Raw genomic sequence first — 72,089 nt, 5'->3', positions numbered from 1 at the left:
TTGCCCAGCTGAGATAAGGAGCCCAGGTCACTAAAGGAGCCCATGGTGGTAAAGCTGGTACACAGCCAAGCCAAGACTTCTAGGCCAGGGGTCAGGAATGGTGATATATGAGATTGAGCACTGGAGACATAGCTCAGGCAGAGACTGGGGTGGAAGCCTGAGCTTCAGTGTAGATCAGGAGGGAAGGGGAGACCTGCAGAGACTTCTCATGGCCAGACCCCTAGGATGAAGAAATCCACCCAGGGTCCTGACACAGATATGCTCACCCTTCAAAGTTGTGGACAGGTGTTTGCAGTCCTAAACCCTGGAGAGTACTCTCAGTACTATAAATCATTCTGGTATTAATGTTCCTCAGAGACAGGAATCACTATCAACAACTTCAATGTTCATTGCTGCTGCTCAGGCAGCAGAACTTCATCTAACCTTAACTCCAGTCAGGTGGGGGGAAATGCATCCATTAAAAATTATCTTAATGACATAGTTGGAATAAATGTATAAATGTAAACACCATAGCACTCAAGTAGAGTTGAAAACACCCCAGGGGACAAGTATATTCTTCCGTACAAGTGAGACAAAAATTGGATACTTCAGAAATGGTGAGAATGTTCTTGAGAGTACAATCCTTTTTGCAGTGTCACACGACTATGATGGACTTTTATCAAACCACTATGGTGATAAAAGCCCAGAATTGAGAAAATCAAATGGAAAAACTAAAAGTGGGAGGAGGGTGTTAGTAGAATCTAATGTGTAATGTACCATGTATTGCTTTTTAATAAGGTTCTATATGTGGCCACAGTAAAGAAATATGACAAGATTCCTCTGCTTATATTTTACATTTTAGCTGGTGGTCTTATTCATTCATGCATTGTTTTTCTGAATAAAAGCACTGGGGGTGGACAAGAAGAGGTGGGAAAAGCAAAGAGAAAAAAAGCAGAGACCATGCTGGAAAAAGAAAAACCCCTCTGAGTATTCATCCTTTATATAGCGCATTCTGCATTTCATTCCATGTGTGAAAACAAAATGCAATTCTCCTGTTCTCCAAAGTACCGGTGGACCAAATGGGTTTTATTCCTTTAAATATAATGGAGTAGGATCATTCAGGGTTTGGAGGTTTTTTTCTATTACACTGAATGTTCCACTTTGCTTGTACCCCGATTAATTTGCGCCTCTATTTAGTCATAGAAAATTTGTCCATTCAGATTTGTTATTTTATAAATCTTTGACCCTTGATTTGTTTTGATACATGTAGAGGGATATGGTTTAGCAGCTAGAGAAGGTTTTAGCTTAATTAGCAGCTGTATAAAAAGTTTTGAACTTTCCTAGCACTAGAAGCTAAGAAAGCAACTCTTGGACCACTGCCTCCTGGTTTGTCCCACCAACCAGAGTGCAACACGTGCAGCAGGATGCATTTCACCAGTTAGCTGAGCAGAAAGGGATAAGCTCCAATCTAAGAGGAAATCATCATGCTGGGAATGACTTTTATGATCTTAAGGATAGTAGATGAGAAAATTTGCATGTATTATTTCTGCAGTTAGGGCCTGCAGCTTTGATCAGACACAGAGAATGGGCCCCAAAAGAAATTTTGCACTTTCACATGTTTCTCTGAGTGAATTGTCTGCTGCCATGTTAGGCTTTTTCTGGATAGCTTCTTGCAAACATTTGAGTGATGGAACTTTATTGGTATGTATATTCAAAGGAGGCAATTTAGGAATTACTTCAACATGACTAAAAGGAAAATCTCCTTATGAAATTCTAGAGATGGTTGCACGTTCATTATTTTAATAAGCAGAGGTGGTACCATGTGGCTTGTCTGAACAAATTAACCTAAAAATTTGTAATTTTTTCCATTTATATTTGCTGGTCTGCTAAAGGATAATGTCTCTTCCTGTGAGGATTGTCAAATTAGTACTGTTTAGACACTGAATATCAAACCTTGGCAAAGGACTTTGTGTGGACTGAGAGAGAGAAACTTTTGGAAATAAAGGCCACAACACAACAGGTTGTTAGACTTTCTAAAGGACAGATATTTTGAAGAACATTTTAAATTACCATAAAAACTAAACTGGGGGTTTTTTTCCCCTATTTGCTTCATATTTGTTTATTTATTTATCTATTAATCAGTATGAAGTTTTAAAGAAAGGACATAGAAGAATAGAGTGGTCTGTAATACCACCTATAGATAAAACCACAGAACAGCCCTCTTGCTGCTCTGTGACCCTGCTTCAGCCCAGACTATTGTCCAGAATGTGAAATGCCATGTCACATGCATGAGATCACTTGTGGCACAGAGCATCCAGCTTCAGCAGGGGTTTTTTGTTGGTTTTTTTTTGGGTTTTTTGTTTGTTTTTTTTTTTTCATGTACCCTTTTTATAATTATTGTTTTTCGTTTGGGTATAACATTGCACATGTAAGATACTTCATCACTCACAAACAGCCAGAAGTTACTATTAAAAGGTCCAAGTATACATTATTTATGATTTGATCTAAGGGTGAGTGAAATATAAATTTTAAAGAAACTTAGAGAAGATTCCCTCTCTCCCTAAAAGCTGTTTGCACAAATACCTATTTCTCCTCCATTTTTTCTGGAGGTCACCTGTAGCTCACCATTTGAAGATATGAAATAAGTGCAGCTCTTTTAGAAGGAAGAAATAAAATCAGATTTTTTTTTTTTTTTTTGGTTCCAGGGACAAGTGTCCTCAATTAACACTGACAGCTATTTAATTTCATTTAAAGTAGGTTGGTTTAAAATATGATTCTTATCTCGCCACTGCAGGATGGACTGAGTCTCTCTTTTAGAGCCACCCAGCAGTGGGGATTAAGGGAACTCGGTTACATTTCTTTCTACAGAAACCTGAGCTCCATTAGCAAAATATAGATTTAAGTAGATATGGACCCAGCATCTGGCCCCTTAGAAATAAGATAAAACTGTGAGGAGGAAATTAGAGAAGATCCAAAGCCCATTTAAATAAATAGGGAGGCTCCATAACCTTCAGCAGATTTTGGATCCCACTCACAGAAAAGAGAGGTACTTGTTTACCATAAAGAAAGAAATCATTATCAGGTCATTAAGGCCTTGATTTTGTTTAACTCTAAAATCTATTTCTTTCTCTAACAGTAACTGGGTCTCTGAAAATGGGCAGCAAACTATTCCATGGTGGAGAGGAGTATATATTGTCCCTTACTAAGAGGGCTGTTCCTAATCTTCTAACATATTGATCTCACCTCAAATACAGCTCAAATTGTAATTAGGTGATGTGCTGGTTTATGTGCTGGTCTAGAGTTGGTAGAGTAACAAAATCAACTACTGTAATGTTTTGAAAATGTCTTTTCGTAGTAACAGATACTGATGTGCAGTGCTTTGGTCAGTTTGGTTTTTGGGTTTCTTATTTCTCCTTCAGGTTTTCTCCTGTCAAAAATCACTGATCCTATTGGTAGACACTTTTTGTTAAAAAAAAAAAAAAAAAAAAAATCCTTGACAAAGCATAGGGAGGCAAGAATGAGAAATACCTCTCTTACCCAGCCCTTCAAAAAGAATTTACTGAATTTCCTGAAGTGAGAAGAACTGATGCTGAACTCATTGCTAAGAAGGTGTAATGTATCATATTGTGTTATATAAGCTCATTGTTTAAGGTGATTACAAAATAGCTTCTTATCTCTGGGATTGTTTAAGTCCTGAAACACAAGGCTTGAGGGCACAGCTACTAAATTAATAATTGCAGGGCCATGGTCAGCCAGAAGAAATACCAAGGTCCCAGGACAGCTGTCACATGTGATGGCTTCACAACAGTGACCTAAGACACCAGGAAAGATGTGAGGAGCTCAGTCTCCATTTCTACCAAGATGTAGGGATTACTGGTAAGGGTTCCAGCAGACAAAATTATTGCCACTACTGGTCTTAATCCAGATCACAGCTTGTTATTTGAGTAGTCCAGTCCTAGGTGTCAGTGAGGCTGTTTTCTCTGTCACCAATGAAGATACAGAAGAGTTGCAGTACTGCTCTAGATAAGTGAACATGGTGAAGTTCTGTGTCAGCACTCACAAATAGCATCTACATGGCACTTAAAATCAGTACCTGGCATCCTTCTACTAGGTGTGGTGCTACAACACCTGCATACAAAGACATGCTTCCCTGCATAGGAGAGCATATCTGGGGTAAGGAACTTGTTAAGGGCTCTCAGGTGTTTATGGTTTCATTCTAGGTACCCTTAGGCAGGTGTTGGCCTTGCCACAACCAACTGGGAAGAGTAGAGAAGTTGTGATATGCCTATTTCCTGGTTAGCAAGCAAGTGGACTAATTTGCTTCTGTCCATCTGGAGGTCTTAGGGCTGAAAAACTTCTGTATTTTCTGTGGGGTTAATGATGCCAAAGATGGAAGGGCTATGCAAAGCTACCACTTTCTTGCTGGGAGTTGCACTGGTGAGTGGAGAGGAGATTTCTGAAATAATGGGGAAGGGGGTATCAATGCAGCATTAAAAAGTCCATAAAATATATGTGAGCAGTCATCTACTTGTACATTCATGCATCCTGTATGCAACTGAGAACTGTATCTACAGAGCATCTCCAAGGACAGCTGTACACAGGTAACTCTTCTTTGCTATGCCATTTTTTTTCAAGTTGGTGTTATGTTGGTTCTCCCTTACTAAAATCATCCTTTTTTGACCTGAGGTGCTTACAAGCAGTGATGTTACAGCTTCTACAGCTGTGGCTGTCTGGTGCTCCTGAGAAATGCCTTTTAAAACTCAAGTTGATGCTGCATGTTTTAACATAGATCTGTTTAACTAATGGGAGATTGAGTGTAGTATGGAGATTTGGGAAAAAGTTGTCATTAACCGGAAAAATAATTAATTAGAATTTTTTATTGTATTATAGTGATAAAATCATGCACTGTGTGAAGTGTCTCTGCTTCTAGTTAGGATATTGGACTACTCCAACCTACTCATCTCCCACACTACTTCTTTTCACATTTTTTGGGATATGTTTTTGGGTGAAAGAAATGCTTCTGATGATAGTCTTAAAAATAGATTACTCTTGAGACTTGATCTGATTTTCTTAGTTAATAAATCTAAGTATAAAATTTTAAAACAAAAAATTACTATTAGGATTAAATTATTTTTAAACTAGAATATTGAAAGAGGCAGTAACAAACACAGACTCTGGAATACTGAATTGATATACCATAGAATCACACTATGTTCCTAGTTTTAAAGATTGTGTTTTTTCTTATAATCTCTTTTATACCTGTTTTTCAAATATTTGTTAATTATTAATACAGGCAGGAGAACGCTACCAGCAGGCTTTCATGTTGAAAACAGTATCATGTTGAAACATATAGGTGGGAATAAAGAAATGGAAAAATTATGTTGGTGAGCCAGGGGTATAAAAGATTTTTATTTTAATTTTTAATTTCCATAAGTGCTGCTACAGTGAATCAAACCAAAAGATCCATACAAGCCAATACTCTGTTTTTTTCCTACAAGCTGGCTGAACAAATAGAGAGGGATCCCTTTTCTGGCATATTTTTCTAGCTTAAAAACATTGGTGATATAAGGACCACTATTTCTTGAATATGCAGTGAGGGATGGATTTATCCTGCAGAGGTTTGCTTAGCTCTTCTCTGAATCTTTTTTTTTTTTTTTTTTTTGTGCTCCTTCACAGCCTTCTGTGGCAATAAGGCCCAGAATTTAACTATTTAAATGAAAAAGTACTTCCTTTAGGACCGCTACAGGGTTGTTTCATCAGCTACACCTCCAAGTGTCTTGTGAGAGGCAAATACCATCACCTCACTAGTTTTTGATGTGACATCCACCATTTTTAGGAACAGTTACTCTTAAATATTATTTAAAAATCCTACTTTACTAAAGAGAACATTTCTTGATGCCTCTCTGATGAGTTATTTTGTAGGACTTAGTTTTATCTATCTTTATATGTGTTGAAAGTCGAATTGTAGCTACACACTTCCTCCATTACATTCTGTCTGGATTGTCCTCAATAACATTGCCATTATTTCAGTCCTTTTTCAGCTGATGTTGTGCTCTTCTTCCTAACACATCCTTTGAAATTTATCTTTGTACCTGTGAAAAATTGTGTTAGGGAGATGGTGTCCTTTACCTTAGGAACTACTTTATTACCATGAGAGGTCTGATTCAATAAGGATGGAGGTTAAACTTCTGTAGATCATAGGAGCAAATAAACCATCTCCCAGAACTTCATTTTTGGGTGATGAGCGGGGAGAAGAACTAATTAATTTATTTACAAAGGTGAAATATCTTAGTTACCTCAAAGTAACTTATTCTACTTATCCCTTACTTGGGCCCCAACATGAATAAAATTGAATGAACATCATTTTTCTGTAAGGCAGTGACACATTCAGGGGGTATGTGGTGAGTTGTAGTTGAAATTAAGTTTTTTCAATAGCTCACTTGGACCAATTTTCATGTCGTACAGAGACTTGAATAACCCAGTGGTGTTGGGTTTTAAGGTGAGCAGTGACCCAAGCTCTGCCTGAGTTCCCTTTGCTAGTCCTGCCCTAGGACTCCCTCCAGCTGCTCCAGTGCCACCTCCAAAGCTGGGCATGGCCCACGTTAACCCACAGCTGCTAGTTAGCACAGATCCTGCTAAACCCCCTCCATCAGCTCTTTCCAGCATGTGCACTCCACGGACCCCAGGATGAACCTGGGCATGTGATGCTTGGCTTAGTGGTGGACTGGGCAGTGCTAGGCTAATGGTTGGATGCGAGCATCTCAAAGGTCTTTTCTAACCTAAATTATTCTTGGATCCTATGGAATAAGTGGTTTTGTACTTCCATGAACTACTTCATCTTTTCCTACATGGAGATGTTCAGGAGGTCTTTAGGGCCTTAAGCATATCACAACAGGAAATGGCGGACTGGCTTTTCCAATGTCGCTGTGGTTTGTGTTAGTGAAAGGTGGGGACCAAAAGAAACAAAGAGAAAACTAAATAAGATCCCTAAAGTACTACAAAAATAAATTATTTTAATGGTACTCAGCACCATGTTCAGGATTAATTCATTGCTCCTTGACATGAAATGGTCAAATTTTTATTAGATCCTTTCATTAAAAAAAAAGTTAACTTGTCAAAAAATTTTGTAAAGATTCATATGCAAGGAATGTACGCACTGCTTTTACACCATTTTGAAAGATTTAAACATAAGAAACTACTCACAATGCATATTTCAGCTTGCAGTTATCAGGAGTGAGGGGTGTTTGTTGTGAACATTGTGACTTTGGTTTTCCTGGGGTATTATTTAAGGGAATGCTATTTGTTTTGGATTCCTTGGTAAACTGTTGTTTGGCTACAACTGGAACAAATGTATCATCTCAGTTAGAGTGGTAACTAATGACATGTTAGAATTTCTTGCCTATTGGAAAGAAACTTTTACAAGATGGAGCACAACATGAAAGAGATCCAAAACTGCTTAGAAAATTCTGACAGACCTACCCTATGGCCAAGAGAGGCTGGAAAGGCTAGAGCACTTCCAGCTTGTTAGAAAGGGAGCATCCTGATAATCTAGTGCAAGAAAAAAATTAGGTGGTGTTCTGTGTGTCCTGGACTACTAATGAGTCTGTTTATCTCTAACTAAAGATAATCCCATCTTCTTCTGATTTAGCATGAGAGACTGGGTGATGGGAACATAATCTTCTACTTCTCAGTCCTCCTGTCCTAGAGTTCAAGTACCCCAGTGCTTCCAAGTTCTTTGACACTTTTCCAGCATATCACTCCCATTCTTCAAGCTCCTTCCCCATTCCCAAACTGTTCCCACACAGAGTTTTCTGTTTTTTCTCCAGTAGACTATGACATTTCACCACCATCTACCCCTTTTCCTCACCTTATCCATTTCATATTGTGGCCATCTTTGAATAAAGCAGTTGGTAGCACAGTGTTTTGTGAGCTCTCCTAGGCTGTCCCTCTGTCTCTACAGCAATTATAGCAGATGAACTAGGTTTTCAAATATTCACTCCCAGCTGTCTACAATGGGAGCTGTTAGATGTTGAAATATTTGAATAAACCTAGTCCAAATAGGACCCTATTGTAATGAACAAAGGAAAATGGTGTGAATTTTCTCCTAAGAGACAAGAGATTGTGACTTTGGGTGTTCATACTTGTGAGCATGTGGTAAAATGCTATTTGGTGATGAAAGCTTCCTTCACATGCTCAAGTCCTGACAATATCACATGCTGTTTAGTCTAAACTTTTATTTCAGCAAGTGCTACAGTTTTGCTGTCAGTGACCTTGTACATCAGTCAGAGGGCATGCCACACACACTGTGATTTCCACTCTGAATGGGGAGGCTGAGGTTGAAAATTGCAGATTGGAAACTCCACCACCCCAATACTCAGTCCCCATCATTGCAGCTAAGTTTGTTATTGTGGAATAATTATTGTTATGTCCACAAACCAAGGACTGGGCTGGTGACCCCTGCCATATCAAGGGTGCTGTTTTCATGAGAGTCATTTCAACAGACATTTACTAGTGACCTTGAACTGCAGCAAAGATACCCTGCTGTTCTTTTGTGATTTGGATGGCCTACATGGCACAGACATAGATTCCTTCCACAACAATCTCTAGAAATCCTTGACTGTTTGTTGTGTTCTGATGTAGCCCAGATGATGGGACGTCAACTGATATCAGAGCTGTGTTACCATTTTGCTTAATGCCTCTTTGCCTATTTAATTTTGTGAAAGAGAAGAGGGTGGGGGCGGGGGGGGGATGGAAATACTGTGCCATCCATACTCTGATGTCCTTGTTATAACTCTTATCTGGAACTCTGGTTTGTGGAGAGTTTTCATTACAGACGTAGGAACTCTAGCACAGGAGGACAGCATCTCTGTCTTTTTGCATTTCTGTTTCTGATGATTTGATGCAACAGGGGATTTTAGAACTGTGGCTCTGTCCAAGTTATCTGTATTACTCAGTCCATGTTGGAACATTATCCAAACATGCAGGAATGGGATGCAAGTAACCAGTTCTTTCAGACATGGGAAGGAGATTACTGCTGACTCCTCTGACTGCATCAGAAGCCTAAGAGAAATGGTTAATTTTTATTTGAAAGAAAAAGTTGAAGGGTCAAAACACAATACCTGATCCAAGGTTTTATAATGGCTACAGGATTTGGAAAAAAGACTTTGATCTGAATGCAAACTTAATGTAGGACAGTGCCTTCTAGCATTCCTCAGGTCCCCTCTTTTCTTAGAAAGCAGTTAATGGGACATGTAGGGACAATGTCATGGCTGAACAGGGGAGCCCATTGCTTAGGTTTTCAAAGCTTTGTGCTCAGAGGGAATAGGTACACCAGGTATGACACTTTGTGACTTCTCTTTTGCATGTTTTCTTTTTTAAAACAATTTTCTGACATGGATTGCTAATACATCTACTGATAAAGTTCTGCAGGAAAATTTCCTGCAAGTCTGTGCTGATGTGAAGGTGTTGAGAGTTCAACACGTGTTGAGCATCCATATTTTAGATGAAAATAGGGCCTACTGCAGAGGTACTCAGTGACAGGGACGCTGTTTTGCTGCTGAAGTGCTAAAATAGAGAACCTGTGTTTTCAAAGTATGAAACCAAGGATGTTTTGTTACTTCACGTGTCATAAATGAAAGATGCTGGAGGTGAGTTTTCACCTTCTCTACCCCTTTAATTCCAGAGAAGACAAACATCCATAGTGGAGCTAGAGAAAGTAACAGGAGAAAGATTGTGTAGTCTGTTATATGGCAGCTCTTAATATATATGCTTATAGCAAGTTTGAAAAGCCTGCTTTCACCTTGAACCCCTAGAAATTGAAAGATTGAAGTGACATTTTTCTCTAGAGGTATTACAAGAAAGCAACACTGGAGTAGTCTTATTCAGACTGGCAGGCTATTAAAACAGCAGTGCAAAATTCTTTTCAACTGATCTAAAGAAGTATTAAGAAAGGTGTAATGGCGGGGGGGGGGGGTATTCATTGATTTTTGGGGTTTTTTAAAATATACATTAGCTCCTACCTATGTCAGAGATTTAAGATTGGGTTGGATCTATGACAGTGCTTTGCTTCTCTGGACTCTGCTGGCTTCTCCCACCTGCTTGTGGAGTGCTGTCTCTCTCCTGCTTGGACAGTCTCACTGAAAAGGGAATCATATCCTAAGCAGAATTTTTTTTTAAAATATCAGATCTTGAAAATAAATTTGAAAATCACATTACAAGTGCTGTGTAAATCCCTTGTAATTTAGTAGTGACTTTTAAGAGAAAGCTGATGTTTTGCATTCTGTACTGATTAATACATGTTCTTAGCATATCTCAAAGACATTTCAAAGGATGGAATTTCATAGATCTTCAATAACTGCATAGTTCTTGTCCAGCCAGTTGAACTTCTGAAGAATTAATTTATTTGGAGGTTGAAATGTTCTATCTGTATCCCTCCCATTAGCTTATGCTTCCATGCACAAAGGTGGACAGGAACATATCGGCACTGTGTCTAAAAATAGGTTTCCTGGTTGTCCAAATTTTACTGAGCAGAAGATTAAGAACTGGAAGATATATAGGCATGTGCATATGTACCTGTGTAGAACACATTTAGTTTAAGGATATTGGATGAAAGGAGCAGAGCAGTTGATGATCACTACTTTATTCAATAGAGTTCAAGCAGAGATTGCTGGGACAGGTCATTGCTTGAGGTTTCTTTTCTTCTTGCTGTTAATGTCACAGAATTGGGTCTTGTTCACTCTTTACTTGCAAGAGGTGTTGAAATCTTCCTGAGACCATCATGCCTGAAATCAGACCAAGAGAGTCCGCACTTGTTTGAAAATTTCTGTTTCCCTTGGATTTCTATGCTCAGTGAGGTAGAAAGTCTGTTAAAGCTGCACAATGCCCACTTTTTCAGTCAGACTCCGAGGAGGCTCATAGACTTACAGTGATTTCCAAGTAGTCTTCCCTCAAAATCAGAAAGCTGTGCCTTTCCACTCCTGAACCATTTTACTAAAATTAAAAGCATCAAAAAGAACAGGGGAAAAACCCAACCAACAAAATTGAAATCTTTCTTCCCTCTTTTGCAGGGTTGTCATGCCTTGATTGTAAATTAGAATTTTAGTACTTTAATGGGGAATGGAGCATTTGGCTGCCTCATTTCACCCTAAATCAGAAATAGCATAATAGAGCGGTTATTTTGCAAAGAAAAGAGCAGGAGCTACTGCCCAGAAAACTGCCAGGTTCCTCCTGTCTTTGCAGCCAAGCCCTTGGGCCCCTTTCATCTCAGCCCCTGCTATAATTGTAACACCTGCTCTGGGGTTACAGGGAGAGCTGAGCTGATAAAGGTGGTGGTTTGCAGACCTGAGCACACTGGAGCGCCTGAGCTTTTTGGAAGGCCCTGCTTTCCCTGGCCCAAATCCAATACACCACTTAGACATCTGCTTAACTTTAAGCATGTGAGTATCCCCTTTGAAGTCCTATGTATATTGTTTTGCTGGACTGAGGTCAATGAGCTCAGTACCTTGCAGGATTGAGCTCCTGAATGTCAGATTTGATTAAATGCTCCCCTTTTCTTCCCCCCTCCTCCTCTCCTACCATGAAAGCCTGACCAGAGCTAAAACAGCCTCAGCAAAAATAAAAAAAAAATAAAAGAAAATATAAAAGAAAAGGCAGGCAGCTGTTGGGAAGTGAGCTTGCCTCAGCTGTGGTAGCTTGGGTTTAAACTGTTGCAGATCTAACCAGAATAAAAGCAAAGCAAAAAAATCGATTGGAGGTCTGGTTAAAAATTAAACCATCTACACTTTCCTAAGGGAGCTGGAGAATCTCAGCTAGAAGTGACAGTGATCATGGTCGTGCTGCATTTTTCTCCTTAAACTCTTGGTGCTCTTGCTTCACAGGTACGACTGTCTGTTTTATCTAAGTGCCCCCTGTTAATTGTCATCTTGTTTCTGTTTTTTTTTCCCGTGTGGCTCCAAAACGCTCTCTCCACAAGTGGAAAGGACCGTGCTCTCTCTCCCCCAGTCTGTTCCTTGTCAATTCGCATCAGTTTAAGGCCAGGAAAGCTAACGGGGAACAAGGCACTGCAGCATTTGAACTCAACCTTGCCTTCCCAAGGAACAAACTGACAATTAGTACAGGGATCAGCATCAAAAAAGAGCAACCCAGCGTGAAGCCTGTCTAATTAGTCATATGAACGGAGGGCTTCCCCTCCACTTCCTCAGGAACACATGCCTGTCAGATCTGATACAAAGAGACTTCTCTCCCTAACATAATACTGAAATTAGGTTGAGAACAGGTAGCCCTGCTTGTTTAAGCGACAGGAGGTTTAGCCGTGGGATCGATTTGCACACCCGTATCCCCAGTTTCAGCATACTTACGACCATGTGCTTTGCAAGTGATTGCAGGATGTTTCCTTCCTTGCAAAACACAGGGGAAAAAAAGAAAGAGTTGATCATGTTGCTAATCTTCTCGATTTAATAACACTTCTTGTTTAGATGGAAAAATGAGCAAGGGGAAAAATTAGAGATGAAAGCTGAATGACAGTCTCCTAATCTCAGAGAATTGTGCTGGTTGAGAGACTCCATGTGTCTGACTTTTTTTTTTCTTTATGAACCAAACATGCCTTGATCCCCTACAATATGAAAGACAAAATAAGTACAACTTAAAACTTTGATTACTGCTCATTTTGCTGTAGGATTTGGATAGTGGATAAAAGCTTGAAATTAAGATCTTGTTGCATTCAGTCTCTGATGAAGGTAGTAACCAAAGCTCATGCAGACTAACAACTTGTCTAGACAGAGACACAAAGAAAAGGAACAAGGAAAATTAACTAAAAGTGTATTTTCTATGATTAGTTGTTTAAATTCCCAAGTCAAACGCCTAACTCAGAGTCGAAAAGTCCTTCATCTTATTCTGTGATTCTGTTGAATTTACTTTGTAAATGAAGCAAATTAGATTAAATAAAACTGCTTTTACCATGTCCTGAAACTTTTCTGATGTGGGCTGCAGAATGTATGCGGCATGCTAGCTACTCTGAATTTTCATTTTGTTCTTGAACATAAGGTATATTTTATAGTGCTTTGGCTTATTTCTGAAGAGAAAAAGGAATAAGCTACTTGGACATATAGAACTTTTGCATCAAGGTAAAGAAACATCTGCATAGGTGCTGCATGCACAGAATAAGGAAAGAATACACACACCTCCATCACTGCCACAGTTTATTCAGTGCATCTGCTGTGTTTTTATGATGGTGACATGTTGCAACAAGTTCCTCAGCAGTGGTTTCCATACAGACCATAGCCTAGACTGAGCATGCTTCTCTCTCTCTCTCTCTTTCCTTTCTCCAAAGTGCTTTATGCCTCAGTTTCACTGATACATCTGTCCTTTCAGACCAACTCTCTGCTCCTTCTGGTGGGGGCTGCCAAACAGCCATCAGAGAAGCTTTGCTCCCATAAGGTACATAAGGCTGCCTGTTTCTGACAGGAGGCTGACAGCTGCACTTCCAGGTTTGGATTCCTGGCATGGCAGGAGAACACCAGTACCAGTCCAGGCATCTGTATTCAGGTTGCTCCTTTGTTTATATACCAAAAAAGGAACACAGATGTTTTTTATTTCATATAATGTTGGGCTGAGTCTTGGGAGACATGGATACACTTCCTACCATGCCATTTACCTTCTGGTGCTTCAGGCGACAAAGCTGGAACAGTTTATGTTGTTCTTCCTGTCCTATCTATCATGATCATACACTTATTTGTGAAGAACTTCAGCTGCCCCACTGAAAAGTGTGAAAGAAGGTCTTTTCATCATTAGTTATTGTTATTAATGCAGAAACATGAGCAACCCTAGCTTGAGCTAAGTGTGGGCTCATGAGGAGCACCACTGTGCCCCAGCAGAAATGCCCAGGACCTGTCTCAGTAACTCAGTTCTTTGTTTCCCCATGTACCAGGGTGTGCATGCGTGCATGTCGATTCCTCAGATATACTGATTCAAAAGCAATGCCACATGCCTGCCAGGGAAGCTGCATCTCCCCAGTATTGAAAAAGTGCTCTCTGCTTTGTTCATGCAGATGTTTAATGTATTAATTAACTGAAATCAGATATTGTTGCTTTTAGAAGCTTGTATTTGAATAGACACTTGGTGGCACACTTTCTCTGAGCAGTGCTGTGGGAATACTCAGCTCTTTTGCTAGAGACCCTTTTTGTTATCTTTCCTTGTCCTTGGCAAGGTGTGTTCAAACAGGCTGACAGCCTTGCCCTCTGACTTTTGCAGCTTACCTGGAGAGGATAAGCAGGTGCTTTTAAAAAACAAACAAACAAACCATTTCTCCACAGATCCCTTTCCAGTTCCCCAGAAAGAGAAGAATATTGACAGACAGAGTTTTCTGCAAGTCTTGATGACTACCAGTGTGGTTCCAGCTCAGCTGAGTTTCACTGTAGTCTGTGAGTCCTGCTCTCAAAGTCCTGCTCTCATGGATTTCCTGGGCATTCCTTCTTGCTCCTGCATTGCTGATTTCTAGAGGGTACAGTCCTCATCAGCATGTGTATATACTCAACAAAACACCAGCTTTTGCTTCAGCTAGTCTTAGTGACACTTATTTCTATTACACTCACACATAAGAAAGAATTTCACTGTATTAAAAAAAGAAAAAGTATTTGTACAAGTAGTAAGAAGATAAGTGCTTTTTTATCTTTCCTTGTAAAAAATATTCATGGCTCATAAATAGTATTTACCCCACTGCCCATCTAATATGAATACTTGCCTAATACTACTGCTCAGTCATAAAGCTGACTTTTGCCTCCAGCAGAGTTCAGTGGTGTGAGCTAGCTAATACAGGTGTCATCTCTCTGTGAATATGCATTACTGAATCGCTAAAAGAAGAATTGTGTGTACATTGCCCTGAAATTTTACAGTTTTACATTGTACACTGTTGCCTTCCTGTGCTTGGTGAAACATTGGTTGAAATGTGGAAAAAGTATAGGCAGTACTCAATGTATCTTGAACTTACAGCTCTGATCATTTTTTCTTCGGGCTGCTTCTAGCAGCTGATACTTCAGGGATGCAATGGACTGCGCAGTGCTGAGCGTGGGGGCCATGAATAAACCAGTAGTAAAGGACTCTGGCAAAATCCACTGCCATTAGAGGACAAATGTAGAGAAATGGCCATATTGTAAAGTGTTTCATATATTTACTCATGGACAAGAATGGAAGGGGAAGGGAAAAAACAGAGGGACAATAGCATGTTACATATCAAAGATGTCTGTCATATGATGAACGGGTAACTAGTTCCCTGGTGTTTTATCTGCAGTTCCCCCAGCCCTGCAAGTAGTATTTTAATTAACAGGATAGGTGTTCAAAGCAGTCTTTGCTTATCTGCTCACTCTCTTACTCGGCGTATTACAGCATTCACTGCTCTGCAAAGCTCTGAGGACTTCTGTGAGGAGGAAAAGAAACAGCAGATTTGGTTCCCAAATGCTCTAAAGCTCCATTTAAAACCAGAGAGTGAGTAAAGGCTTCCCATCGCTCACACGGGAAGGTTTCAGATGATATAATAGTGTCTTTTTCATCCTGTACAGCTCTGGTTCAGGTCTGTTAGCCATTTCAGCAGTGTCCCTCTGAGGGAGCATTAGCGATTCTGCTGCTGCTGACTCACAAAAGGCTCCACTTCCTTGACACATCACAGTGACTGCAAAGAAAGCCCTTCTCCATGTGAGCCATGCAGCAGCCCAGCCTGGTTCTTGTTATGTTCCTCTCCATACCACTATACTTCTGCATAGATGCAATACCCACCCAACCGGGGTCACGTCTGCTGCTAACAATCTGCCGACATATTAGATAATTTATATGGGTTTCTTCACTGCTGCCAAGGGCAAAATATTCCCACATATACCGGGTTTTGTTATCTTTTTTTTTTTTTTTTTTTAAACCAGATGCGGGTCAAGCTGCAAAAGCAGGGAAAGTTTCCGAAGTATTGTGTGTTTAACACTGCCTGGTCTGCTCCCCAGAAGTGTAGGATATGAAACAATGGGGAAAAAACACAGGATTTTCCCCCTTGGCATGCCTGATGGGTCTTTCACGTCTTTGTTTCTTCCTGTACTCACCTGATGTGGATGCTGTACAATTTACTGTCGCTCTCTTTTAATTGAGGGAGGTCTAATCTAATTCCCTGCAGGACCTAATTCACCTGCAGGATCTTCACCTTCAAGATTGAACACACAGACAGTTTGCAAGACTTCTTAGTGTCTCTCACAGAGTTTTTGACCCCAAAGCACTGTCTTTGTTTATGTAACACAAAACAGATATGGGTCATTGTTGTGATATTACCATGAGGGAGCTATGTTTTTTTCCTATTTCTCAAAACTTTTCTCCTCAAGGAAACAAGACTGAAACAATTCTGCCTATCCCACCCCTTCTCCAACAAAACTTCTGAACTACCTGGGTTATTTCAATTCAATTTGGAAACAAGGACAGGATGTCAACAAATTTCAATGTGTACTTGTTTTGTGACTATAGACAGACTAATATATGAGGCCAGAATTCTCTTCATACTTCCATTCATGGAAGAATTACGGCACAGCTTGATTCTCTTATTAGAAAATTATTGACATAGCAAACTTTATCACAAGATATTAATTCATGGGTGACCAGCCTTCATGGGTTCTACTGCTTTCTGCCACTAATCAAAATATTTCTTTGTCTCCTCCAGTACATGCAATGGAGAAACTGTTCCTAAATCTGCTGCTCCAGTACATCACAGAGGAATAGCCTGGTTCCCAGCAGATGGAGTGTGGGGTAGACGTACCAGAAATCTTGCTCCTTGAGCCTCAGAAAGTGGTCTGGTTTCCCAACACCTGAGGTTTTGTGAGCCCTGACATGTTCTTCCTTGCTTTGATTACACAGGTTTCATTTGTTATAAGCTCCTGTTAATAAAAGCAAACCAACCAAAAAACCTTAAACCAACCAAGCAAAAAAAACCCTGGTAAATTCCAATGACACCAGAGAAGGCAAAATTAAGTTTAGTTTTAGCTTTAGTTGTTTAGCTTTAGTTTAGCTTAGCTTTAGTTGTTTTGTGTGTGCTACTGTCACATATCTAACAGTTTATACCTTTCCAGCCCCTAGCATGTGGATGACTAAATGAGCTTGTTAGGAGCTTCACTGTAAGCTATCAAAAAGGACCTCACCTAGACATGTCTTAAGCTATTTGGTGTCAGTGGGGCACATGAATATCAAATCTGCTGAACAGATAGTAAATCTGTTTTCTGTCTTTCGTCTTAAGAAGGGAACCCAGCTTTTGTAAAATCTGGGTTCCATATGCAGAGCCAGCTATGAAGTCTTTCCTTTCACAGGAAAAGCCTGCACCAGTGTCCTCAAAGTCTCATCAGCTCTGTTATGCCTCTCATGTCCCTTCCTTCCCCCGCAAGAGTTTCAAAGTACCAGTGCTTTGGTCAGGCATGCCTTTTCTTTACTAGAGACAGATGGTGACAAGTAGGTTTCACATCCCCACTACCTGTTAATAAAGAATCACATTGAAGGGCCAAGGTGAAGAGCCTAGCAAGGAACTGCAGCTTCTGGTGTCAGTTGTATGAGTTAACAAAGCTGAAGTGAACAGGTAATAAACAGCCTATTAATATAATTTACTCGTAGTTTGGCTGCAAAAGTTTGTTACAATCCTTCCCCCCTGATTTATGGCTTTGAGGGGAGGTTATTTTAAGATATCAAGAACTAATATGGTTAACTGATGAAATTACCTCGTCTTTGCTAGATGGTGCATGGCATGTTTCCAGTGGATAGCTGGGCCAATTTCACCAGCAAAAATCCATCTAAATAGTGGTCTAAGAATGTATAACAGTGACACACCACAGGAGGAATACTGCAGAAGGATCTGTGCTTATTAACTCCTCTGGGTCTGGGGCTCAATGTGATGATGTTTCAGCTTTATGTCAACATTTATGTGCTCTGAAAAAGAGCTGGCATTTCACAGCAGAAACTGCTTTTCTTTAAAATAATAATAATAAAAAAATCTAAGTAAAATGAGAACTAAAGTTAGTTACAGATGTCAGGGACTGTAGGCTGCCAGTGATGACATGAGATAGCATTCAGATGACTTAGGCAGAGCGTGAATAAACTGAAAATTCTTTTGTTGAAAAAAAGACAGGAAAAAGAAAAGATGGTTTTCACTTCCTCTCTTTCTCTAATGCACAACCTTCCTTCTCTACCTCTGTAGCTCATGCATCCCTCCCTTACATGTTTCAGATGCACTCAAAAGTTGGTTCTTTTGGGTTCTCAATTTTCTGTGGAAGCCCTCTCATTTCCATGACAGCTGGTTCTCTGGATTTCAACATAGTGCATCTTGAAGAATGCACATTTGTGTTAACAGAACAAAACCAGGATAACTGACATGAGGTCTCTGACATTTGAGATCTCACTCTGTGCTAAGTGGCTTCATCTCCAGGCCCACCATCGCTACCCTCTACACCACCATTGGTGGGACAAGTGCATGCTCCTCCTTCCACCATCACCACCATGGAAAGCACAACAGACAAAAAATTTTAAAGTAAAAGAGCAAGGTCCAGAAATAGATAATAAATAACAAGGTTAAAATGTTATTCAAAACTGTATATACTCAATTTTCAGTGGAGAAGACCAGCAAAGTGATGGTGACCATTGTGTTGTGCTTGTGACTGCTCTGCACCCATTCAGTTCTCCAGTGCTCAGGTCACACATTAGAGAAGGATCAGTCACTGTAGATTAGCAGATGTCATCCATTTTAGTGACAGCAGAACTAAGTAATACTCCTTTTTCTGCAGCAGTCGGTAGTTTCTCTAAAGACATTTCCAAATTCAATTGCTGATGGGTTAATTCCTCTTCTCTTATATCATTCTGCAGACTGGACAGCTGCCTCAGCTGGTGTCTGAATCCTCAACAAAGAAGAGGTCAGCAAAACTATTTTTCAACATTTAGCAGAAATCTACTGAAACTGTCAATTTTAGAAAGCTGATGGCAAGTTGTTTGACAGATGCCAAGTGGTAAGAGCCCAAATATACTATTGGGAATGTTTATTTGTGGGCATAATCTCCCCTGTCAAACTGAAGAAAAGGAAACCTTGCAGGTTTCAGATATTAAGTGACAGATTTCATGCAGTCTTTCTTTTGCTGGAAATATGAGTGCATGTTAAACATAGAAGTGCTCTTCCCAATCCCTAGGAGCACATCAGTGCAAAAGGCACACAACACTTTGAAACTGAACTGAGAAATTAAAGGGTTCAAGTATTGGTTGTTTTGCTAACAAAAATATTTCAAAACCTCTCTGAAAACTGACCTAATTGAATATGATTGTGTCATTAGCTGTTGGTGGGTAGAAAGGTCAGGTTTAAAAACAGACTTTATTTTCTTTGTGAAAGCTCAGAGTCTACAAATCAAGGTTCCTTCCCAAGCACCCTGTTTTATAGGCAGTGCTGACACCATCTCTCTAGGTGGTGCTTTTAATCAGCAGACTCTGATGCCTGTTCTGCAGCAGGTTGGTACCACTCCACTTGGGTTTGGGCAAGGCAAAGCAGGAACACAGAGAGTTGCAGTTCTGGGCTAGAGTCTAAGACTAGTTAATTCTGACCTGGTGTTCTAATTGCCACATGGTACTGATCAAGATCAATTGTGGCATTGCCAAGGAAGGGTGGAGGCATCACCTGAGGTACAAAGCTGTCATTACAGCTGTCAAAGTTTAGCTGTGCTTAAGCCACTCTTTCTTCTTAGCATTTCCATCCCTGGAACTTAGCACTACATTTTTTCTCTCTCACTCTTAAACCTTTGGTCTTAGGTTTTTTCCAGTACCAAATATCCGATATGTCTATTCATCTGTTTATTTTGCCAGAATTAACCATGGGTTTCCCTTTTTGACATAAAACATGTGTTATAAAGCACTCACTAAATTATGTCCCAACTTTCCCCCTCTTATCCCTCCTGTAGCCTTACTGTACACCATTATCTTTCTTTTATGGTGCCAGCCTTGGTTTTACTATCTGCTTAGTAAATCCACATAATTTATTCTAGTAGGATAAAGGGAATTTTCTCTTCAATTCTCATTTATTCTAGGCCTTGTTAGGGATCCATGCTAATCACAGTTAATAGTTTTAGTATTTTGTACACTCTATAAAGGCAAATATCACTTTCCACATGATCACTTACATCCAAGTGTTTCAAACCTGAGAGACAAGGTTTGTCTTGGCACTGACACCCAAAGCATTCCTGGTGTTAGAAAGAAAAAAACATTAAAATTCTTGTACTGTACTTTCGTTGCTGTCTTTGAAGTTGAAAGATGCAGGGTTCTGTATTCCATACTTGCTCAAGAGTTTCTGTAACAGAAAAAGGGATATGAACTCAGATATATGAAAAGGGGTGATGCCACAGACTTTTAAAGAGAATCCACTCATTTCAGCTTGTGCAAGACCTAAGCTCTTGATCAAATCCTTAATTTGACGAAAAGTGACGATGTAAAATATATTCTTTAACTTGAAATATATGATTAACCTGTTTAAAATAATAATTTCCATTATTGGAAAAATGTTTCAGTTAATGAAATGTGGTTTTTTATTTGAAAAAAAAATCCCTTTGAAATCCACGTACAGACGGAATTAAAGCCTGTGACTTCATTTCATGGCTGCTTTTCATCATAAAAATACCTCTTACAGAGAAAAAGACAAAATGTTTAATCTTAAATTCAAGAGACTACCATGGAGGCAAAATAGGTTGCCTCCAGTCCTCAACAGTGGTTATGGGGAAGCACAAGGAGGCTAATCAACCTCTACAACCTCTGTAACACAGGACTACCTTGGCTACTAATCACCAACTATGTTATGGCAGGATTTGGGTATACTGGGTAACTATGGATAGAGATGAAAGGCCAAATCCTGGTCCAAAGTCCTTGCAGTATCCTAGCAGGCAGAATCGGGGCTGTGGTGAATGAAGGAGGAGTCAGCTGTCTTTTTCCACTGATGGTCACCTCGCACAAAAGGAATCTCTCCTGCCCAGCAGTCACTGGTGAGGTTCCCTATGGCCCAGTATGGGGGCCAGTCATGTTTAATATCTCTGTTGATGATCTGGACAAGGGGTAGAGTGCACCCTCAGTAAGTTCAAAGTTGGGCAGGAGAACTGATCTGCTGGAGGGTTGGAAGGTTCTGGAAAGAGATCTAAACAGACAGGATCAGTGGGCTGAGGCTCAGTAATGCAGAGTGCTGGGTCCTGTGCTTGGATCACAGCAAACACCCATGCAGCACTACAAACCTGGGGAGGAGTGGCTGGAAAGCTGCCCAGCAGAAAAGGAACTGGGGCTGCTGGTCAGCAGGCAGCTGAACATCAGCCAGCAGAGTGCCCAGTTATCCTGGCTTGTATAAAAAGGGTGTGACCATCAGGACCAGAGAAGTGATTTTCCCTCAGTACTCACCACTGGTGAGGCCACACCTTGAGTATTGTGTCCAGTTCTGGGCCCCTCACTACAAGAAAAACATTGGGGTGCTGGAGCATATCCAGAGAAGGGCAACAAAGCTAGTGCAGATTCTACAGAGAGTAAATCATATGAGACAAGTGGAGGCTCAGGGGTGACTTTATTACACTCTCCAACTGCCTGACAGGAGGTTGTAGCAAGGTGCCTCTTCTCCCAAGCAGCCAGTGACAGGACAAGAGGACATGGCATCATAGCGTGAACAGAAGAGGTTCAGTTTGAGCATCAGGAGGAATTTTTTTTCATGGAAGAGGCTGTCAAGCATTAAAATGGAATGCAAGATAGTGGAGTCACTATCCCTAAAAGTGTTTAAGAAATGACTGGAATGGGACACGGTGCTATGGCTTGGGTGACAAGGTGGTGATCAGTCAAAGGCTGGACTTGATGATTTTGGAGGTCTTTTCCAACCTAAATGATTCTATATATATAAAATTTTTAAAGCTCTCCATTTATGTCCCTAATGCTGGGACAAAAGAGGACACTGGAATGCAAATGTAGTTCAGTCCTGGTGTAACCAAAGATCAACTAACTAAAAGCCCAGGAAACCTGATTTTTCTGCTACAGAAGAAAAAAAAAAAAAAAAAAAAAAAAAAAAAAGATGCATCATAGATAATAAATGCGGTCTGTCTTTTGTTGGAAAGGAGTTGTTCTCATACTTTTTAAATTCCTCTTGTTTTTATCTCTGAGATATCCAATGTACATGACATACCTATTTATGAACTATATCTATGATTGCATTTCTTCAGCACTAGCAGCAAAGTATTATCCGATTAGTTAAGTTTCATTTGTGTTTCATAGTAGCAGCAGTAACAATTCTGTCAAAATTTGTAAAACTTTCCTGTATCTCGAAAAACCCAGCCCAACCTGGTAGCCTGCAAGAATGCTTGAGGTTAACACATGACTTACTCTTGTCTAGCTGTATTTTAAACTGCCAGATTTGAGCACTACAAGACCACAATGGTTCTTCATTAGTAAAAACTACACACTCACTTATACCCAGTATAAACTGTTATAATCTCATGTCTATCATAAGGCAATGTTAGTTTCTATGTCCCCCAGAAACCTAATTGACTTGTATTTTCATTACTGCACTCATCATTGGTGAAGATTTTAAGATCAGCCATGAATACTGCACTACGGTCAACAATAAGTCCAGCTCTAAAACCAGCCAAAAATTCCTGGTAAGGTTGAACTGAAATATTGGTTCAAGCTCTTCTCTGATCCATGCTAAATGAACTGTTAACTTTAAAGGGGCCATAATTTCACCTCTGATCACCTGGAAGCTGATGGCAACCTACTTGGCTTGTAGCCACTTTTCATGGTGCAAATTCTAGGTTGATTGGTTTCCTCACTTTGATATAACTAATGGAAGCAAGCTGGCTTCTCCTGCAAACCCGTGCAGGCAGGGCAGGAAGTGCTTACCTCGTAGGGTTGTCTTCATGCTGCTGAAATGAAAACCCACTCAGTGTCAGCCTTCCAGCAAAGTGTATGCTGGGAGTTACACAAACTTGTGAACTGTTTTCCCCCAGTGTTATTTACGACCACATTATTTCAAATAAGCTTAGTTTTGCTCTGCGAGCTTAGCTGTTGCCAGATAAATCAGTGGTATGTTATGGGTACTGAAATATGTTATTCAAGCCCTAATCCTGAATGCTTTCGAAACTGCAGGCTTAAAAAAAAAAAATCCTTTTTATGCCAGAACACCCCCAGTCCTGTTCTCCATACTGTTAAAATAAGCAAAAGCAATGCCTTTCACCATGCCACAGTGTGGGAATGCTTCTCCCTCCATCCTTACCATGTGGATATAAGCCAGAAATATCTGACGTTTGCGGCGCCTGGTGGGTCCAGCAGCAGGATCCTCTCTTCACCCGCTGGGTTTCTGTGATCATGGCTGTGAGACTTCAGGCAGCAGAAGGCTGCTGGAGCAGCTCTTCAGTGACAGCAGTGCTGCTCCCAGACCGTATCACACGCTCTGTTACAAGCTCTGCATCAGCTGGGAGAGCTGTAAACCACAGCGCTTCTTCTCACTTTCCAAGCTCACTAGGCCAGAAATGCCATCTCCTTTTTCTATGTTCACCTTACTCGTCCTTGTTTTCTGTATTTTAATTTGATTTTCTTTTCCTTTATTCTTTTATAACTACCATTTTTCTTTACACCTACCAGAAGAGGTGGACAAAAATTACATTCACATCACTGAGCAAAAACAGAAAAAGCGCGCTACTGAAGTTTTTGGGAAGTGGCTGATAGCCTTCTTTTAATGCTTTCTACCACTGGCCTTCAAGCAAAACTCGTTTTCTTTACTCATTGTCTTAGGGCGTATTCTACTGCTGTATGTTCACAGAGGGAAAATATGCAGAGATCAGCAGTTTCAAAGGCAGTCTCTAATTTTAGGTCCTTAGCTTTGGATATTTTGGGACAGAACTTTGAACACAACAAAAAAATTGCAAGGAACTATAAATGTAGATGAAGTAAGTAACACCCAAGATATCTCGAACTGGAGACCCCAAACCAGACTCTTCTATTAAAAAAAAAAAAAAAAGAAAAAAAGAAAAGAAAAATTTTAACATTTACCAGAAAGGTTTTTTCTTAGTTGTTGAGGTTTCTATTCTTCCCAGCACTTCCCACTATTCCTATTTTCATATTTCCTTTACAGACAACTCTGAAACTCTCCTACCAATCCAAGGGCTACAAAAGTCAAGAGAAAAATTTACCCTTTCTCATAAATATGCAAATGGTCATCTTTGGGGCTGTGTAAAGTCTGACGATTTTTTTATCCAAAAAATGCTCCTTGAGACTTTTTTGACTTAGCTGAAATTGTTCTAAATACTTCTAAATTGCCAATTTATTGTTTATTAGTATTCCTTAAATGGGCAATTTCCAAAACACAGCAAATAAATTAGCCATTTAAATCTTGCTTGCTTAATAAAGCTCAAAAGTTATGATTTATTACTTTTTAATAACAATTAAATATGAAATGAGGAAAGAGACAAAAAGACCTGAAAGAAAAAAAAATTAAAAAAAAAAAGAGGTTTACTTAAAATATCTTTCACAGATACAAGAAACAAAGCAGAAATAAATATTGTTTCAGGAGCTTGAGGAACTTTTTCCAAGCTGTTCAACTGCACAATCAAGACACACACTAGCCAGAGATTTACTTTAGCCAACAAACAATGTGAGTGACAGCTTTCCTGAAGACTGCAAGCCCAAAATTTTGGGTGGACCACTGTACCTGATCAAAGGAGAGTGAGCCATCACATCCTTGCAGCCTGCCAGGACCTGCATCTTGACTTCCATCATCAAGGTGAAAGTCAAGAAGAAGCTCCCTCCTATCTCAAGGACAGACAAATAGACAGACATATATACCCCTGTCAGGATATCTCAACTCCAGTGAGACCTCAAAAGTCAGGAACTAGGAGAGATTTTTCCAATGCTCCAGCAAACTGCTTCCATATCATTGGCATGAATTTTTGCCTTTAAAATGAGCATTGAAATAAAGAAGTCTTGTTTTCAACTAAAGTTTTGGTCCAAAACAGTGGTTTCAGCTTACAGTAAATATTGTGCTGTGGCAGACCATGGGTTTCTTGTATTGTTTCATGGAAAGCAACTAAGAAAAGCACCACTGGGCAAGTTTAAGTGTATGGTACTGCAGATGTATGTATGTGTATAGAAAAGTGTACATACAAGCACATTTTGTTCATCTTGAATAACAGTCCCATCTGCTAAGTAAACAAGTCACATTTTATTATTTATAAAATTTTGAAGTGTTCTGAAATGCTTTGTGGGTAAAGAAATTAATAATAGTTTTTGTGTAAAGAAACCAGACAAACAGATTCTGTTCCAAGCCATTGAAATGTAGTTCTCTCCAATGAAGAAGTTGGAGAGACAATTCTGTGTTCTCTGTTGTCTTTTTTAAGACCTGTGAATGAGCTTTTCTAAACTTATCTTTCCTCTCACATGCCAGCCTTTCTGCTTAATTCTACCTGTTAATCATATTTCCTCTAAGTCTGCAAAACAGGTGGAAGGGCTTTGATTTGGAATTGAGCATAAAATGGTTGTATAAAAATAAAGCATTAAAGATGTAGCTTTTGATCTCACTTCTGACTATTGATTTAAGCCCCAAAATCCAAAGCTGGTGCTCGGTCCCTTCAAGCCTGGTGTGCATTGCACAGGTCCTGGCAGTTCTGCCTGTTTGAGGGGATGACTTGTTTTGACTTAGTTTTCAATTAAGTGATGTTGGGAAAGATGAGCAAGACAAACTTGGGTGTTAATTATTTAGATGTGTATACCTTTAAAAAATCAAAGGCTCATGATTTTTGGTACTTGTGACATGAAAGGAGGGAGAGGTTGATGAATAGATGAATAGAGTCAGGAAGGCCCTGCTGCCTCTGCCTAGCCCATCCCGCCACCTTGCCCTCCACTGCCCTCGGGTCCAGGACAGACTCTCCTGGGGCAGGATGTGGTGCTGGCCGGCCGCCGTGAAGCATCGTCTTCCCGAGAGTGCAAGGGCCTGTTTCCGCCGCGGGGAGGGAGGCTCACAGTCCCCACGCCCCCTGGGGCAGGCACGGCACCGGCGGCTGCGAACCCACTCACCCCATGATAAAGATTTTGCAATATTGGAATTAAATCACATACGAAGTCGTGTATTGCTTGGTGGTGCTTCAAATTATAGCTGCAGAGCTTTAGGAGTTCAAGCACTTAGTGAAAATTTCGTCAGTTTTCAGTAACAGTTTTAAACCGAAAAAAGTAATCTGTGGAGTACCCAAACTCGGAAATTTTTTTTTAGCAAAAATGTCATAGCTGTCATTAAATATAAACTTTAGGTTTATACGGAAAATAGTGTATTTTCTGCACATGAAGGGACATTAAAATCTAAACGTGTCCAGCTGATGCGGCGATATGTGAGAACTAGATGATCCTCCAAGCTATGCTATACACAAACCACGCTATACACGCACAGCATGGCACGCTGGAATAGGTGCCTCTGGATGCGCTTATCCTGGCGCCTTTGCGGCGGCTGTGCGTGCGCTCGTCAGCTTGTACCACAAACAGATTTGCCACTCCGCTGTGGGTAGGGAAGGATGTGTTTAACGATCCTCCTGGCTGCAAAACCTCCCTGCGTGTGCATCTGTCCGTGCGTCCGTGTGTCTGCGTTGAGTTGCAGCCGGCTGTTCGCGCACTCCGCGGACAAAGACGTCTCCCATCCAGGAGAGCGGCAGCCCGCAAAGTGTGAATAATTTTCAGCGAGGAGTTACACTAAATGGGAAAGCTTTTAGCACATTATCCACTGGCAATTGGACTATAATCTAATTGTCAGCCCTCGGCTCTTAATAGAGCCTTTCTCTTTCTACCATTGGATTTGCATCTGGGAGATGCCTAATAGGTTTAAAATGCCTCGCATTTTGCTCCAATAAGCCACCTTCTCTCTGTAGGTGACATTGAGATGTTTTTGTTGTGAAATTGGATCTCAGGTACCTGGACTTCTGTCTTGCTGGCGCGGCTCTTTCCGTGGAGAGCGCAGGGGAGGGATGTCCCCGCCGCAGCAAGAGCTCTGGGAGCCGGGGCTGCTCCGAAATCGGGGAGCGCAAAGAGAGGGGGAATCCGGTGGACAGAGCAATAGAATTACGTGCAGCGGAGGACAAAAAAGCTCTTGAAAGCAGGGTTGATAATCTCGTTGCAGGGGAGCGGAGCCAGAGCCAGAGCCCGGTAGCGCTGTAGGCACGTCTCTGTAAAGTAGCGGCGCTCTCTCGCAAAGCACGAACGGGCGAGCCGAAGACCCTGCCCGAGAGCATAAACACCATTCTTTATGCTGGAGAAACTGTTTTTATCTACAAGGGTGAAAAATAAGAAAGAGCAAAAGATTTTAACTCTTCCCTCCCGAGGCAGGAGTAAACTCAATTCCAAAGCAGCGCTGTAGGTTACCTTGGAGAGGGGCTGCAGGCTGGAGGGTCAGACACACGCCCCGGGCAGCACCGGGCCAGCAGCGGTCAGCGTGGGACGGCGGCAGGGAGGGTCTCGGCAGCGGCACCCCGCACCCACAGGCTCCTAATTAAAGGGAAACCTGGTCCTTGCCCTCCGCACAGGCTACGGATCCGGAGGGGAGATGGGGAAGTAACGGAGGAGGAAGGATGGAGGCAAATGCCAGGTTATCCCAAGGGACAACCATGAGAAGAGCGGGTGCCAGCTCGGCTCGGTGCCGGGCTCGTTTTCGGGGAGCAGCCCCGCGGGTGCCGCAGCACAGGTTTGTCTCTGCGGCGTGAAGTGTGCGGCGTGGGGGCCTTTGCGGGAGCAAAAAAAAAAAAAAAAAAAAAAAACCCAAAAAAACCCCACAAAAACTAAAAGGGCAACGGCCCCTCATCACTACGCGAAAGAGTTGCTTAAAACCTGAGCGTGGCTGTCCGCCCGGTGTGCGCCCCTCTCCGCACACCCCGCCCGCGGGCCTGCGTGGCCGCGCTGAGACGCGCAGCGTCGGAGCTCTTGTCACACAGGCGAAGGAGCACCTGAAACCATCCCTCTGGACCATAGGTTGCTCGGCGGGTTTCTGCGGGTTTTCTGTCCCTCGTTTGTCGTTCCCGTCGTGATTTTGTGTAGGTGAGGAAAGGGCCGGAAAGAAGCAGTGCTCATGGTTTTCACGGGATCGAGCTTTCTCCTTGGTTCGTCAGGGATCAGAAAGGGGTTTTGGAAGCGGGCTGCAAACTCTCTGTTTGAAACCTGACGGCGAAACTGAGACCTAATCCTGGTTTAAAGCTGGGAACCGAACCAGCGAGTTGAGGTGTGCAGCGATTACCGCACACTGTTTTTTGCTGGTGCACATGAGAGTAAGGAGCTTTTTAGGCAAAGGAAAATGGGGGAAAAAGTATTTTGAAAGAATAATGAAGCCTAATGAAATGTCTCTGCCACAGCAGGCTGACACCAGCGACAAACACATGGATTTGCTAGATTAAAAGCAAACTGCAGTGTAGATTGTGTGTTCTTCATATACGGGTAAACAATAACGAAGGATTTAATTGAAACGGGTTCAAACGAGGCAAGCGCCCTGTTGGGGAGCAGCAGGGTTGGTAACTCTGCTCTCGGGAGGGGGTCGGTACAGTGGTGACAGCTGCTCTGTGCCTGGGCGCGGCGGGGACTGGCAGCTCCGGTTCGCATCCCCTGGGAAGAGCGCCCGGACGTTTCTGAATACATCCACTTGGCTGGGAAAGCAGAGAGGCATCAAGGGCTTTGGGGTAGTAGTGTGTTCCCCGGCCACCCCCTGGTCTCTGGAAGCCGGCCCGTCGCCGGAGAGGGCCGTGGGCAGGGACGGCAAAGTAGCCCAGGGAAGCCGGGCTCTCACCCTCTCCTCACTTGGGTTGCCTGATCCCTGTGTCTCCCCAGCTCGGCCCCGGCGGGGGAGGGAGCCGTAGCGAGGATTAGGCGGCAGGAGCTGAGACCCATTCCCTGCCCACGGGGAAGGAGGGGGTGCTCTGGGCGTCTAGACAAGGCTTATTTCCTTATCGGAGGCGGAGCGAGGGAAAAAAACCTTAAAAAAATTTACAGATTCTCGTCGGATAGAGCGAAAAATTGCATGGCTTAACCAAGCAAAAGAAAAGCCATCCTGTGTGGACGGACCCATTTAAAACAAAATAAAACGAAGCTCCTGGTTTCTTTCCATCCTGGGTTGTTTTTTTTTTTGTTTGTTTGGGGGTTTTTTTGTTTGTTTGGGGGTTTTTTTGTTTGTTTGGGGGTTTTTTTGTTTGTTTGGGGGTTTTTTTGTTTGTTTGGGGGTTTTTTTGTTTGTTTGGGGGTTTTTTTGTTTGTTTGGGGTTTTTTTTGTTTTTTTTTACCTACAAGGTACGAACAGAGATCTGCAAACCCCAAAAGCCAGTTTCTTTCCCCGGGGGATACCTCCTGCCCAGAGGTGACCGGCAGCCCCTTCCCAGCTCCTCGGCCTCGGTTGCCCCTCGCCCTCCGCGCCCGGGTGCGCCGTGCCCCGCTCACCGCGCAGCGCTTCCCCCCGCGGCCCAGTCCTCCTCCCCCGGGCCAAGGCAAGGACCGCTCGCCCCGCGGGACTGGAAATCCCGCGGCGAGGGAGAGCAGAAATCGGTCCGGAGCTGCCTCAGCTGCCGGGGCTGAGCCGGTGTTTCTCAGACGGACGCACAGAAATATCCAGTCACCCACCGCCCCTCTCCCCTCAGCCCCGATGGACCGGGGGCAGCCCCTGCTAGGGACAGGTATGTTACGATCGCACTGCTGGGGGACGGAAATAAGTAAAGGGAAAAGAGAGGTTGTTTTGGGGGGTTTGGTTGTTTGGGGTTTTTCTCGGTTTTGTTTTGGTGTGATTTTTTTGTTTTGGTTTTTTTTTTTTTTTTTTGGTAGGATCCGCTCTGCTACTTCGACAGGTTTTATTATCCTTACTTGCGCATCGCGTAGAGTAGGTAGGAAACCAAAGGAGACTTAGGCATCCCTGTTACCACCAGAGGAAAGGTGAAGAGGATAACTTCCCCGGCTGTTTGTACCCTCCTTTGTCTTTCATTCAGGCAGGCCGTACCCTGCTTTTCAAGTAGGGTCAAAGGAGCGCAGGGCCGGGAGCTGGAGATCCCCGTCCCGCCGCCCCCCGCACGCCCGGAGGGGTCCCAGGAGCGGGGCTGTCCCGCAGGGAAACCGGACCCGTATTTGCCAGGGTGTCCCTCAGGATAAAGTGGTAAAGTGTTGAGGGGACTTTTTGCTTGTTTTTTTTAAAGATTGGTGTTGGCAGAACCTCTCGTCTGCTTCCCTGCGTCAAGCAAGAGGCGATGCTTCGTGAGCTGACCCTGCGGGCTCGCCGGCCGCGGGGCTGGCTGGGCTCTCCCCTTTCGCCCTCTCCTCCCGCTAATGCCTGCGGCGAGACCGGGCCCCAGACCGCTGTGGGCCACGCCGAAATCCTCTGCCAGACGCTTTAGGCGCTTCTCAATATGCCCGTCCCGTTTGCGATAGATATTATATCTATTAGCAAATTCAGGTAACAAAAGGGCAAACTGCAGGTGATTCTCGCTGATCTCAAAGCGATAAAGCACTTGTTCGTCTTCCCCACTCCACTGGCCGGGCAGGAGGACCCAAATAATTCTTTCTCCATAATAATCAAGTGTAGCAGGAACAGGATTGACACCGGGTATGCATGGCTCTTGGCACGACCCTGCATAACAAGAGTCCTTGGATTGTTTCTAGGTTTGAAAGGTGGAACTTCATTGATAAAGTTGCACGTCCTCTTGTGAGTCGTTCTAGCGAGTAAATATCTTCAGTGATATTTTTATTTAAATGAATTTAATTAAACGCACCTCTTTTCTTTATTTCATTTATTCATGAGAGTGTGTTTACATTGTATGTGTGAAAGAGCACTGGTGAGAAACTTACTTAAATCACCGCCTTGGAATAAGCTACTCGTTGGTATCATCAGCCCGTCCCGACAGAGAAAGTCTTATGCGCCTGATCAATACCATCTATTTCGGCACAGCCGATGAAACGGCTTTGAAGAAAACTGTGCTATCAGCGGCCCACGCACTGGTTTGGCTGAGAAGGGAATGCTGCAAGGATCTCACCTGCAGTCGGTGGGGGCGAGTACATCTCATTGGGATGACAATATTTGGGATCCGGTGCAGCAAAACCAAGAATACGATCAGCCTTAAGGAACATTCTGTCCCAGCAGAAAGCACACAACGACGAAAACGGCTGCTTTGAAAGCTGCCGTCTTTTAATATTTGAATGTAAAAGAGAAAATTGACACTCACAGGCACGCACCAGAAAAATTCACAATTACATTTCATCCTTTCAAGCGCCTCTCCGCCGTTTCTTGCCTCGGCAAAGCGAATAGCCTAGGGACCTTCTCGGGAGCATCCCTGGCCGCGCGGCCTGCCCCCTCCTTCCCGCCCCCGGGGCTCGGAGGAGCGGATGGCGCTCCCCGAACCGCAGCCGGGGCCCCGGCGGGGAGCGGGGCTGGGGTGCCCGAAAGGGGAGCGGCTGCGGGGAGCTGTCCCGAGGGCCGGCCGCCCCCTCCCCACCCAGCGGGCGGGCAGAGCCGAGCCCAGCCCTCCCCTCCTTTCCCTCCCCTCCCTCCGTTCCTCCTCCTCCTCCTCCTGCTGCCGCTGCTCCTGCTGCTGCCCGCCTCCGCCCCCTCCCCCGCGGCCGGGCCGGGCCGGGCCGGGGCCCTTGACGTGTCCCGGCGCCGATTGGCCGCCGGCCGATAGGATCTCCGCGGCCCCGCGTTAAGGCGGGGGAGCGCGCGGCGCCGGGAGCAGAGCGCTCCCGATATCCCGGCTCTGCCACCCCCGGCCGGTGCTTCCCCCCGCCCCGTCCGGGCAGCGCCGCACCGAGCCGCGTCCCCGCACAGTGGCCATGGAGTACACGCCGCCCCCCAAGCCGCAGCTCTCCTCCCGGGCCAACGCCTTCTCCATCGCCGCCCTCATGTCGAGCGGCAGCTCCAAGGACAAGGAGTCCCCCGAGAGCACCATCAAGCCTCTGGGTGAGTGGGGACGGGGGTGACCGCCGGTGTCTGTGGGGTCCGTCCGTCTGTCCTGTCCGCCCGGGCTCACCCTTCTCAGCGCTCCGGCGGCCGGGCTGAGCAGCGGCGCGTCCCCCCTGCCCGAAGGTTTCCCCTGCAGAGGGGAAACCTGCACCACCTAAGCTTGAAGGCTGAGTGCCTTATTACCCACGGTCGTTTTTAGGCGAGGCTGTTTATAGCATGAAGAGTTTCCTAAATTCCTCTAGTTTTAGTTATGCGTCTCATTCATCCAGCTTCGCCATTTGCAGAATAATTCCACACTCTTACGGTAGTTCAATTTCTCTTCGCTGACATGAAATGAATCCCTTAAGTAGATTCTGCAAATCTACCCCGGTTCTAAAGTCAAATTAGAGATTCTCCGCTGTCGTACCTAGGCTTACAAGCGGTAGTAAAACTTGTGCGTAGAACTGAAAATCCCTTCACTGCACAGCTCCTCGATGTAGGATCATAAAAGTTGTTTTGCTCTACACAGACCGGGAGGAGTTTTTTGTAAGCATTTGCGATTTTCGGGTTAGCGTTTTCACTGTATTCGGTTGCCTCGATCCAGAATCCTGAAAGCTTTTAAAAAACTTGAACATCTTCCCCTCCTCCCCCCCTCCAAGTTTCTGTGGTTTGTCATCCTTGTATGTATCTGGAGTGCGTGTATCTAGGAGTTCGCAGAAAACTACAAAATATGTGTTAAGCTTTCAGGGCGCCAATGAACAGGATTACACTCAATCTTAAAAGAATTTAGAAAAGGCAGCTCCTCAGTGTCTGCTGCACCTAATCAACTGTCTCAAAAGATTTCACATAGTCTAGGGATTCACTGGGAAATTCAGTTTTAAGTCTGGACGCTAATGTAGGCCGAGAACGTTGTAGTATTCCCGGTCGGCGTATTTACATGGGTTTGTGTTAAAGCTTAGTGTTAGGGTGATTGGTTTGGAGTTTTGGTTTTGTTTTGTTTGTTTGTTTGTTTTCCTGAAAATACTTATTTAATTTAACTTTTCAAAAATTTTTAACCCCTTCCCTCATGTCGTTCAACTAAAAATCGAAGGGAAACGACTGCCTGTGACTCAGTTTTTATTCACTGGAGCTTTAGGCAAAACCTTTCCCTGGAGGGGCAGGGCGCGTTCGTGCCCCTCCCGTTCTTTGGCGCCGGGCGGCGGATCTGTCGCCGCATCCCGGTGCCGCATCGCGGGGTCGGGAAGAGCCCTCGCAGCCCTGCTCCCTCCCGGCCTCGCCTCCGGCGGAAACTCCCAACGGAGCTGCTGAAGCGCCCGAAGCCTCCCGGGGCTTGCGGGGGTGGGCGGCAGCGCCGGCGGGAGCCAGGCGTGGCGGGCGGCAGCAGCTACTGCACCCGCGTAGGTTGCGCGGCCGCACGCAGCTCCCCCGGAGCCTGTTTCTCCAAAGGAGCGGGTTCAGTGTCAGCAAACCGGCTGGGAGAAGGGCCGACAGACTCAGCTTTCCGGGAGGGTGAGCCCGTGCCCGCTGTTTAATTAGTATTTGGGGTTCGCTTCCCCGTGAAGGAAGCGCGGAGCCTGCGCGGCCGCGCTCGGGCTCCTTCTGCGTTGCGCTCTCTGTCAAAGGCGCATTCCGGGAGCAGCGTCCCGTGCTCCCCCAGCGTGACCCTGGCCCTCGGCAGCCCCTCGGCGCCCAACGCTCCCGTTTTAATGAGAATTAGTGACCTTTCCGTGGAACCCCTCGGTTAGCGGCGGGGGCAGCGCGCAGGGCGGAGCGGATCACAGCCGGTCACAGCGGCGGCGAGGCCGGGGCCGAGCTGCTCCCGCCGCACGCCGAGCGGCTCTCCCGGTGCGCCTCTGGGGAGCGGCGCCGCTGCGGGCTCCTCCCGGAGCTCATCTCCGAAAATCAACACCGCTGCCCCCAGATGATGAGCGGACGCCTAAAGAATCGGCGGGGTGTGCGGGGCCAGTTGAATGATAAATGCCTTTTATATATATATATATATATATATATGTATGTATGTATATATTTAAATAGCTTGTCTCGGTGGTCGCATTGTCCTGGCTGAATCCTCTCTCTCTCCCTATTTTTCTTTTTCTGTGTCTCTCTCTGTTTTTCCTCAAACCCTGCAGAACAATTCGTTGAGAAATCCTCCTGCGCCCAGCCTTTGAGTGATTTATCCAGCCTGGACCCTCACGGGGATTTTAGCAGCAGCCCTTCTTCCCTGTGTACCGAGCCCCTCATCCCCACCACCCCCATCATCCCCAGCGAGGAGATGGCCAAAATCTCCTGCAGCCTGGAGACCAAAGAGCTCTGGGACAAGTTTCATGAACTGGGTACCGAGATGATCATCACCAAATCCGGGAGGTAAGACTGGGCAGCCCCTGGGTTTCCCTCTGGACATCTTTCAAAAAGCGGCTTTGGTCAGGTCAAAAAAGGGCAAAATTACCGAAACCCCGCAGGTTTTTTTTTTTTTTTTTTTTTTTTTTTTTTTTATCGGGAGAACAGCACGGCTGGGTTAAGGGGAGGAGGGTAAAGCCCCGTATTTCCCGCAGCCCCTCGGCGGGCCCAGCGGGGCAGAGGGAGAAGCGGCCGGGGCCGGCAGCGAGGTGCGGGCGCTGCGGCGGGGCCGGCTGAAATCCACCCGGGCCGTCCTGGCGGCAGGGAAGGGTTGTTTCCCGAATAATCAGGTTTGTGTCTGAAATCTTGCCGTGATTTTGAGGCGCTGGGTTGGTGCAGACCGAGGGAAAATCGGAGTCGTGGGGAAGTGATTCTGTCAGAGCTTGGTTTGGTTTGTTCTTTTCTCTCCGTTGCAAAAATGCGCAAAAGAATTTCAGGCTTTCTTTTTACCTCAAACTATGCCGTTTCTTCAGTAAAGCTTGTGGGGTTTGGGTCAGTCAAACGCAGTCCGGAGGAGCCAAATGTCTTTTTGCGTTTCTTAATCCCCAAAGTTACTTTTTATTAACGTAGTTACCTGAAGATTTTTTTTTTTTTTCCTAACTGGTGAGCTCTATCGGTATATGGTTTAAATAAATAAATTAAAAAAGGTATAAAACATGCAATACAAAACATGCAATTTAAAGTTCAATATTTTAAACTGTCAAAAATTATTTGACTTTATTTCTGGTCCACAGGATAACCTTACATTTTAAAATTGTGTTTTGTAAAAACAGGACAGAAAAAAAATGTTTTAGTTTGGAAAATTCAGTTCAAAAATATTGTGAGCAGGCTTAAGAAAACACTCACTTAAAATATGTGAAAATAACAACGGAAGTAATTTTGGAATATTTCCCTTACAGTAGTATGGATCCTGCAAAACATAAATTAAAGGAAATCCAAGTTCCTAAGTATCTATGTACCTTAGCTACAACTATTTTCAGAAATCGTTGTGTACTTTTACTAAGAGGCAAATAGTATATTCCTCCTTTCCTTATCCAGTTTTTACCATTTTTTTTTTGCTTCCCAAATATAATTTCGATTTCAAGCTGCTTTTTGTCTCCTTATTAGAGAGACACAAGATTTAACTCCCGTCATGCGGAAGAAAAATCAATACATGCTTTAAGTTTTTGCAGGGGATTTAAATATAATTCTTACTTTTAGCAGCTTTTCAGATGCTTTATTATTTCTGTTCTCTGCCCAAATATTTATTTTCTGATTTGCTTTTTTTTTAGGAGAATGTTTCCAACGATCAGGGTTTCCTTCTCAGGAGTGGATCCTGAGGCCAAGTATATTGTGTTAATGGATATAGTTCCTGTGGACAATAAAAGATATAGATATGCCTACCACAGGTCTTCCTGGTTAGTGGCTGGAAAAGCTGACCCTCCTCTCCCTGCAAGGTTTGTAGATTTTATTGCTGGTCTTTTATTTCTCTTTACTATTTTTTTTTCCTCTTCACGAAATACCTTGCATTAATCTTTCCATTCGGTTTTCAAACAGTGCTCTGAGATTTTGAGTTCATGTTCAACAAAGCTCGTTACAAAACTCTGATTACAATTTTTGTGTTGCAAAATCTGGCCTCAAATCTCTGCTTGAGATTTGATTTATACTGAGTATTCCAAGATATGCAGAATTTGGTTAAGAGTTCTTTTACACATACTGGGGTTTAATTTTTTTTTTAAGTTTGTCGTGATTCAGATAAGAAAACTGAAAAGAAAAAATTTGATGTGTCTCTTGGATTTGGCCCCCCAATATTTGACCTTATAATTTAAAGCCATTCAGGCGCCAGCAGCCAAGCCAAAGTAGAAATAAATTGCAGCTCATTGCTGTTTATGCTTGAAATTATATTATTTCTGTAACATACCCAGCATTTGCTAACCAACGATTTTATTCTTGATTTTAATCATCTCTTAGGCAGCAGGCAAAGTACAGAACAGTTCCTCAGCACAGTTACTTTTCGTTAAAAGATCATGACATATTCTGAGACATCAGGGAAAAAACCCTCTGTAAAATAAACTCTCTAAAATAAATTTGCTTTTCTCTACAGAAACAAATGCTTTAGAAATTAAATTTCTGAAGTCATTCCATTAATGTAATTAATGACTGATTCCTTTAAGCACTGGGCAACTGAGGCTGCAGCGCTGGGCTGTACAGTGGGAGGGCACTTCGGAGGAGACCCACACTTCATCGTATTCAGCCCAGCACTTCTGTACCTACTTCAGTCCCCAAGCCCGGGGAGGCTGCAGCACATGTCGAAAGGCTTTGCTGAGTCAGAGCTGGAGATATGGAAATAACGCGGATGCCTCTCTGGCTTCAAAGAAACTTTTTGCAGAGGGCTCCATGCAGGAGCACAGATCTGCTCCAGGTGGCTTAGCCTGGGGTTAAGAACTTGCTTATTACAGAGGCAGAAATTATAAGTGAAACACAAGAAATGGAAACAATTTTTTTTTTTTTTTTTTGGTGTGTGAGTATAGGCACCAAATTCTGCGCAATTTCCTTATATAAATAGTTGAACTGAAATCTTGGTGACTGGTGATCTCTGGAAGGCTGTTCAGGGAAGTAAACAAACAAAAAGCGCAAGCAGAGAAGCTGAGATTAAAGACAGCAACCTAGGAGTTATGTCTGCTTTGTTTTCATGGCCAAAAACTCCTTCTTGCAGTGTGGTTAACGTCTGAGGGCTTCATTTGACGTATTGTAATAGGCACTGATCAAAACCCAAAGAAAAAACACAGATCCTGCTCCAAAGGAGTCAGCATCAAAAGAAGAAATAACAGAAGAACAGAAATAATTTTAAGGCAGTGTTTCCCCCATTCTTATTTTGCTGTTCACGCCCCTTTTGGGATACCTTTAAATAGATTGCTAATTCACACTCTCTCTAGCATAGACTTGCTCAACAAGGAAATACTAGAAATAAAACTAGAGACTGGAATAATTAGCAATTGCCCTACTGAGTATTGGATAAAACCTTCTTGAAGTTTAAAAGTTATTTTTATGGTACCGCAATAACTTTTGTGAGTCCTCAGCAGATCAGTGCCCTTATGTGCAAATCTGTGCTGTTCCATTTGCAGGATGCTTTGCCCCCGTGTGTGAATGTGCACCTTTCCTGCTTCATTTTTAGGATGTTAAACAGACTATGGATCAGAGCACAGCCAGAGACAGCTTTTTCTTTGTGTAGACGCTACTTACATATACATTTATGCACTTTCTCCTCTTTATACTTCTCTTTGGTGAGAAAAAGGATGTCAAGAGGTTCAGCATGCTGGTGTTTGCATTACCAGTGCTTCTTCTAGAGCGTTAATGCATCTTTTCAGGTGGGAGGCCTCAGTCTTGCTTGAAAAGATTAAAAGTAGTTCTCCTCCCATCTTGAAACGAGTTTGGTCCTGCTTCAGTAACAAAACCCTTAACGAAGTTAGGATTTCTTGTCCTCCAAACACAGGGTTTTAGCTCTCCCTGCTTGAGGAGTGTCAGTGAGAGGTGTGTGTGTGTGTTTAGTGTCTGGGAACTGGCAACAAGGTACTTACTCCCCACACACATCACTGCCTGCATCTGCCCAGGCACAGTGACATCAGGGGAATAATTCAGGAGTTGCATTGTGCCTGGGTGTAAGACTTTGCAGGATTGAACCAGTTTGATGGTTTTACTCTTTCCATTATAAAAATAACTTTCAACACTGACAGTTTTGTAGGGTTTTTTTCCAAATTAATAAGTATTCTGCGATTCTGTTTGAAAGATTAGCCCTTCAGGGAACTTTCTATTAAAACCAGTTTTATCCTTGTCTTCCTGCTGTCAATGTTGAAGACAAGTTTATGTTGCAATGAACAAGTTTATGTTGCAATGAGCACTTAAATAAAAATACTTTTTAGAAAGTCTTTTGTAAATCTTCTAAAGTGGTATCTGGGGATAGAGTTCCTATGTGATATTTTGTGTTTGTCTTCCACATTAAGACTGCGTGAAACATCAGTTCACTAAGTTTCCCCATGTACCTTTATTTGATATTCTTCCTTCTTTGCCTCATTTCTTTCACTCAAAAGTTTGTCACTATATATTTTTTTAAAACTGTATTTGTCTACAATAATTTGTTTAATTAACTTAGTGTTTACAGACTTACAGAGAACTCTAGGCAGGAAAACTTTAAAAGGTATTATATTTTGAGAATTATTTGAGACGTTATGGTAAATAAAAGTAGCATGCACGGGGACCAGACCATCTGTTAAAGTAAATAGAGGGAGTGCAGTGTTGCATTCCAAAATACAAAGAAAGAAGCAGTACCCAAACCTTGCATATATCATGAATCATTATATACTGCAGAGCAAATTCACCCCCAAATATGGCTCCTAAATCCTTTGTGAATCGAAGCGAGGAGCCCCTCACATCTGGCTGGCCTTAGGCAGCAGATCCCAGGCAAACTTCTGGGAGAGCCTTGTGTGCCGCGCTGGAATGTGCACATTTATCTCGCTGACCTGTTTGCTTGTGCACACTCGTGGTCTTGCCAACAACTTCAGCTTCAGAAATTGCTATGTCAAGTGTTCAACGCTCTTCCCTGAGGTGTGCAAGCTCGGGCTGTGGGAGAATGGGAAATAGGTGTAGCTCACCGGGTGGAAACCTGTGTTGCAGTGGGATTGTTGGGGTGTAGCAAATGGGCAAAGAAAAGTAAGGTCTATTATGGTATTGTATACCAGTAATTGATATTCTGGTGCCCATCCTTCAGTGGCTTTCTTGTTAGCACTCTGTTTACAGGCCCTTGGTAGTTTTAAAGCAGTGCCAAGCATTAACCATGATGGTGTAAAACAATTGTGCTCAGCTTTTCAGCACAGGGAGGTCTTTACTCATTCCCTGTGCATATTTGAAATACTTTGGCTTCTTGGTCCCAATTAGCCAAACCTTGCTGAGTCTGACACTCTGTGATCATAGTAAACACTATTAGCTATCCAGACACTCAAAATTAGGAGGCAGGCAAAAAAAAAAAAAAAAAAAAAAAAAAAAAAAAAAAAATCACAAGGCTGGCTGAAAATTTGCAGGGCATGTTTGGGACTCTTTTTGTTTTGCCTTCTTTTTGTAGAGCCTTTAGGGCTCTAAATATTGAAATTTTTACATTTTTTTAGAGGAAGGCAAAGTTAGTTTTCATGAGAGCTAAGATTCTTTTGACATAACATGATTCCGGGTCTTGGGATTTCAGATACACCATCATTTTTTTATGAGCTTTGCAGTGCAATCAGCAGAGTCAATAGCAGAGAGGACGCCTGCATGCTAGGAATATTTTATTGTGACAGGAATCCTGGCTCAGCATCCCTCCCATGAACATAGCTAGAGCAGCCAAGCTGTGCTTTGGATCAATGTAAGGAAAACATCCTGCACATCTGAGGCGACCTATGCTGGTAAAACTTCAGTTTCACTGTGTCTTGGGGATTCTGCTGGCAAAAAACAGAATACAGGATCAAATCTCCTTCCTCTTTGAGCAACAGGGTTGCTCTCCCCAGCGTCTTTAGTATGGGCATTCCTTGATTAGGGATCAGCGTGCTCTATTGGAGAGTTACGCCCCACCGTTTAGTGGTTTTTCCGTTCTAAAATCGTAGCTCGACAACGAGGACAAATGTTTATCTTCCTAACCTGGCAGCTCAGTCCTGCCCCACCCACCTCATGCAAGAAAGTAATTTGTGAGGCCAAAGACATCACCCAAAATGAGAGTCAGGCCCTCAGTGAGTGATAACCAATGCGGGCAGTAGCAAAACAGGGCTGGTTTGCACTAGCTGAAGGTCTAGTCCAGCTCTTAATTTGCCATCACACAAGAACAGTTGAGTTAATAATTTTCAGCAATGCGTTTTTCCTATAAAATCATTGCTCTTAAACAGCACAGCACTTGTAATTAGTGTAGTCATAATGTATATATCATTGTATCTGCATGTCTTCTTGCTTCCTTTTCTTCTGCTTAATTTCCCAAGTGTAGGATTGTTAATAGCAGTGCTGCAACTAATTTCTCATGTCAGACCACTGTGCTGGACTGCAGCCTTCAACCTCTTATAAACAGACGTCACTACAGCAAATGTGTGATCGAGTGCAGGTTAAAATCATTATCACGGCTTAATGTTACATATAAAGAAAAATGCATTTTTATCTGCATTCCCCCATTATCTCTGTAATGACACCATGTTTTTTCTCTTGGAGTTGTAGTCATTGTTATTTTAAGTGCTTGTTAGTACAGCTGTGGGGAAAGACATGATCAATTTTTCATTTGGGAAAAGACACAACAGGGAATGTTAATGTCTCCATTTTAGATAGCAGGATAAAATAATAGTTATGGTTAAGGAGCAGTCTAGCACTCACACACAGGATTCTCAATTATGTTGCAGTGAATTAAATAAGTCATCTTCTTTACTGTCCTTCATGAATAGCTTTATTTCAGGAATTCATTAATTTTGGGGAGATGGTGTCGTGTTCCAGCAGCAGATTTGTATTACCCTAAGTTCTCAGGAAGTCTATGCCCATGAAACCACTGCATACCCCAAAAGCAAAATGACATGCACATTTTGACTTCATACAGAGGTGCTGCCCACACACAAATCCAGAGGTGAGATTTTATTTTGAGCAGGCATTTTTCCTGTGTTTTTTAGGTTGTATGTGCACCCCGACTCCCCGTTCACAGGAGAGCAACTGCTGAAGCAGATGGTGTCCTTCGAAAAAGTCAAACTCACCAACAACGAGCTGGATCAGCATGGCCATGTGAGTAGCCCTATGGGTGGGAAAGGGAAAAGAAATCACCAAGGAATTGCTTGCTTGTGCCACAGAGCTGAATGAGAGAGAGACTGCCATGGGGAAAGGCTGCCATGGCCCCCATGTTACACCTCTTTTAGCCAGCCCTTCGTACCACAGGGGTGGAAGATGTGTGAAGCTTGAACGTTTCGGTTTAACATGTTTAAGGGTCCTTTTGTGTTCTTTTGTTGTTGAGGAACAGGCAAAACATCCATCAGAGACAAGGTCAGGGTGGAGTTGAACATAGGGATAGAAGGAAGGCAGCTGAGCCTTTTGTTGTGCTTCTGCTTTCATTTTGCTGTGACTTGGCAGTAAGCTCTGCCACACGCCGTGGCCAGCAAACCCACGTGCTTTTATCTGTGTGCTTGGAAGCTCCCTACAGGTCACTTCAGGCCACCTGCTAGGGTTGGGCCTGTCAATAAGAGCTCTTTGACTTCCAGACTCATCGCAGCATGGGCTCAAAGTCAGGAGAAAATACTGACCTGACACCAAAGCAGGGTCTATAGAATTATAAAACATAAGTGTGCCTCAATTGCCCTTGAAACAACTGTCGACTAACTGCAAGTCAAGGTGCCACAGGGTGGGCTTGGGCCTCTGAAAGAGACAGGTCCCAAGTCTGACTGGTGCCAGTTTGTTGTCCTAAGTCCTGAGACTGGAGGATGGTGAATAGGATTCAGAGCTGCTTGCCATGGGTTCCTGCTGTGCTCCATCAGTGGGGACAACTCCTGTAGTTATCTGAGTGCCTAGTGGTAGGTGGTAAGAATAGGTATTGCCTATCCTGTTCTCTCCGTAGAAGTGCCTGTGAAGTGCAGGAACAACTAGATAGTGCTTCCAAATTGTGAAGAAAGAGCTAAAATTGTTGCCTCTGGGCTTGGTGATTCTCTCAAGGAAGGCAGAAGGAGCAAGGGGATGGATTTGAAAGAATTGTTGACTGAGAACAGGGCAGTTCAGTTTAGAAGAATGAGCATAAATGCAGTGTTAGTAAATGAGGTGTTGGGAAGAGAGAAATGATGTTGAATTTTAAAGCATGTGTAGGATAATTAATTCATTCAGCTGAACAATTGCTGAATACAATGTATCAGAAATCCCTTCCCTAGTGTGGAATTTATTGCCTGGACTGTGGGAGACAGTGGCCATTTGTCTCAGCTGTGTTCTGTGCAAATGTTTCTCATCCAAAAGTGAATTTTCACTCATTTCAAGAACCGAGAATTGAACCACAGCCATGATCATTTAAAATACATCCTGGAAATAACAGCATCAAAAGTAGCTGAAACAAACAAATAAACAAAAGAAAGCCCAGATAGATGCCTCTGTGTTTTTCTTTTGTAGAGATCCATCTGTGAATATATTGTTCTTGAACCCAGTTCCCACTGTTGTTCCCTTCAGGACTAGTGGAGAATGGTTTTGCTTTTTTCCTCTCTTTTATTTCATAATCTGTAGAAGGGCAAAGCTGAAGATTTGTGGGCTCTATCACCGAGTGATGATAGAGCAGTATACGTGAGCACTTAAAAAGAAGCATTTTTCATCATAACAGGGGCCATGTGTGCCTCTAATAAAGGGCTTGCAGCAGTATATTGCAAGCTAGTTAGGAGAGCTGCAGTTCCCAGAAGCCCAGAGGAGTAGGAAGAAGAAGTGGGTCTGAGGAGCTGTCGGGAACAGAGACATGTGGCAGAGCAAGAAGATGTAATCGTCTCAAATACAGGCAGCAGGAGAAAATGATCCGTAGTGTTTGAGACGCAGCCTTCCCATTAATTTCCGGAGAAGCAGAGGTTGATCCCATTCTTTACACAAAGGCTCTGGACAGCCAACGACAATGGAAAGTTTTGTGTGCTTAGTTAAGGATAAGCCCTGAAGGCTTGATCCTGTGTTGAGATTTGAGTGTCAGGTGTTACCCCTTCACAGAGCACTCTCTTTTTAATGGGGCTTTATATTCCAAATTAGGATGCCAGGTTTTATGTGCTGCCTTACTGAAGTTAGGCAAATGCCATCACTGGATGATCAGTAGAATTAAGGAAGAAATCAGTTCTCTGGAGCCTTTAAGGAGGGGTCACTGTGCTATGCCTCATGGCATTTCTGAACTCCTGTGTATGAAGGTTTGAAAGAGCCAGTCTTCACTTTTTAATTATGTTTGATAAGGCATGTTCATTCCCGAGGAAATTTGGATGACCCAAAAGGCACCTTTAAATACTAGTTACAGGTAGGGAAAATGGATCCAGCCTGATTCCAGTTTGTTCTAGTTGCTTGCTTTCTTCACCGTGCAGAAGACAGTTTTGGGTGTTAAGGTAATTGTGTTTTTTTTCTTCCTGAAAAGGAAGAAGTAGAGAAGAGAGGCAATTGTTTGTTCTAGCATATGTTTGTTTTCTCTTATTCCGAGACTTTTGGGGTTGGCAAGCATTTCTGATTGTGTACCTTCAGCAGCATGTGTAACCCCAGAGTTATGCACATATTCTCCTCAAGCCTCAGGCAGAAGTCTAATCTCTGTGTGCATGGCATACAGCTCACTGCATGGAAACACTTTCAGATATCTTTACCAGAGGAAGGAAATGGCTCCTATCTCTAGATTTTTACAGCCAAGCAAGTAATTGCCATTTTTCTGACTCTGAAATATTTATGAGTGTGACTTTTTTTCCACTTGTTTTTTAAATGATACTTTTCACACAGAGTGCTTTCTTTAGGATTTTCACTGCCCTTCATTTGAGTGCCATCATTTCTGGTTTATGGTGAGGCGAGCCATGAGTGAATACATTATTGTAATAATATACTTGGCATTATTTTTGGCATTTACTCAAACACATGAATCTATGCAATAGCAAACTCAAAGCTGTGAACATGTTTAATAAATAACTGTGAAAACTGAAAAGGGGTTGTGGAATAGCCACATGGAGTTATCCTCAAGATTTTTTAGTCAACCAGGCACAAGTTAGGAACCATTGTACTTTCAGAAAGAAAATTTTACATGGTAATGCTATTATTTGGTGAATATGGAAACGGCACTCACAGCACAGTTCCTGAATTCAAAACCACCTTGGAATTTTGCAGCTGGCATCCAGATTGCCTCCGGTGACTGGTGGGAGCCAGATGCCTACAAACCTGCCTGACCTTACAGCAATCAGGATCCTGTAAGGAGGTATCCTGGTCATCTCCCCTGACTCAGGCTGTCAGCACAAAGGTGGATGGGGTGGCTGAGGGTCTGTGGCTGCCAGCAAGTGTGTTCAGGGGGGCTGCCATGAATATATGGGCACCTGATGTACCGCTTGGGACATGCCAGCAGGATTGTCACTGAGTTGGCACAAGGGATTTTCTGATAGCTACACCATGCAGGACTGCTTGGACTTTGAGGCCACTCTTGGAGTCTACTCTCTGAGGAACACCCTGTGGATCTCACTCCTTTGGGCTGTTTTTATGTGGTCCTAATACAGATATTAAGGACTGTCTTTGTGTGTCATCAGCAGCTTGTGTGGGGGTGGAGGTGGGGAACCACACATACAGACCCTCACATGAAGGAAATGGTGACATTTTCCTTGGTCATGGGTGTTTTGTGACCTCCCGGCTCCATTCAGTACTTGTTTTGTACATGAGTGACCAGACTTGCTTCTGGTGGGAATGAGAAATGTAGAGCACCATGGCAAGGGAAGTTATCCATGTGCACTCTATTTTATGGAAAACTTTCGTAAGAGATTACATGTTCTTGTTTGAGAAATATAGTTCCTTTATCACAGTTTGCATTCAGAGAGGAGTAAAAGAAAAGGGAATGTGTGGGAGCTCCTCTCAACTTTTTCCTCCTTCTTCCCCACTGCTGCTCAGGTGTAATGCCTTGGTGTGTGTATCATGGCCATGAAAGGCAATGGAAAGAACCAAGGTCTGTGTGCCAAGCCCTCAGTAAGCTCATCACCATCCACACACCCTGCTTTAAAATGTCTTTTCCATCTGCTTAGAGCACTCTGACTAACTAGGATGGTAAGAAGAAATTTTACAAAGAGAGGGAAAAGTGCTAAGGATATGAAAGGCAAGGTCCATGGCCACTGTGTGTGTTCCTATATAAAATGGTGAAGTGCTTTGAAAAGGGACCTGAGCTGGTTAGAGTGAATATGCAACACTTTCAAGATGATGGTTCACTGTCATTGCAATGTCTTTCTTGTTGCTCTGTGCCTCCCCACAGAGTCCCAGTGTGAGTCTTGGCAATATTTGGGCCCAAAGGAGCAGCAAAGAAAAACATTGATGGAAATTGTAGCCATGACAGAGCTGTCTCTAAGCTCTCCACTCCAATGCAATGTGCAACCTTTCTCATTGACTTAGCATGAAATACTGCACTGCTCCTGCAATGTTTCAGCTGAAGTTAACGCTTCCTGAGGAATTCACATTAGCTATTCCAGATGTACGGAGCTGACTGTAGTGTCGTTATGGCCCCTGCAAAATAGAACCACCCACACCATTGCCAATTTTGTCTTGTGACTGTGATTATATCCAAAACAAGGGCTGGTGTGAGCTGAGCTCTGTATTTAATTCTTATATTGTAATACTGTGGTTAGAGACCGCCAAACAGGCCTCCAGCCAGTGGTAACTAAAGCAAGGGGGACTTGCTTTGGCTTGGTTTGACTCCAGTGAACGTTGAAATTGGTTGGTTGGTACCTTAGGTTTAGAATTGTTTTGGGAGCTCGTAAACAATTATTAATGAGGATAGAATAGCAAAACCCAGTCATTTGGGGGTTCCGTGCTGGTTTCCCTCCTTGCTCTCATTTTTGGTAGTCTGTGGTGAAGAGCACCCCTGAAGGAGTTTGTTTTAAAGGTTTGCCACAGTGAAAGGCTACGTGGAGTTTTACTTTTGGTCAGATGGTTTGTGCTGCTGTTGGTAGGTTTTTGGATGGGTCTAATTTTTTCCGTCATTTTTTTTTTTTCTGAGGGATTTGTGACTGTTTTCATTCTGCACATGCACATATCTGCAAGTGGGGGCTCTTGGCCATTAGCTTTCAGGAGTTACCTATTCACACCTGCCAACCAGGGCACACTCTGGCAGTGACTAATTCTGTATGTAAAACATCTCACCTGTAGGAACAAGTATTTATGCCTCAAGAAATGCATGCTCACCAGTGGCATAGGAGTGAGAGGAGACTAGCTCCTGGGATGCCTGCTTTTTTCCACCTTCATTTCCTGGAACTGCCCAAAGGAGCTGGAGAATTTGCTCTGAAAACCAGCCCCTGGCTGGATAGATTTCAGATGCTTCCCCTATAGTGTTAATTAGATCTTTCCCTCCCCCCCTTTCCCCGTGGTTTTATAGCCTTTAAGGGCCCTGTCAATCTTCCTCTCAGGACAGTGCTCTGTCATTCTTTCTTGCAGATCATTTTGAACTCCATGCACAAGTACCAGCCAAGGGTGCACATCATTAAGAAGAAGGATCACACAGCTTCTTTGCTAAATCTGAAATCAGAAGAGTTCAGAACATTCATCTTTCCAGAGACAGTTTTTACTGCTGTTACTGCCTACCAGAATCAATTGGTGAGTAGAATTGCTAATTTCCACAGATGTAACTAGATCCCACCCTGCTGAAAACTCCCTCTGCCCAATCTAAACTAGGAAAATTTCTTCCATAATCTACCATGCCATGCCAAACTTATTCACATTCACGAGTAATTCCTGAAGATACAGTAGTAGTACAGACTTCAAAGAGCAGCAAGGATTATTCATGAGAGTGAAACTGGCAAGTAAGAGGCTTTCTTTTGTCTTCCCCTCTGTCTATACAAAGCTGCTTGCATATTAACATTTAGTCATTTTCTAATTATAGCTCATTAAAGAACTGTTCTTATTTGCAGTGATCTTTCATGCCACAAGCTACGAGCTGAGAGAGATTCTGGTTTGCACATGATGATTTCATGGGCTTAGAAAGTTGACTAATTAAGCTGTAAAGCTCAAACGTAGGGAAAATCACTCAGAGATATGCTTTTCAGAGGCTGCCCAGATTACATCCAGATGTTTGAATTTCAATTTGCATGCCAGTGAATAATGTATACAAAATGGAGGAGATCATAACAATGGATTGCTAATGAGTAATTTTAGGAAGTCTATAAACAATCAGAGAACAGAGGCTCTGCTTGATGGTGGATTGGGCTTTAAGTCAGTGGAAATACGTTGTTGCCTTCAGCGCGATTCGGAGTGTGCTTTAAGGACTTACTGACTATGGTACTTCAAAAAAAAACCACCTATTTTGCTCCTTAGTTCCTTCAAGTTCAGAAAAATATAGGCACTGCCCAAATATGTGGGCAGGCAGCGTCAGAGAGTTAATGTACCTGCTGGATTATTTAAAGAAGTAGGCATTTCCTAATATGAAGCAAAAGCAATTTTGAAGTGCTATGAATAAAGTGAAACTAATGCAGAGGGTGTCAAGGAAGCTCTGAACATAATATTAGTAACATTAAGTCAGTCCTTATGACAGACCCCACATCCTGCTTTAAGGCTTTAATGTATTGATTTAGACTTAGATTTGTATCTGAATGCTGTAGAAAACATACTCAGCACCTGGCAATCTCAAGAAAATAATGTTTGGACAGGCAGTTAGATTTTTCCACGTAACTTTCTTTAGAAACCAGCAAAATAGTAACAGGCTAACAAAACCAGCTAAACCCAGAATTTATTTTTGTAGGATGGATTTTTGTCTACCGATGATATTTACACTAGAGATGTTTCTAAACTAAAAGCACATACACGGAGTCCTGGAAAATTTCTCAATGGAACATCTCCGGAACCCCTAGAGGTTGATGTTGTCATTTTATTTATGACTAATGAAAATGGAGCCTTTTTTCATTTTTGCCATTTCTTTCAGAACTGTTTTAAGGAGGGATTGATTACATTTCTGGAGGTTATTAGATAAAAGCTAAATACATTACACTTTCAACAAACTATCTCATAATTTAAGATTTAAAGGGCAAGCATTTATTTAAACAGTCAAACCACTGCCACAGAGTTGAATTGTAGGTCAGATTTCATTTTAAAATGCTTTCTAGCAGATGTTCTCTGATTGTTTGTGAGACAGTCTCTCAGGAAAAATATGGCCATAAATGATTGTGAGTCTCATCTGGCTTTGGTGGATACAAAAAGTTTCTTCTGTGATGTCATACCAAAACTTTAATATCAGGAAGATGGAAGTTTGATTGGTGAAAATATGCTCAAGAGATGAATAGACATCCTTATTGTTCTGTAGTGCAGTTGGCTTGGTGTGCCGGTGATCTCAGCCAATGGAACTAGTTAGAGCTTGTCTTTTTTCAAGGTGGTTTTCAAAATGCTGCCGGAAAAATATTCACTGGATGTGAGGCACTACCTTACCACTCTGCAACATCACCATGAGCTGAGGGCTTATGGATGTCTTGGAAGTAGAATGAGCCTATAACTAATTTTCTGAGCTTTTTCAAGGTCCTTCTGACAAGGCTTCAAGGTTGTTTCCACCAGCTGTACATGAGTGATGAGACAGCCTCAAACTCTCCACCAGCACTCAGGTCCATGGTGTTTGACCACTGACAGACCCTTAATTAAAAACTCAGAATTTCCCTTTGTCAGCATGTCCCTTCCTCTCCATGTTTTCCTCAGAAGACCTCTTTCCCAGAATTAAAAGCTGGGTCCAGTTGTCCTCTTTATTTTTTTACATTTTGTATAAATATATATTTGTCCTTTTAATTATTTTTTTTTTATTTTGGGGGAGAAGCCGTTCCATTTTGAAAAATATTTGTTTGATAAGAATGTTTCATTGTTTGAGGATTTGGAAAAGATCCCATTTATTTTTTCCTGAGTCTTGAGGCCCAGTTATTAAAAATGAGGTTGTAGCCTCTTTGATACAGGATTTTTTTGAGGGAAGTCAGGCTGACAAAACCCCTTAATATGAAATGTTGAGAGCTGTTGATTTTCATGGGCTTAAGCTAGAGCTGGTTGCATTCACTGCCCTGCAGGATGGGTTCTGTGTTTTCTCTCATCAAGCTCTAACTCCCACTTACAATTTTATTTTTAGCTCTTGGAAGAAGTATGGCTGGAAAATCCAAATATTACAATGATGTCTCAGGTTTTATTCACCAAATCTAAATTTGTTTGATAGATAGAAAACTTCACAAGAGCAATGGTGCATATTTTTACTGGTCCTCAAAAAAACATATTGAAAGCCACCACCATATGAATAAAAATTTTCACCACAAAGGAGAGCTCAGATGTTTTGGGGCAGGAGGGATTCCTGGTCAGTGGGTTGCTCAGTCAAAATGGAAAGGTTGACTGAATGAGTGGCAGGTTTATAGCTACCTTTGAAGAAGTTTTTATTCATGATCCATGGTTTTTCAAGACTGTGACAGTTTCAGTGGGGTCACTCCTTCAATCCAAGTTCTGTCACTTTAAATCTCAGCACTCCCCACATTTTTCCTTGCCTTCCTCAGCCTCTTTTCATACAAAACCAGTTAAACTGCCCCTATGTGGTGGCTGGTAGGCCTTGCTGAGAAGATTTCCATCCCAGTAAAAAAAAAAAGATGGTGGTGAAGTGAAGCCATGGCGTCAGGTCGCTGGGGTTTGTGTTGGTTGAAGTGCAGCTCCAGCAAGCAGGCTCAGCTGTGTTAGCAGGGTGATTTGTGCTGCTTGTGGAAAAGACAGCCTGATTGATGCTGGTAAACTATTTGAAAGCTCTAATGCTGTCCGTGGGTGGGTTCATCCTGCTCCAGGCAACAGGAAGGCTGACCCTTTGGTCTTTCCACTGGCACATGTGCAGTGCTCCCTGGTTTGGCTCCTCAGCTCTGCAGTGTCTCAGGAGCAGCACACACGCACGGGGCACGCGGATGGAATGAGCAGCAAAGTCACAGGGGATGGATTGCTCAACACTTTGTAGGCGGCAGTGCCCCGACACTGTATTCGTGTAACGTCGCTCTTTTTTGTGTTCCCAGATAACCAAGCTGAAAATTGACAGCAACCCTTTTGCTAAAGGATTCCGTGACTCTTCCAGACTCACTGATATCGAGAGGTAATGGGGACTTTCTGTTTACTTTCCATGCAGATAAGATAAAGAGAAGAGAGAGTTTGTAGGAAAAGCATCCTTTCAACTCCTGAGAACCTGTGCATTTTAATGTTATCTTGCTGCATATAGTAAGACTCCTCCACATCCTTTAAAAATACTTATAAACTTTATGAAGAAAGAGCTGTTTTGAGTTTTGACATCTGTTCCAGTTGGGGCCAATATATTCGTCTTCCTCAGGGGGCATCTTGAAGGGGGAAGAGGGTCAGTTTTACAACTTCAGAATGAAAAGCCTTTTTCTTATCATGCCATTTAATCCTGTTGAGAGCTGTGAATTGGGTCAATGGGAAACAAGGGCAGTGGTCCTGTGAAAAACATCTTTACAGCTCCCCACTGCTCAACACAGTGGAAAAGAGAGAGGAGAGCTCCCAAAATTCACTTCAGCAGTCCCAGACACCAAATTGGCAATTACTGCAATCAGGATGACTCCCATAACTCCCACTCTGACAACAAAGATGCCATTTTTGTTTCACCAAAGTTGTATCACAAGCTGCGTCAGGGGAAAGCTTTATCTGGAAACTGTTTTGTGTGTGTACAGCTCATTACAAGCAACTGCTGCCATAGGGACAGAAGCATTAACTCACAGCTGAGTTAGGAAATAAACTTCAATCTCTTGGTCGCTTTCCAGCACATCACATTTTTATGGTATCGTGTCAAATAACTTGGCAAATGAAGCAAATTAAGCTGCTTGTGTCCTTTAAGCTGGAAGAGAACTTGATGGAGATGGATATAGCACATCCAATTTTTCCTATGAGCACACAATCATGAAAGAAAGTTTGGAGAGGCCAAAACCCTCCAGGCTCCTATGTGGAGATATCCAGATGTATCTGTGAATCATTTTTCACAGGTGCATGCAGGGGACAAGCTGCTCAGTGAAGTCATAGTCACAGAGCTAGAGAAACTCTTTACAGCAGTTCAAAAGTACATCTATCTAAGCAGGCCCATGGATGGGAAGTAGTTGTATCCTTTACACCCTACTAGTGACTGGATCATAAGTGATCTGTTGAGTAAATGGGTAAAAGAACAGTAATTTGGGGAAAGAAAGCTTGTAGGTTGCAGTGCACACCTGCAAAGTAGTTGAAAATTGTTTCTTAAGTAGAAACCTTGATTGAAAACGAAAACAAATGAAAAAAAAAAGAGGCAAATTTAATAAAATAGCATGGCCTGCTGTATTGAGGGAATACTGAAGTAAACAGCATCCAAAGCTTAGGTTAGTATGCAATAAATAGCCAAGGAAGGACCTGTCAGAGGAGGTTTCCTTGTTTTACAGACAAGAGACATCTAACAACACAGATTTGCAAGTGCGGAAAGAGTCTGAACAGATAAGCTGGGAGAAAAACTTAGTTACCTCTGTGCAGATGAACAGACTATCATGGTGCTGGATATGAAGGGAATTTTTCCAGAGGACATCTTATTATAACAGCACATGGCATGGAGTCAGAAATGCTGAGCATAAGCTGCAGTGCCCTTTTGTTTATTGATAAGTGTAAGAATAGAGCCTGAGACAGGCAGCCGAGCCCAGGCACAAATGTTGCCATGAAAGATAAGGCAGACAAATGTGAAGCCTGCAATAAATATAAGAAGCAGAATGTGAAAAGTATTAAACTTGCATTAAAACTCTGGATTTGAGAGCCCAGGTTTGGGTCAGGCCTGATTTTTGACTTAAATTAGAAAGCTTTACCCTGATTACTATTACAATATTATTTAAAAATTCAAAACCTGCTGCACAACTCATCAAGTCATGAGATAATAAAAGTGTAACAGGCAAGTGGGCTGGTAAGAGAGTGTTTGAGAATTGCCTAAGTCATACAAATGGTGCAGAGATATCAAGGGGTTTATTTGGTTCTGCCATTAAAATACTCAGGCACATGACGACATCATTCTCTAAGTGCCCACCAGTTCTAAAGGTTTCACCTTAGCACCAGCAAAATCACTTAAATCTGAAACAAAGCAAAGGGAATAGTGAAGTGAGATATGACAACAGGGAGAATTTCTTATTTGATGTCCATTGCAACATTAATTGCAAATAGGTGATTCTTGAATAGCACAGCATGACTCTTGCTCAGTCTAATTGGAAACTATCAGATCGCTGCTGGAGAAAAATACTTATTTTCCAAGGAAAAGACTGTGAAGGCCAAAACACACTTGCACAGCTCTTGAAAATTGACCAGTTCTCTAGAAGCTGTGAAAATACTTTCCCAGCCCTGGTCCCTCAGCAGGCGTGCACTCAGCACGTGCGTGTGTAATCTGCAGTGCGGCATGGTGATCCTAATGGGCTCCCGTAAAGCGTCCCATGATGCTGGGGCCAAGACAGCACTCATTTATCCTGAGTTCTAGCTTTTCCAAATGACCTAAGTAGTGTGAAAGCACACAGAGCTTTGTATTTCATTTCCAAGTATTTAAGCCTGCTTTTTCCTAAACAGCCTTTGGGGAGGGAAACAAATCAGATCAATTGATCTTTAGAGACCTAAAGAAATTAAATTAGTCTGGAGTCAGTTACTGCACTAAACCATCCAGTAATTGGATTGCTTCTTGTAACTGATTGAAAACAGCCTCTATCTGTAACAATATAGGGAGCTTTTCTTTATAGTAGATCTGAGAGAAAAACACATCTTTTTATGACATGATGACAGAAATTGCACTTTTTTAACCTAATTGAATATGATTTTATAAATATGTGACTTTAACGATTTCAGGCTTCCCATTCTAGATTTACGATCCTTATGTAAGAAATTCAAGCTGCAAATGCCGTTAGGATTAAATCTGTTGGAATTGTATGTGTTGGAGTTGAAATAATATATATAAAGGTAGTGAAATATGCACAGCAGTAGAGGAGGTAGGCAACAGCAATGCTTTTGAAATGCTCTGTGTTTTCTTTTGTTCCTGTCTAAATACCATGGAATGGTTTCCTTGTACTTATTGCTATATGCAAGTCTTTTAACTATCAAAAAAAAAAATCTTCGGTGAGTTTGGTATATACTGAACATTTTGTAGGATGCAAGGTTCCCGTCACAATCAACCCTTTCCCTACATTACTTGTGGTAATCTATTTATAGCAATGGGGCAGACTTTATCTGCGGCTACTGGGATTTAGATAAGTTTCTGACTCACCTTTTGATCTTTTTACGTGGTATTTACATCTCCTCTACTATAAAACGGTTCCCACTGTGGCTGTGGATGAAAAAATTGAACACTTAGCAGCAATTACCAGAATATGGAGCTTAGCATACTGTGGTGTTGACTATGGGATGCCAAATTGGGTAGTGAGGCATTTCTGCTGAAGAAAAAGCTGCCACAGGAATACAGGATGCAGAGGCAGAGCCCAGCAGATTAAATTTTTTCATCTTGAGTCTGAATTTATCTTTTGAGCTGTTGCGAAAAATTAGCCTGTTAAAAATAAATAGATAAATAAAACCATCATAATTACATACCATTCAAAAAATCCAGTGAAAAAGGTGATAATTTCAAGAGCAGGAGCCAAGTATGTGATAGGTAAGCTCAGGGTGAGGATTTTTAATATTTAAGGAGAGAGTTAAATGAGCATACCCATCTGAACTAGTCCAATAATGCTTCTGGGATACTTCAAGAGGAAATATGGAAAAGTGTGGTTGCACACCCAAGTAATTTTTAGGTAGAGAAGGGAAGGATGGGGGGGGATGGGGAAGTTAGAGATCAGCATCCCAACTGGATTTGCATGGTAATAAAATTCCAGATTTTCCCCTGAGGAGCTTCATCTCTGAGATGTGGAAATACATCACACTGGCTTACAAGGCTGTAAGCAAAGTTCATGCTAATGCCTGGGTACTTCCCTGCTGAAGGATCAGTCAAAGCTCAGTGATGGGCTGAGCACAGCCATCCTCTCTCCCAGCCCTTCCCTGCTCACCTCACTGAGCTGCCTTCTTCCCCATTCCTGTTGCCTACTGCTGGTCGAGAACTTCCCAGACTCTTGAAAGCCCTCTACCAACAGCCAGAAACATACACAGGCTCTGTGACCTACCCCCACATCCATGGTAAAGTAGGGCTTTGTCATAGTTCTCCAATAAGTCAAACTGCCAGCTGATCCTTTATTCTCAGCCAGTTGTCAGTCTGTGAATGTCAGCAACCAGCCATGAGATATCTCTGATGTTTAGGTTCAGAGAAGAAAAGTCCTGAATTTAGGGAGAAATACCAAGGACTCTGGCACCTAAACACCTGGTATCTAGTGCCAGTATTCCAGATGTTGCTGAGGTTACTCCAGCCTTCAGCTGCTGCTCCAGATGGGTGGATGGATTGTCTGTACTTTCTGCATCATCCCTTCCAGAACACTGCAGGATGCCTTATCTTGAAAACACTACCTGCCCATGTTTAAACACCTGAATTAGTCCCTTCAAATCTGGTACATCTGACTGTGCTTGTTGTTAGCCAGGCAACTGTTCCTTTTCACCCAGCAGAAAGCTCCCCTGTGCCACTCAAATCCTCTTTAGTTCCCAAGTTTTTAAGCACTCATACTCTGGCTCATTTTCCACTTAGGCTTTCTGTTATCTGTCTTCTTATTTGTGCAAAATGGTATAAAAATATTATTCTAGTTGTTTCCACTCACCTCATGCAGATGTAGTGTGGGCATAACAGGTGGGGATGATGTCAAATTAGATCTATGGTTTCCACTCCAGAGAAAGTTTTCCAGGGACTTCCCCCTACAATTTCACAGGACATCTCTGTACTCACCTCTCATCATCTAGTTAGAGTCAGGAAGAAATGGTTACTCCCCTGGATGAAGTGGAACTCCATGGGGCTGGCTATGTAAGATAATTTTCTCATTTTTATTTGCAATTGAGAGAAGTGGTGTGAGTGTATTGATAGCTTCATACCCCTTCTTCATAAATGTCATTCCTTTTCCCATGCCATGGCTTCACCTAGGCTTTGTCACATCCATGCATATTACAGCTCATCTACAAGTGCTGGATTTTTACTGAGAGGGTGACAGTAGGCATCATTGCAGAGGTACACTTGCTCTTCTACAGTCATCAAACCCTGCATTTTTCCTAATTTAAGACTCATTTCCCTTCCTTCTTGTATAAATTCTTGCAGTAATGCATCCATCCAACACTTGCCCAGCAGTTTTGACTGTGTGTGAAAGTGTTTTGCAGCTCTGGGTTAGTTTTTGGGCCAGGTACACAAGCTACTGTAGCCTGTAGGCCTTGTTTTGTCCCTGGTTGGTTCAGTTCTAACCTAAGCAGTGGAACAGTACTACTTTGTTCTGTTTGCTCAAGGATTTGGTCCATACCATGGGCCAACTACAGCCTGAACTATGTTCCTGTGGTCAGCTTCTATCTACCAGTAGGAGCAAGTGTATGTAGAAAATTAATATGTCTATATGTATGTGCATATGTAAAATAGCAAATAAAAGCCACAGGAACATAAAGGCTGAGTGATATCTCAGCAGTAGTTCTGACAGCATAAGTTCTTCACTCGTAGATGCTGTACAGAAATCTATTTGCTCTATATCATTTAGTTTTTTTGGGAGGTGAGTGGTTTTTCTTGGTTATTTGGGGAGAGTTTTATTCATTGATTAGGCTGGGTTTTGTTTGTTTGTTTGTTTAGTTTTTTTTTTTTTGTTTTTTTTTTTTTTTTAGAGACTTGTTTTTAGCACTTGTGTCTTGGACAAATTAGTCATCTTTTCCCTTAAAAAAAAGTCCTACTACAGTGCGACTTCCGACAAGTTTATTTTTGTGCCTTCTCAGCCCATTTATTCCATCTGTCTTCACCTCACCTCACTTCTGACATCTTCTGTTATCTGGGCTTTCTTCCAAACATACTAACTGGCAGCTTCAAAAAAAGGAAACCTTTGAAATGCAGAACTAAAGAAGTCATTCAGGCTGCAAACTGATAATTCATACACTTTATATCCTGTTCTGTTCTGTATTTTTCTTTTTGTTGGAATGGTTAAGCAAAACACAATTGTTAGTTTTACTATTTCATTATTTTCCTTCTTTTTTAACATTTTTTTTTTTAATTGGCATTGCCTTTCCTTGCAAAGAACAAGAAAATAAGTAGAAAAAAGCAAATCCCATGACACCAGGAACAAGGAGCAGATTCTGGAAATATCCTTACCTTTCTGCATACCCAGCCCTCGGATAGCAAGGGGGAAAAAGAAAGAAGTTAATAATAAGAGGCTTCTTAGCTCTGCTCTAAATTTTTTACCTCTTCTAGCCATTCCTGAAACAGTAACTTGTGCAGAAGACATAAATTCAGAGTGCCTGGCTCAGCCACTTGCTCTTTCTCACCACAGTTTGACTTTAGCATGTTGTCTTCAAAGAAGCTTGATCCTGGCTTCCACTGCAAGGGATGGCTGCCCCTCACATCAAACTTCACCCTCTTTGTAGCCATGGTATAGATGTGAGATAGATAATGATGTCCTGGTTCCAGCAAGCTACTTCTGAATCAGCTTTCTTGTCACCTTCACCAACCCTAAATATATTGTCCTAAGGATTTTTGTCCTAAAGGGAGAAGGTAGGTTTCCCATCTCCTTTCTGCCAAATTCAGAGTCAGGGTCGTGGTGATCACCAGGCTGCTGTGCATGCACAGCTGAAGTAGAGAAATAGCAAAAGGAGCAGAAGAAATGACATCAGAGATGCCTGCTCCCACCTGCAAAGAAGCCCTGTTCTTTAATCTTTGATTAAAGATCCTGCTCAGGCTGGGACTTCATCATCTTCTGAGAGAATTTTTATAATCTGGGTTGACAGCGAAAGAAAGTGAGCACCCTCGTACAGAGCCTCAGCTACTTACCAAGCCAACTCTCTCTGCCCTCTCCTAGCTCAAATCCATGGCAAATCTTGGGCTTGATCTGTAAAGTGTTAGTGAATCATTTGTCAGTAACATCAGGATTTTCACATCTTCTTTTGGTCCTTCGAGGCTACTCTGCACATACAGGGCACTGTTAGCTAAACAAGGCCAAAGACTCAGCTTGGAACTCTATGACATAAAGCATCCCTAGCCAGAAGTTTCATTTTGGAATCGCTTGCCAGCAGAGGCAGGAGTGAAATGTTTAATCAAGAGGTTAGAACCTGCAGAATAGCAAGATATTCCCTGTGCACCCTAAACCCTTTATAATTGATGAATTCTTTCAGCCTTTCACATGCTTTTATTCCAGGTTCAAATTTTGCTGTTTTATTTCTTGGACTAAGGAGACAAGTGCTTCATTCATAATAAGGTTTATTGACAGGGCTCAAAGTGTGCTTCTGTTGGAATGCAGATTATTGGGATCAGCCTGAGTTCCTTTTCCTGTTATCTCTCTTCACGTTTGTCCTTCCTCGCATCTTCTCTGTGGTGTGCTTGCCAATACGAGCTTAGTTTTTTCCTTTTCATTTGGCACATGGATCCTTTCTCTCAAGCAGCTTCAGTCCCTAACTTGCTTTTCTCCAGCCTGTCATCTCCTACTAATTATCCAGTTGTACACATTGCATAACTTCATCATAGTAATATATTGTTTGTATGTGCATGTTTTCCCCCTCCTCTGGGTATTTCCAAGATATCTGTGAGTTGAAGAACAGCATGGAAGACTGAACTTGTTGGTAGACCACACAAAAACATCTGACAGAAAGAAGACATCTTTCCTTTATTCAGTTGGCAGCTTGTTATCTCTCTCAGAACAAGGTTTAATGCTAATTTATTGCTAATAAAGAAACTGTGGAGTTCTTAGACACATTAAAAGGTAAAAGTTCTTAGGTCCCAGTATTAGATAACAAGTCTCTGATCTCAAACAAAGAAACAGAACAGAAGTTGAGTATTGAGTTACTGGAAGTCACTTTTTCTTCAGGCAACATGTTTACTGTGGAACAGTGCTGAAAAATAAGCAAAGACATCTTTAAAAAAACCTCCACCATATTCTTCACTTGCCATTTTTGAAATTAAGCATAGAATCATAAAGTGGCAAATATTAATTCATTATTCAGTAATTTACAAAATTATTTCCATAAATCATTGGAACCACATTGAAATATCTGATGTTGCATACAGAACTATAAAGCCAGATGTAATAATGTATTTCCCTTTTAGTAGTGTTAGTGTAATATTTTGGGACTTGAAAAAAAAGTATTTTATTAATCCACTCTCCAGAGCACCATATTTGGGATAACCTAAAGGGTTGATACTTCCATAAGGAGAATTTTCAGAAAGATTTTGTTATTTAAGTCTTTTTGTACCCAGTGGAAACAAGGATATAAGAAGGAATCTGTGTTCCAGATTGACAGCTTTGCTCCTGCATTTTGAACTAGATTTCACAGGCGCTTAAGTCTTGTTGTTAAAGTTTTGCTTCCTCCTATGTATCTGTGTTGGAGTCAAGTCCTAAGGCACCTCTGTCTTTAAAGGGTGGAGTAGGTTAGTCTCCTCTTTCCAGCCTGTGTGGGAAAATCCAAATGTTTTTATAGGTTAAATTAATTGCAACTGCTGTCTTCTCTATCCAAGTGGTGTTCTCTGAGGATGGAATATTGCAGCATGGTGCAGAGGCCACCATGCCCTTTTCCTTTTAAACACAAGGGGAAGGAAAGACTTCTGCTCTTGTTTTTCTAAGTAGAAGAAACAGTGCTTGGAGGATAACTCAGAGATATGCTTTTTGAGTGGAGAAAATACACCGCTTCTTTTTTTTTTTTTCTGTTTCCTTTTGCACACTTAGGTGAGCTCAGCCTTTTGCATTTTGTAGGTCTGTTTGGAGGTATATATGCAGTATGTGTTGTATGGAAAGGAAAGGAGCCACCTGGAGACTCTGGGGGCAGGTGTCTAAATTCTGGTGTGAATCTCAATGCTTTGCACTCACAATGAGAGTCACAGCCTCAACATTGCTAAAATGAAAATTCAGTAGGTGTTTTGTGATTATAGCGTAAACAACCAACGCGGTTAGTCAAGATAAGCTCATACAGTTTTGAATATTAAATCTCAGCTGCACAAAAGGAACTGTTTCTGTGAGATTAGTTGTTTTCCCTGATCCAAGTTTCCACATTCCCTGTGCCATAAAAATCTTTGCCTCTTGTGCCGATGAACGAGATTAATCTTCCAAAACCTTTTGAATAGTATCTGTAATACTACATCATAAAATAAATAAATAAACCTACCACATAGTTCCCTGGTTTCAAACTTTGCAGATTCAGGGTTCACTAAGAAGTCATCTCTCTTTTTCCTTTAAAAGAAGACAACCATATAGAATAATAGAGTTCTCTGTCTAGCATACAAACCCATCTGGAAAGAATTTAGTCTGCAATAATTGTGGGCATTTGATTTAGCTTTAAATCCCTGTAGGTAATTCAAATGTAAATTTATTGGGGTGAGTTTATCCCCAAGCCGCCATTGGATCCAATGCTTCAGAGATGAAATTGGCCCACTGTGCTAAAACTACAGCCTGCATTGTTTCTGTTGCATCAGGATATTACTACATGCTGTAATATCTGCTGTTATAAGCAGGCCCTTACTGGAAATAAAGTCAATAGAGACAACACAGACAATCACCTGTATTAAATTTATTTTTCAGACCTTGATAGACTATGGATAATTCTTGGATTATGAATATGTTTATATACCAGTATCTAAATCACTCAGACAACACCGGTCTAATTTGTTATTCTGTTATGCTGTACTCATATGAAATAGTCCTTTTGGTCAAGTAAAATTCTATGCATTTCACATTCTGCTTCAGAAGAAAGTCTAATGTTTCAAGAGGCATTCAGCACATAATGTAAACAATGCCATCTGTCTTTTTCTTTGGAAAATCTTCTTCAAGATAGCCCTGATATGCCTACTGTTTTCAATCACTTAAAAGGCAGTAATCCAATTATATCATCCTCTATGTAGGAACTGCCATTGCTTTCAGTCCACTTCCAATCCTGACACAAGTAAATCACTTTGATAAGATCCTCTTTTTATTTATTTTTTTTCTGAGGAGACTAGCATAAGTAATGATGCCAGTGATAGACCAAGGACAAAATGACCATAATGGACTTTCTGTAGGAAAGGAAAACATGTGCCACTGTGATTTATCATGTTACTTGAAAAATATTTTTCCTTGGAATTTCTGGAACAGACTGACTCTCTAAGCAAAGGGTGTTAGCAAGTATGAATGGACAAATGGTAAATTCAGACAAAACATTCATCAAGTAGCAGATTTAAACAACTATTACTACTTAGATTTCTTAAACAGGAACAGAACGTCAAAGCCATTTTGGAAATGTGCCTAGGTCATTTTCATCTTTGGTATAATGCCACCTACTTACATGGAAATGCGCTTGGAACGTGTAAAGTTGAATCTTCCTTACGAACTACTAAGGCTTATCGTTCAGATATGCCTTCCTTCTATTTAAAAATTGTTTGGGTGACTTCAGTGATTTGTGCTACCAGGGAGGCAGAGGCCTGGCAGACACATCTGACCTCCCAGAATAGATGTGGCACGAGATCAGTAGTATCTGCAGACTTCCTGCTACAAACTGCCCTCCACTCTGATGCTGAGAGCATAGAGAGCATAGGCAGAGCTGAGTTGTCTCTGGACACACCTATCTTTGCCCCTGCTTTCAGAAAAAGGGAAAAGCAGCAAATGAGGTGGTCATGTGCACTGCAAAAGCTTGTTTGAAAGGAGCTGGACCACAGGTGTCTCTTTGAACCCAGACTCATCACTCAGCACAAATAACTGCAGAGTTTGCATTTTCAAATTTATGAAGAGTGCTGGTCTGATATTCACTGTCTGAGACCACATCCAGGATGCACAGTAGGAAGTTCATTCTGCTGAAAAAGCTGGTAAGCGGTGATCCGCAATATTAAAAAAAATGCAGGCCAAATCTGGCATTTCCAATGTCATGCTATGTGGTAAGTCTTTTGTTAAGTAACTTTGGACAGACTGTGTGAGAAAGCTGTGATCTGGACAGGAAAAGGCCTACACTTACCTTAACAAAATAAGATGCTGTTTAGGATGGTATTGATATATTAGGTTGTTTCCTTTTACAGAGAAAGTGTGGAGAGCCTTATCCAAAAGCATTCCTATGCTCGATCCCCCATTCGGACCTATGGAGGAGAAGATGATCTTGGAGATGACAGCCAGGCAACACAAAGCAGAGGTAGGAAAACGTGCTCATGATGCAAACTGTGGTGACTCAGTTATTCTTGAGAAAAGCAGGACCACAGGCAGTACCACAGTACTCTAAAGCATTTCTCTGGTGTGTCTCTTTGCCATGAAGTCATATATTGCAAAGAATATTTGTTACCTTTTGGCATTTTGGGACATCTGATATGCCCACAGCACTGTGGGTGGTTCAATTAGGAGGCAGTTCTAGAGATGATCACATAATCTTTGCCATCAGAAGAGAATTAGTTCTGCTTCTTCTTCAAGATGCCTGCAAACCAGAAAACTTCATTACTGTGGTGCTGAGAACAAGTTAACACTCCCCATCTCTTGGCAGGACTTACTAGCTGGGCTCCACACCACTTGTGTAGATGTGCCACTTGCTGCCCCTCCAGCCTTCTGTGAACAGAGGACAGTTCTAACCATCTTCAACCAGCCTGTGGTTAACCTGCTTTTCTTCCTCAGGAAGAAAATTTGGTAGCTCCCTAAGGAAGAAAATTTAGTAGCTCCCTAAAAAAAATTATGTTTAATTGTTATCTTTTTGTTTCTTAAAGGTGTTGTTCCTGCTGAAGCAATTAGCCCTAAATGCTTTATCAAACAATTTGTCTGTGTTAGTAGTAGCAAAAGTATTAACAAGACAGACTTGATCTTCATGGGGATACTTACTGGAGAAATTGCATCTGTCATAAGTAACCACTGGAAATAGATCTTAAACCCTTCCTGTAGGATTGCTGAGTAGCATAAACTTGTGTTGCATTATAGTTTGCATTGTTGACTTTGTGACCTGCCTGATATGCCACAGCCACTTGAGGTAAAGCAGTTCTATCTGTCTTCCGACTGGCAGTGCCCTTGTCTTGTCCTCTAACTTCATACAGTGCTGCTAAGATAACCGCATTCTTTCTGGTCATGAGCTCTTTGGACTAGTGCAGGGAAAACACACTTATTTTTAACCATGAGTTGCTCTTCAGCAAAATGTGATTAGGTGGGCTTGTTTTTACACATCTATTCTAAGAGCAGGTCCTCAGATTATGGAGTTTCTGAAGCAACTTCACCTGCTATGATGCCATCCTTTCACATAGTTCTGGGGAATTACTTTGCTTCATGTCAGCTTAGATCCTAGGCCAGCTATTGTTGAAGACAGTATTAAATGTTCGATTGCTGGAAGTGCTCAGAGCAAAGCACCTTCTCTTCAAGATTAAATTTCTCCCTAGTATGATGTCCTCCCTTGGGAGTGACAAAATGAACCAGGTGAACCTCAGTACGACAGCTGGCCATTAAATCTCTTCAGAAGAGAGTCCTTAGAAAGGTGTCATGGGGGATATACTACTTTATTACAATTAATTTTATTTGTAATAAAAGGGTACAGTTCTGCATTTGCTCGCAATATGGCACATGAGTAAGTGAGGAAAATTGTGAATCATGGCAAAGAACTTTTTTTCTAATCTGGGAGCCATATGCTACATGGGATGTGAGTGTTCTGGGCAACCAGAGACATGCACAGAAGGTAAATCATACTGCTCTTACACATGAGTAGCTGGTACTGCCTTTCCTCTCTCTTTAGGTCTAGTGTCCTTAAATAAGGAAAACTCCTCCAAGACACAAGGAGAAAAACAATGTGCTTATTGAAATTTCATAGTTATTTTCATTTCTGCCAATGAATTTTAAAATTACCTTGCATGCAAAACTGATGGATGTTCCCCCACAAAAATAAGAGTTGAGAGCCAAACACATATGCATTGCTGGGTGGTGTGTGTTATAAGCTCTTTGAGACCTTGATTGCCTCAGGAGTACTAATTCTCTTGGTGGTGGAAAAAGTGGTATTTGGACTACTAAGCTGCAATTAGAGACCAAATCAGTTGGAGCAGGAAAGGATGCTTGAGAAAGTTCCTTGTGAAAATCACTGGATAGTTAGTGGTAGAAGGGACTGTTAAAGGTCATGTAGTGCAAACCCCTTTCAGTGAGCAGGGAGGGACATCTTCAACTAGATCAGGATGCTTAGAGCCCCATCCAACTTGACCTTGCATATTTCCTGGGATGGGACATCCGGCCCCTCTCTGGGCAAACTGTGTTTCACCAACTGGTGTTTCACCACCCTCACAGTAAAAAAAAAATTTCCTATATCTAGTCTAAATCCATCCACTTTTAGTTTAAAGCCCATACTTATGACAGATCATGGTAAAAAATTTGTTCCCAGCTTTCCCATAGGCCCGCTTTAAGCACTGACAGGCTGCAGTTTTGTGTCGCAAAAGTCTGCTCTTCTCAAGCCTCCACAAGCCCAATTCTCTAAGCCTTTCCTTATAGGAGAAGTGTTCCAGCCCTACAATAATTTCACAGTCATTCATGAGAAATAATCACATATCTTATTCTGCATAAAACAAAGAAATAAATAGCAGTGATAGAGTTAGTAATTACCTCAACACCCTCCCAGAGCATTATCTGATCAGCAAATTTCAGCCATCTAAAGATGGAAGCAGCTAACCTACACTACAGGATGTCTAATTCCAAAGGAACTAACAAATAGGAAATATATAAATTCAATGGAAACTCTTTAATGCATAATTTCTTTGTGCCTACATCCACACACATCCACAGGATTCATAGTAGCCACCTGGAACACAGCCAAATGAAACCTTCTGGGCAAATCCAGATTTGCACCCTGCTTTCCCTGTAGTGCAATAATGCTCAGATGCCCTTTGATTTGTCAAGGGTTTTGCTGTGGTCTGTGAGTAATGTATCATACTTGGAGTTTGGCTCTGGATTCTAATTTCCCAGCAGTTAGGATTTGGTTCAGCGGTAGGACCAGGATTTGATTCAAGTTTATCTCCACTGCTAAATTGGCACAATTTATTTTTCCTGTTACCGGGCTGTTTTACTTGTTTCATTAAGCAGATGAAAAATAAATCATTGTTTGAGAATATATCCCATAAGAGATTTATGATTTTTTTTCTAAACCACAACAATATACACTTTTTATTTCTGTTGTTTTTCGCTTATCGTTTTGGTTTGAGTATGTGGCTATGATTGGTTACTTCACTTAATTCCAGTAAGTTTTCCTTGATGGATAGAAGTCTTCACATGGTTTCATTCTACAGTTTGGATGAACCTCCATTCTTGAATTAGATTTATGAAACTAGCACCTGTTACAAAATTTGTTGTCTCAGAATGTTTTGCAATATTGAATTGAAATTATATTTTGTCAAATACTCTTTCCAACTAATCTATTTTCTAAAGAAAGCTGGTCAAGTAAGAAAATACATAAGAGACAAGAGTTAAATTATTATTTAAAAGGGAATACAATGAGTTTATTTACAGTATTTAGTTGTATTCCCCATTTCTAGAAATCAGACATATGATGATGACCAGATGCATCTAGGAGCGACAGGGATGAAGGACAACACAGTCATCAGATTATTTGAAAATGACCATGTGTAATTATCCAAACAAATTATTGTTTCCCCAAAATTTCACTGTCAACATAAGTAATTAGCTCTAATTTTAAGAAACCATTTTTCTCTTTTTTTAATGATTCTTCAATCTTCAGAAAACAGAAAGTATTTTAAAGAGTTGGAAGATTTGTGGAAATTACCTTCAGAGAAAGTTTTGCACCTCTTACTATGAATTAGCACTGGTGTTGTTTATTAGAGTACTGTACACAGTTGGGAAAACAACAAATACTTTGACATTTATGTTTTTAGGATTTTTTGCTCTACGTTATGGAAAGAATGAGGTTGACTGGAAAGATGTAGTGTTGACAGGTTTTACTGGGATTAAAAAAAAAGGAAAACTTTTAGAGCAAATTACATTTTTCTGCATTTTTGCCACACTGAAATTTTGGGAAAAAACCCCAAAACAACAGTTCTACTAAGGATCTGATGTAAAAATCTACAAGTATGTCTTCAAAACAGGAATGTAATACAGTGAGCTTCCATGTCAGAATAGATATTTCAGTGTTTAGTGGCATTACAATGTGCTTCAGTGTTTAATGTATAAAATGTTCAATGTGCAAAGCCACTGTTGAAGCCACTGCAACCAGCTTCTGAAAATGGAAATTTGTCTAAGACGTAGCGATAAAGGACAGCAACCAGCAAATAACATTTTAAAGACTGAAGTATTTGGGAAGTATTTCCCATGACAACTGGTCATTGAAATCAGGCTTGCAGTGAAGGACTAATTTTCTCCCTTTTTGCTACTCTACCAGCTTCGTGTGCCAATGTTAGGTCTTCTTTCTCTTTGCTTGCAGGGTCAGCCTTTACAACATCTGATAACCTGTCCCTCAGTTCCTGGGTTTCCTCTTCAACCAGTTTCCCAGGATTTCAGCATCCACAGTCTTTGAGTGCCCTGGGTACCAGCACTGCATCCATAGCTACACCCATTCCTCATCCAATCCAAGGATCTCTGCCTCCGTACAGCCGCCTGGGAATGCCTCTGACACCCTCTGCCATAGCCAGCTCCATGCAAGGTAGCGGCCCCACTTTCCCTTCCTTCCACATGCCAAGGTACCACCATTACTTCCAGCAGGGTCCTTATGCAGCTATCCAAGGACTGCGTCACTCTTCCGCAGTGATGACACCGTTTGTATGAGTGACGTACGACAAGAGGAACACACGATTTTAAATGTGCAAGTTTGCTACGACAAAATACAAGGGACCTTCCCAAAAGGCCTGTGGCAGGAGTGCTGAACTCATGACAAACCAGCTGAAAAAATGCATTGTGGATACAGATTCCTCTTTTGAGGGATCACAAGAAGAGAGCATGCAGCTTGGAGCTGCTCACAGATCTATGTGTAACACAGCCAAAATGGATCCCAAAGTCCCCAGGATCTTTGGTCGCGTGCAGCTTGTTCCAAAGGTGCATTATACCTAGTGGAAAGAGATTATCTTTAAGCAGCAGTATACAAACTAATTGTCTATAGGTCTTTTTTCATATGCTAGATGAATTCTAAAAAAGGCAATACTCTTACTCATCTTCATCTCTTCTTGTGACTGATGAGCATCTAAACAGAAAAATGTATTGCTATAACTTTGAGCATGTTTTAGGCTATCTCAGCATACATTTGCTGAAAATAGGACAAAGTGGAGAAGAACACTGTCCTTTTTAAGACTGGCATATATTCACCAAAACCAGTATTTCTTAGTTGCTACTATAATCACAAAGAGAACGTTATTAACAAGTCTTTCTTTCTTTGTTTGTTTCTTTCACAAAACACTTATTGGTTCCAAAAAAAGAACTGTGTTACAGGGCTGTAGTAGTAATAATGTATTCTGTCCTTCAGTCTAAAAGGAAGTTTGTCCTATATCTGTCGGTTAAGATATAATGAAGAAAAATTTTGATTTGGAAAAATCTGTTACTTAAACTTAGAAACCAAGATTTCCCATTTTAAAGCAGTGCTTGTTTGCTGCTGTGTGTGCCACTGAAGACCTGTTTTCAGCTGCACATGTGAACCAAGTTAACCCAATTTCAGGCTAGATCAGTCTATAGATTCTCTGGATCAAACTATAATTAATGGACTGGTATGAGTGGCATTGGAGTATCTTTCCACTTGTTCTGATTTTGTTGGGTTTGGTTATGGCTGTTATTATAAAAGGCATCAGCTTGGCCAGGAAAACCAGTTTTTTCACATCCCACTATAATGGTTGAGTTTCCTTGGAAAAATATCAGTACAGAACTTCACATGAAAGTTTTTTGTTTTTTTAATTCATGTCTGACTTTTTTTCAGTTAGTATTTGGGGCTCATTCAAAGTACTGTCCCCTTTTCTAGTATGCTGTGTCTGATGCAATGGAGGAGCTATAGAGGCATAAGATGATAATGACCTTGTCTGCAGAGAGTTAGCATGAATCCTTTGCACTACTGGAAAGAGTACCAGTGTGATGTTGGTTTTGTCTGTGGCAAGAGCTGGGATTCCATTGTAAGTAATAAGTTGACACAGTTGCTGTGTTGAGTTGCATCCAAGCTATAGATGATAATACATCTGCTGACAAAAGAGAACTAGCATATATAATCTCATACATTACAGATCTCTGTAGAGCTGGAACACAAAACAGACTTATTGTCCTCTGCTTTTCACCATTCTGTATTGGTGTCATATTGTCTGTCATTGGTAAAAAGCAGAGTGTAGTACACTGAATCACCTACTTCCATCTCTGCAAAGTACAGGGCAAGGCATGTGCATCCCAGAGAAAAAGACCACCATTATGTAATTTCCAGTAGCTGAATTCATAATCTTCTCAAGCTGGCCGTTTCAATCACCTTTTCAACCAAGTTATCTGCAATATCACCCTAATTCCCCATGAATCACTGTTGGACCTGCTGATGAAAACTGACCTGGGCCAATTTGCAACTCCTGTGCTTTGTATGTAAATAAAAATGAAAATTTATTTACAATTCAGACCTGCTACAAGGAGTTCCATAAATTAATATAACATATAGCTCTGCAGTGTTTAAATGGCTCAGAATCAGACACTGAATTTGTCTTGGTGTACCCAAATATTAGATTTTGCTGTAGTCTATCAGATTCACAGGAAAAGTGCATGTTGCAAGATTGTTCCTACTTATAAGTGGTTTCAAGATAAACACCCTATTTTTCAGGAAATTAAGTGATACTGACCCTACAAGAATGTAATTCTTCAAGTAAACATGACTCTACAGAAACAATAATTACAGAAGAGGTTTGGAAGAAAGTTTGCTCTTCAGTTGTTTGACTTCTGTTAGAGTTGTATGAAGACCCTAGGATGACATGCACTAAAGCCTGTGGGGAAATTCTGTTTATTTTATCTGGTTCCTTCTGCAGCTTCATTTACTTATATGGAGTTCAGGGGATATGGTTAGGTTCAGAACTCAAGCCAGTAGTTTTACTGCTGATACTTCCATCAGGAAAAGGTCAAGTAAGTAGGCAACTTTTACATGACTCCAGAAACAAGTTTGAAACAGGTGGGCTGATTTAGACATGGTCAACATGTGACATAAAGGCTGCTCATACATCACCTTCCTTCATGAACCAAATTCAGAGAAACAAACCGCATAATCTTTTCAGCTCTGTCCCAGCCTCTGCTCTGAGAACACCAATATTTGACATGCAGAAATGCCCCTTATACTCTTTCAGAGAAGGAGAGAAGCACCACTCCTTGTGCTTCTCTCTGATGGTTGAATTCTTTTGTAGCAAAAACCCATTGGGTTGCCCACTAATGCAGAATCACAGGCAGGTCCCAAGCAAGGGAATGATGGCAGCTTGTGACAGATTTCCTCAGGAATGAGATCAATAGGAACGTCCATTCCTCACTTCCTCTTCTTTGCCCTCACAGTCCTACCTACAAAACCTGTTGCAGAGATTTGAGGTTAAAGGGATTAAGTTCACACAGGCCACAGGATGTCCAGCGAAGAGGTCTTGCCACCTCACTGTTTCTGCTCCATGTCCCTCTCACCTTCCTGTAGGCCTGGGGAAGCATGGGAGTGATTCCAGGAATAAAATTTCTACCCAGCTGAAGTCGAATGGAAATTTATTGACTGTAACGGGGGCAGGATTTCTTTCCACATTGTCATCTAAAAAATAAAGTCTGGCAGTAGGCAGAGTGACTTAAATGGCAGCAACAATATAGGAGCAGTACAGGAAAGATTAAAACTCACCTACAAATCAGTTTTAGCACTGAACTCACAACTGGAAGAAAATTAATGTGAATTTGTAATTAATTGGTTAAAGAGTGAAATCACTTTTGCTAAAAAAAAAAATAATTGTCTCCACCACTCCACCAGTTTGACAATAGCCCAGTAATTTATTTAGGGACTTGCTGTACTGCTGTCAAAATTGCATCACTTTCAGGACAGAACATCTGTTGTTGGTAGATGGGCTAGGAATGCCAAATACAATCTAGAATTTATTTTCCAAATACAATTCATGTTTTGTGTCCCATGAGAAGTGCTCTTCACCTTTATGAGCTTTTTTCTTGGCTCAGAAAAATGGAGCTGGTTTATGTTGTTTGATGTTGTTTGGGGTTTTTTTCTGGGTGGGGGGGGGAGAGCTGTTTGCCTTTTTTAAAGAAGAGTGGAGAGAACATGCCTGAATATGCTTTTCAAAGGGAATGATAAGATTTTACTTGGAAGTGTTCCAAGTATTTTTGTGTTTTTCCTGTATTACCATTTTATCCATAGATTATCAACACCCTCCAGTCTTTAATTCAACAAAATCATCCCATATATTAACAAAACTGATTTGGATATATTTGTCTGAATATTTTTTCTTCTACTTTTGGAGCCCTGAGAATCTAAACAGAAACCCTCCCATTTTTAATTTCTCTTTGGTTTGCAGCATTGCTTTGTATGGCCTGAGGCACTGTCAAAGATAGAAAATCGATGCCACTGGGTTTCAGTCGTACTCTTCTGGGTGCAAACAGAACAACAAGCATAGACCAAGTAGATAAAGGTAGAGTTCCTAATGGAAATGCTTCTTCATGAGTCCAAGGATGGTAGGTTGTATGGTAGCTAACATTCTTGGTACCACAACCTTCAGAACGCAATTGCAGAATTTCTCCCAGACAGTTTTACCCATGGAGGCCGGGACACTGCATCAACATGTACACGTGTAAGAAGATGTTGCCATTTCCAACATCCAGCAAACACTAACTGGCACTTGAAAAGGACCCTTTTTTAACTGAAAAGCATTTGGGCTGGCAACTTCATTATGTAGTACATTCTCTTTATATGTGTGTACTATACAGAAACAGATGTATCAATGAAAATTGTTGCAAAAACTTGGGATAATTTCCAAAGTGTAAGTCAATATAAATTGTGGTAATTTACTCCAAGATAAGGTTAAAAGCAATAGTGAAATCAGTGTAACACTTATGGCTTCTTGTCCTGAGGAACTTGTGGCCACAGTGCATATACTCATCATCTGCAGGGGGATGACACTCACTGCAAAATTAATTTTGATTTTAGTGAGATTTTATTCTCACTATTCTTTACAGAGCATTTCTGCTGCAGGAGATGTGGTTTCTTCACTAACCACCTACTTACCAGCCAGAGGATTTATGTATTACTCTGTAATCAAATGTCCTTGCATATAATCTCTAGATTATCAGATGACAACTTCTTTTTCTTTATTTTATCTTTTTAAGAGAAAACTAAGCAGTGAATTAAATAAGCTCTGAAGTAACTTTTTATGATAGTTTAAGGACAAAAAATACAGTTTGCTGTATTTTACCTTTAGCACATTTAAACAATCTTTTTCTTTTTAATTGTACCTTCAGAAACATGAGGAAAGATTTGGTTTAAAAACAAGGAAGGTAAAAAAACTGGATGTAGCCTCTTTAACAGAATGTACCACAGTTCTTCTGTTTGCTGTGTTGACTTTGTTGTTTATATTGCATTGCGTGAGCACATTCACCATGTACCGAAGTGTGTGTTTGTGTGTATGGGGTGGGGGTAGAGGGAAATCTTTTTATGGAAAAAAAAGTCGTGAACATAAACTATGAAGCAACATCTAACGAAAAGTTTCTTTTTAAGTGCAATATATTTATTTCTGCTAGAAATATAATATCAACATTATGTAATATTTGAAGCATTAAATGTTATTTGTAAACAGCTTAAAATTATATATATATCACAAAAACTGTACAGAAGTGCAAATGTGTGGATATTCAGTTTCTTTCATTAAAATATTGGGTGTTTTGATATATCATTCTTATTTAGCCAAATCTTTCTGCTTCTGGTTTTTTTTCTTCTAACCAAGTTGCTGAGTGCAGTGGAACCAGTCACAGATGTTTCTGATAGTACGCAAAATTTGCTAGGGTTGCTCATCTACAAAAGGTGGTCTAAGTCTTGGATTCATATGGAGTGATAGTTATCCTCTAGTTAAATATAACTGTAGTTTGCATGGAGTTACACAAATTATTTATTTTTCAAAATGCTTTGCAATCATATCCATAAAAACTCCTAGGTTTGCCAGCAAAACTCAAATAAATGGCTGAAATATGGGGTTCTCAGCGTCCCCAAGATAGTAAATACAGACCTAGGAAACACAGTATAAGAAGAGAGTGGAATTAGCTCTGTTAATTCAGGAGAAGTGGAGAATGTAAAGAACTGAGGAGTAAATTCCTTTCCATAAATGCTGCAGGGTATTTATTCAAAAGGATTTTATTTCAATTATAATGGCATATATTAAAGCAAGAGAGAGTTACCTGAGACTCTATCTAAGGTATTCAAAGAGGAAAGACAGTGACACACAGTACAGGATTACCTAGAGAGTATAAGAAGCAATACCTATCATTCAAGGTCTTTTAGAACAGGTTGAACATGCACTACTCAAGAATGATGTGATTAAAGCTAATCTTGCCTTAGGACAATCAAATGATCTCTTGAGGTGCTTCCAAGCTTCCTGTAAGAGCCATCCCTTAAAGCAGCTCTGACAAAATCCTCATGTTGCTCCAAAAGTTTTTGTTATGCACCCATAGTTTATCTTGTTCCCAAATTGAGATCAGCTGCTGGGTGTTTTGCAACTAGGTCACAAGATCCCTGGTTTGCAAAGAAGCTCAGTGGGATGGAAGAACTGTGAGGTTCCAAGGAACAGCAGCAGCAGCAGCAGCATCGTCTTGGTTTGTGAATGTAAGCAAGGAGATAAGAGCCTCAGGTAATTCAAATCTACCTTGAACTACGCTAAATTGCAACCATGCATTAATGTATCTCACTAACATTTGGAATGTATGAAAATTAGGACAGATTGCTGAGTTAGTAACTCCATATGATGCCTTTTGTCTCTGTATTATATTTTTATGGCATCTTGGTAGCAAAACACCTGCATTCTCTCATGGATATTCAATGCTGTGAAAGTCTTTTGCTTAACCTCAGGCTAAGGGGGCTTTCTTGATTACAAGTAACACCAAACACGTGCACTGGCACTTTCCTGAAACAGAACTCT

General features: G+C 41.7%; 1 protein-coding gene across 1 annotated transcript; it reads left to right on the top strand.

The window, feature by feature from the left end:
• The first annotated feature begins 31,683 nt into the window (after window positions 1-31,683).
• On the top strand, window positions 31,684-70,869 carry TBX20 (T-box transcription factor 20). The gene is made up of 8 exons (XM_041407920.1): window positions 31,684-31,915; window positions 34,027-34,261; window positions 35,566-35,730; window positions 40,939-41,047; window positions 46,412-46,570; window positions 49,978-50,054; window positions 61,068-61,177; window positions 65,423-70,869. The coding sequence occupies exons 1-8, from the start codon at window positions 31,789-31,791 to the stop codon at window positions 65,761-65,763; spliced, it is 1,323 nt and encodes a 440-aa protein (XP_041263854.1). The 5' UTR covers window positions 31,684-31,788; the 3' UTR covers window positions 65,764-70,869.
• Window positions 70,870-72,089: the final 1,220 nt, after the last annotated feature.

Source organism: Onychostruthus taczanowskii, unplaced genomic scaffold (assembly GCF_017590055.1).
Source record: "Onychostruthus taczanowskii isolate IOZ18803 unplaced genomic scaffold, ASM1759005v1 scaffold28, whole genome shotgun sequence".
NCBI lineage: Eukaryota > Metazoa > Chordata > Aves > Passeriformes > Passeridae > Onychostruthus > Onychostruthus taczanowskii.
This window is presented reverse-complemented; position numbering and strand designations above follow the sequence as displayed.

Coding starts and splice junctions, on each gene's coding strand:
- TBX20 (XM_041407920.1), top strand. CDS start 31,789: ATGGAGTACACGCCGCCCCCCAAGCCGCAGCTCTCCTCCCGGGCCAAC. Junction 31,916..34,026: donor GAGCACCATCAAGCCTCTGG/GTGAGTGGGGAC, acceptor CAAACCCTGCAG/AACAATTCGTTGAGAAATCC. Junction 34,262..35,565: donor ATCATCACCAAATCCGGGAG/GTAAGACTGGGC, acceptor CTTTTTTTTTAG/GAGAATGTTTCCAACGATCA.